Source organism: Cebus imitator, unplaced genomic scaffold, assembly GCF_001604975.1.
Source record: "Cebus imitator isolate Cc_AM_T3 unplaced genomic scaffold, Cebus_imitator-1.0 Scaffold44, whole genome shotgun sequence".
NCBI lineage: Eukaryota > Metazoa > Chordata > Mammalia > Primates > Cebidae > Cebus > Cebus imitator.
Window position 1 is genome coordinate 9,604,952 of NW_016107359.1, and position 72,089 is coordinate 9,677,040.

At 34.1% G+C, this 72,089-nt stretch overlaps 1 long non-coding RNA gene and 1 other non-coding gene across 3 annotated transcripts; one reads left to right on the plus strand and one right to left on the minus strand.

Annotated features, from left to right (window-relative positions):
- The first annotated feature begins 2,843 nt into the window (after positions 1-2,843).
- LOC119470926 lies at positions 2,844-2,992 on the plus strand. The gene has a single exon (XR_005199902.1). It is a non-coding gene; the product is annotated as a small nucleolar RNA SNORA57 (small nucleolar RNA).
- A 27,910-nt stretch (positions 2,993-30,902) lies between these two features.
- Positions 30,903-57,902, minus strand: LOC108303076. 2 transcript variants are annotated; one of them, XR_005199895.1, is made up of 6 exons: positions 57,685-57,902; positions 54,316-54,476; positions 52,259-52,408; positions 45,834-45,935; positions 41,436-41,540; positions 30,903-31,099 (listed from the first exon to the last, which is right to left on the minus strand). It is a non-coding gene; the product is annotated as an uncharacterized LOC108303076 (long non-coding RNA). The 2 variants fall into 2 exon arrangements; XR_001824674.2 differs by lacking the exon at positions 52,259-52,408 and having other exon boundaries at positions 30,903-30,983.
- Positions 57,903-72,089: the final 14,187 nt, after the last annotated feature.

Consider the following 72,089-nt stretch of genomic DNA (forward strand, 5'->3'; position numbering starts at 1 on the left):
CAACACAGAAACAGCAATTAAAAAACTCTAAGCCCATTTATAAGAAAAGAAATCCTCAGCCAATTAGGAATAAAGAGAACTTCTAATACTAGATTATAAACATCTACAAAAACAAAACAAAACAAACTACTGCTACGGTCATACTTAATGGTTAGAAACTAGGTGCCTTTCCCTTGAGAATGGGAGCAAAAAGGATGTTCTCTCTAACCACTCCATTCAATGGCCTTCTGGAAATTCTAGCTAATGTGATGAGACAAATAAAGAAAATAAAAGTTATACATATTGGGAAATAAAAAAATATAAAGCTGCCAGTGTTCATAGATGATATGTTTACCTATGTAGAAAATCCCAATAAATCACAAACAAAAGCAATGACAAATGTGGCACTAATGAGAATTTATAGCAGGATTCCAGAATACAAGGTTGATATAAAAAATAAAGTTGTTTTCTTATATATAAGAATTGAAGATTAGATATTGATATGGTTTGGCTGTATCCCCACCCAAATCTCAAATCTCATCTTTAACTGTAGCTCCCATAATTCCCACACGTTGTGGAGAGACCCAGTGGGAGATAATTGAATCATGGGGCAGTTTCTCCCACACAGTTATGGTAGTAAGTCTTATACAAGATCTGATGTTTTTATTAGGGGTTTCCCCTTTCACTTGGCTCTCATTTTCTCTTTGCCTGCTGCCATGTCAAACACTCCTTTTGCCTTCCACCATGATTGTGAGGTCAACACAGCCACGTGGAACTGTGAGTTCATTACACCTCTTTTTCTTTATAAATTACCCAGTCTTGGATATGTCTTTATCAGCAGCATGAGAATGGACTAATACAGATATCAAAGTTAAAACACATGATAATTTAAATTATCACCAACAAAGAGTGAAATATGTAGGTAATTCTAATAAGATATATATATATATAGGATCTATATGAGAAAAATGAAAAACTGAATAAATAAATGAACAATAAATAAATGGAGAAACATGTCATGCTCATGTATAGGCAGGCTCAATATTGCTGAAATGTCAGTTTCTCCTAATTTGATCTGTATGTTCATTGCAATCTGATTTAAAATCTTTGCAGGTTACTTCGTAAACATTGATAAACTGATTCTAAAGTTTTCATAGAAAGACAAAAGACCCAAAATAACCAATACAACAACAAAGAAGAAGTGCAAAGACCAAAACTATTCAACTTGAAGACTTAATATATTGCTGCAGTATAAACATATAATAACAAAGACTGCAGAATCTTAGCAAAATAGTAGAAAAGTAGACTAATAGAAGAGAATAGAGCCAAAAATGGATGCACTACAAATATGGTCAACTGATCTTTGGCAAAGGAGCAAAGGCAAGTCAATGAAGAAAGGATAGTTCTTTGAATAAAGTGCTGGAATAAACTAAGCATCCATGTGCAAAAAGAAAACAGAAAAAAATTATTTAGACTCAGATCACACAACTTTCACAAAACTTAACTGAAAGCAAATCACAGGCCTAAATGTAAAAATACAAACTTATTATAGATTTACAAAAGATTACATAGTAGAAAATCTCAGATTTCTGTTTATAACTTTTTAGATACAATACTATAGGCATCATCCATAAAAGATAAAAATGATCAGTTGAACTTTTATTAAAATTATTAAAATTAAACATTTCTGTTCTGTTAAAGACACTGTTAAGAGAGTGTAGATATGACCCACAAACATAGAGGAAATGTTTGTGACACACATGCTGAAAAATACTTATTTTTAAATATACAAAATTTCCTTGAAATTTAATCATAAAACACAAATGACCCAATAAAAAATGGGAAAAAAATCTGAACAGACTCTTTACCAAAGAAGACATGCACATGACAAATGAATATATATTTATAAAAGTTCAACAACATGTGTAACTAGGAAATTACAAGTTAATGCACAAATCAGATGTTACGAAACATCTCTAAGAAGCCTAAAATTAAAGACAGAACAAAACTGACAATGCCAATTGTAGGGGAATATGCAGACCAACAGGAGCTCTAGTTCCTTTCTAGTGGGTATGTAAAATGGTGCAGACAATTTGAAATATTTGGTAAGAAATGTCTTTAAAAGTAAGCATAGTCTTACCACGCAATACAGCAATGCTTGGCATTTACTCAACTGATTTTAAAACATATGTCCACACGAAAATGTTCACTTTAATATTTACAGCAGATTTATCTCTAACAGCCCAAAATTAGAAACAACAAATATAACTTTCAGTGAGTGAATGGGTAAACGCATTGTGCTACAGTCAATGAAATATTATTCGGCAATTAAAAAAACAAAAGAACTATCAATCCCCCCAAAATATGAAGGAAACATAAATTCATATCGCTAGTGAAAGAAGCCAGTTTGAAAAGGCTACCTAGTGTATTAAGAGTGTGACATCATGGAAAAGACAAAATTATGGCAATGAAGAAAATATAAGTGGATTTCAGGGATCTGGAAAAAGTGGGGGTAGGAAGACTGAATTAAGCACAGGGGATGTCTGGGTGGTGAAACTATTCTGTATAATACTAAAATTATGGATATATAACATTATGCACTTGTTAAAACCATAGAACTATTTCATAAGAGTGTGAACTTCAATGTAAACTATGAATTTTTATTAGCAATAATGCATCAGTATTTTGTCATAATCTGAAGATATTAATAGTAGAAACATGCGTGTGTGTGTGTGCACACGTGCATGTTTGAGGGAGAAGTGTGAAAAAACTGTTTTCTCTGCTCTAATTTTTTTTATGAGAATTATTTAACAAACTAAAAAAGAAGTATACAATGATTACAGGCTGTTAAAAATTGTACCAACCCTCCTTTTCTTGGCAGGGACTGGGCTTGTGGTTCCACTCCCTGTAATGTACAGAGGAAGAGGGAAAGGGTTCTGCCCTCCTCGGCATCCTGTCTTCGGTGCCAGTAGTTTCCCATCCTCTGGTTCTATCCTCAAGCAACAAGACACAGGGAAAGAAGGACAGAAAAAAAAAGAAAAGAAAAAAAATTGTACCAAAGTAGAAATGGATTTTATATCATGGAGAATAAAATGATGATGATTTACTCTATATAACAGCCTCTAATCACTGTATATAGGATATCTGGGGTCGATTTTTAGGATATTAGATTTTTCCAATAGTTAAGGAGCGATTCATATGCATAGGACAGAATGTGTAACTTGTCAGATCAACAGGGTATCAGATTTTTCCATGGAAGATGCAGTGGTTAGTAGGTGAGTAGAATGTAAATGTACTGGGCCAAGATTTTAAAAGTGGATAAATAATCCAAATTAATGTAAAGGAAATAAATGTTAAAACTTCAAGAAATGAATATTCACTGAAGATTTTAATAACAGTTGAACTTACGGTGTTGTTATTTGAAGTGCGAGAAGATGTAAGCTATGGAAAAGGTAAGGCCAAATGTCATATGCTTTGCTAAAGATTTGTGACTTTATCCTGTACTGGGAGACAAGTCTGTGTGCATCTTTTGTATTCCATTACATCTTACAAGGGAAATTGCTCGTCGTTTTTGTTCCACATTGTGTTCCAAGTATGTATACCGAAGAATAGTGGCTACCAAAAAGACAGAAGAAACAGTCAGAGAGGGGTGAAATACAGGAGATATGGTAGGAAAAGCAACAAAGAAAAAAAATATTAAAAGTTTTTCAAAGTAGATTATTAACAGTGACAAATGCTTTATAGGTCAAGTAGCTTGAAAACTAAGTGAGCCAATCCATTTCAGTAATTAGGAAATTACTAGCGGTCAGAGTCATTTCAGTGTTAACTGGATTGAAGTAGGTTAGAGTGAAAAAGGAGGCAAGCTGAGGGAATGTATTCTCTTCCTGGGTCCACAAGGGGGCGTAGTTTCCAGAGCAGGAACTTCGCAGCGACATGCCCTACTTGCCTTCTCCCACATCTCCATCCAGGAGACTTAAGGGTCTTTGTTTAACTTTGGCGCGCTCAGGAAAGGATCAAAGATCAATCACTCCAGAGGCAGTTTAAAGGAACTCCTTTCATAGGCCCGGGGCTTGGAGAAGGTGGGAATTCCTCCCAGGTTAAAAGTTCCCTTCTTGAACACCCTTTTGCATGCCATACTTGGGTCCCCTTCCACTACTTTTGTGGAAGCTTTTTCTTTCTCATCTTTTTCTCTCTCCTTTTTCTGTTTCTCTGCCTAAATAAATCACTTTCTGCAAAAAGTTTTTGGAGTCAGATATTTACTTATAAGCACACGGCACCTGGCGTGGTCCCCTCTCCCATTCTTGGGTGAGTGAGAGACCAAGAGCCTGGAGTCCACTGGAGGGGGCAAGGTAAACCTCCCCTGCACGCCGAAACCCAGAAACAAAACAATTAGAGCAATGCTTAAATAAAATTGGATAGGCTAGTCATTAAAGAAGTACCCATGTTGGAGGCAAATTTGTTTTAAGATGGAAAAAAAACTGGATCATGACTTTATGCTACAGCAAGAAAACCTTGAGAAATTTGGAAATATATGACAGGAGATAATCAATGGGTCAATACTTTGCAGAGATAGAGTTTTCTGAAGTTGGAAGGAAGAAAAAGTGGACATAAGTACAGAGTACAAGATATGTGGGTGTTTTCACATGAAATTGACGAATTCTAGATGTAGAAACCGAGCTCAGCTAACAGGAGAACTAGGATAGTATTGGATGGGAAACTTGAGGACTATGTTGTGAAAAGATGTCTTGTGGTTTTGTGGTAAAGCTAAGTCACAATGATCCACGGCAATGATTAAAAACATTTTGTCCTCTGTATTCCAAAGACTCCCTGAATAGGCAATCATATTAGGGTAGTGGAGGAATAATATAAAATATTCATTAAGGCTATTAAAGAATTATTCTTACCCAGAAAGAAAAGAGAAATCAACATTAAGACTACTTCCTTAATCTGTTTTCTAACCCTAATATTTTATAAATACATAAAAACCCTGTAGAAGAGTAAGAAAGGGTAACCATTTCTGAGAAAGTAGGCCCTGAAGGCACACATTTTTGATAAGTCCAGTTAATTGCCTAGAAGCTCCTCCAGGCCAGGAGCAATCAATCAGTGAACATTTGTGTTGAGATGGCAGTGCCAATTCCCTTTGGCTATAAAAGGTTTATTGGAATTGATTTAAATCTCTTTTCAGCTAAAAGCATGTATGATTTATCTAGATTACTCTTTATATTATAGTTCTGTGTACTTTTCAGGTCTGTGTTCACTACTGAATTGTATCTACCTTAAGGCAAAGAGTAAGTGTTACTCATTCTTTCCTTTAGGCCAGAGCCATTCTCTCTCTATATATAAAATGCATGCTCAGTGCCTAAAATTATATACACATTAGTTTTAAAAAGTGTTTGCTAAAGAAAAAAAAAAAGCATTACACAAGGAAAAAGCACTCAATATTAAATAGTCATTATTTCTGCTTCATAACAGAAAAGACAAAATTCCATTGAAGTGTGAGATTTAGTATAGGCCCTCTGGTAATCTACTTTCCACTTTCTAAAATAATTGAGATGAATCTAAGAGAAAGATCTTAAAGTGGCCCTGAAGGAGTTACATCTGTGCCCTCTTTACAATGAGATACTGCAGTTTTTAGCCAATATGGCATATACTAAATGGATTGTATATAGAATTAAACATTCCTATAGTTGTCCTACAAGTACATCATCATCTGAAACAAACAATAAAATAGCTGAAATACAGTTCTTATGAGATATCAATGATCCTGACTTTTACAAGTAAGTAATGACATTATCTCTTCAATGCTTTTTGTAGTTTCTCACAATTCTGGAGGCTGGACATTCAAAAGCGATGCACAGTGCTGGTAGTTTTGTTTTTCCTGAGGCTTCTCTCCCTGGCTTGCAAATGGCTGCCTTCTCCCTGTGTCTTCAAATGTGTGTGTGTGTGTGTGTGTGTGTGTGTGTGTGTGTGTGTGTGTATGTATTCCTTGTGTCTCTCTCTATCTTCTTATGAGGGCACTGTGATTTAGGACCCCAACCTAAGGTCCACAGAGTAATTTAATCATTTCTTTGATGACCTTATCTCTAAATAGTCACATAGATTAGTGCTCACCCTTATGACCTCATTTAGTCTTAATTACCTCTTTAAAGGTCTTATCTCCAAATATAGTTACAATTCTAGGTACCAGGAGTTGACACTTCACTTTATGGATTTCAGAGGACTATGTCCCTCCAAATTCCATATATTGAAGTGTCAGCTTCAATATTAAATATTAAAATAATAATGTTAGTAAATATAACTATTAATATTAAAAATAACGTTATTTTTATAAGATTAAATTATATATTATTAAAATATAATAATAAAATAATAAAATAATAATTTTATTATTAGTCAAATAGCTGAGCAAAATTAGCATTCTTTTTTTATAGTCAGGTGATAAACTTCTACAGTTTTCTTTAAATAGCAAGTTATTTATTTTGATTGTATATTCTTTTGTAAGAAATTACCTTGAAACTTAATGATTTGAAATCAAACTTGTTTTCTTCACAATTTTGCATTTCAGGAACGTGAGAACAGTTTGGCTGAGCAGATACTCTTTGGTCCACGTTGACGCCGTTGTTATTGGCCTGGCCTGAAGAGTTAACTTCTAGGACAGCTGTTGCGGCCGGGCGCGGTGGCTCACGCCTGTAATCCAGCACCTCGGGAGGCCGAGGCGAGCGGATCAGAGGTCAAGAAATCGAGACCATCCTGGCCAACATGGTGAAACCCCGTCTCTATTAAAAAAATACAAAAATTAGCTGGGCGTGGTGGCGCGTGCCTGTAGTCCCAGCTACTACGGAGGCTGAGGCAGGACAATTGCTTGAACCCGGGAGGCGGAGGTTGCAGTGAGCCGAGATCGCGCCACTGCACTCCAGCCTGGCGACAGAGCGAGACTGTCTCGAAAAAAAAAAAAAAAATAGAGCTGTTGAATACATAACCAGTCCCTTTGACCACTCTCTCTCTCTCTCTTTTTTTTTTTTTTTTTTTTTTTTTTTTCAAGATAGCGTTTCACTATAATGGCCAGGCCGGTCTTGAACTCCTGACCTCAGGTGATCCACCCAGCTCGGCTTCCCAAAGTGCTGGGATTACAGGCGTGAGCCACCGCGCCCAGCCGACCACTCTTTCTAAACCTCTCCAAGGATGTTTCGACCTCCAGGGTCTTTTCACGTGACCTGATTTTTTTTTTCGGTTCAGCAGCAGCGTTGGAAGCAGCCAGTGCAGGCACCTAGAGATGCCGGGCCCACTGCAGCAGCCCTGGTTCCTAGCTGTGCTCAGTGGGCGACTCCACGATTGCTCGCCCACACTCCCCTCGCCGCTCTGCGCCTGGCTCGTCCTCAGCAGGTATGGGATCCAGGCCAGCAGCAGGAGCCGAGCACAGCCTGCCGGGCCAGCCGAGTGGGTGGAACAAACCCAGTGGGTGAGAGCAATACTCAGACAGAAGGTGCCGCCAGTCACGTAGGTTTCGGCTGTGAAGCAACACCCCAAGGATCCTGTTACATTATCAAACATTATTTACTTATCGGCAAAATTTAATTGTAAATCCATGTCCACAGAATATCCTATATGATGTCACACAAAATAACTTAAACAGCCACAGCCCCTGCCTTCTGGAATTTTACAATATAGAGCAGAAAACAGACTGCTACAAAGGCCTTAAATAAAAACCAAAGCACTGAATGATTATATTCAGTGCCAGAAAATGAAATCATGCATGACTTGCATGTCTTAATTACATTTTTATCAAACTTTAACTGACAAGTAGTAATAACGGTTAATCATAAGTATAAATTTAACATATATTTTATTTATCACTGTAGTACAAAGGTTAGCAATCTACAAAATGCTCATACTCCACAAAGCATGAGAGAAACCACAGGCTAGATATTAATTGAAATTATAGATTGGCTTTGTATGAGTAGCTTGTTTTTTGTTGTTTTTTGTTTTTTGGGGTGTGTGTGTGTGTGTGTGTGTGTGTGTGAGTGTGTGTGTGACAGAGTCTTGCTCTGTCACCAGGCTGGGGTGCAGTGCCGCAATCTCGGCTCACTGCAACCTCCGCCTCCTGGGTTCAAGCGATTCTTCCACCTTAGCCTCCGGAGTAGCTGGGACCACAGGCGCCCGCCACCATATCCGGATAATTTTTTTTTTTTTGGTAGAGGCGGGGTTTCACCGTGTTGGCCAAGATGGTCTCGATCTCTTGACCTCGTGATCCGCCCGCCTCTGCCTCCCAAAGTGCTGGGATTACAGGCGTGAGCCACCGCGCCCTGCCCTGTATGAGTAATATTTTTATGTATCATTTTCTTAGAGATTAAAATATAGAAATGTTGATGCAGGCATTGAAAACTTGGTAACACTTCATTTTGCATACTGCAACTTGATAAAGTGTGGAATAAATATATTTTGGAGGGAATAAATATATATATCAGCCCTGTATCAGAGATGTGTTTTGCAGATATTCTCCCAGTCTTTTCATTTTCTTAAATATTGTTTTTATTTCAATGTAATCATGGAAGAACTTTTTTTTTTTTAAGGTAAGATAATGATTTCCATAATTAATAATCTTTTATAATTTAGAGACAGCTAGCTTAACTGTCAAGCAAAGTTAACTTTAGAAAGGCCAAACAATTCTTATTTTAGCATATATTCAAAATAACAGAATGAAAATATTCCTATTTATTAGTGTCATATACAAAGCAGAAAATTTCTAAATCTCATTTCCATAATAAATGCACATACACAAATAGTTCTGTCACATAAGACTGTTTAGAATTCTTCTACCCTATGCCAGAGATCAGTTTTAAAATATTTTTTCTCATATGATGTGCTCATATAATAATAGAATATCTGAAACTTTTTAAAGAGCCTACCATACATATGTGAGTTTTGTCTTCTAAAGGGAAAAACAATTGAATAACTGTCTGGATTGCTTGTTTTGACATCATGTAGACAAATTTCTCTATTTTGATCTGACGATTTTAAATTGATTAAAATTGTTTTTCTGTAGAGAAGTATACCCCTTTTGTCATTAATTCTCTGCCTGAGTATTGCAATTTTGTTTTAGTTTGTTATAGTGACATTTGGTATATAGAAATGGGTTACTCAGTACTAAAATTGCTTTTAAATAAAGTAGATATACAATAACAGTATGGAAAAGATTTTTTTATCTGTAATAGAAAAAGTTCCATTGATTTAATTACATATTTCAAGTACAAATGTATATTTTTCATAAAGATATATTGTAAAGCTCTTGTATATAATACAATATTAGTCAACAAGAAATGATAGCTAAATATGATACAGATAATCATTCATGTATATAACCTAGTCTACAAACTGCCAGTCACAAGCCAACTAGTGTGGTAGGATTTTTCCTTTTTTTCTTCCTTTTTAAATGTTATATTTGAACTGCTGTAGTCATATAGAAAAGAAAACAAATGGCATGATGAAACTTCATGTACACAAGTGTTATCAACTCACTGCCAAACTTCTCCAGGTGCCATCCAACCATTTCCCACCATCCCCATTTTAGCACCAGATATTTTAACACAAAGTCTCAATAACATATCTTATATTAAAGGCAATATCAGATCCGCTTTAAAACGTACGCGCATTGCTTTTAAATCCTTAATATTATTAAATAGCCAGTGTTTGTATTTACTTGATGTAATTTTTCAGTGCCTGATTTTTTAGTTTCACAAAGTCATAAAGATATGAATTTTTACTTTCTGAGATCTTCCTACTTTTATCAGAATCTGGCTTTGTCATTGGGTTTATTGTCCCTGTTTTGTTCCGTTTGCATTTCACTTTCAGCAGTTTCTCTTTAGTGCAAAGTTTTATCCTCCAATGGTGCTTAGGTTAGTTATTTAGATTCTGACACAGCTCAATTCCTGAAGACTTCCTATAGTCCCCGGACACTCAATGCATATTTTAGCCTATGATACTATTGTTTAATTCCTGATGATGTTCTTAGATTTTTCTGCAGTATGTGTTCGTAATATGTGGGCTTCCTGGATCCAAAGATTATGACATGTTTCTTTCCTCATTGTCTTTAGTGCAAACTCCTATATCAAGAGATTCTTAAGACTGTGGTGGCTGCTTCTTACTCATTCATATTTTGAGGTTTATGCAAATATATTATTTTGCAATGTATTAGTTTCATATGGTCACCTTAGTAAGTCTCCATCACAAATTAATCTCTTCTAGTCTGGAGCTCAGAAATCCAAAATCATTTCAGCTGGGCTAAAATGTAAAGATGTCACCTGGGATGTGTCCTCCTGGAGGCTTGGAGGAAGAACTTGTTTCCTTTCCCTCTGTTGTTTTCCTTGCCCTTCTGGAGGCTGCCTGCATTTCTTAAACTCATGATCTGTTTCTCACAAAACTGCAATATTTGGTCTCTTTGGCACATTTCCCATTTCTCAAATCTCCCCTGCTGAATTGTTATAAAGTCACATATGATTACACTTAGGACCTGTGATTGTTAATATGGAATATCAACTTGATTTGATTGAAGGATGCAAGGTATTGGTCTTGGGTATGTCTGTGAGGGTGTTGCCAAAGATTAACATTTGAGTCAGTGGGCTGCGGAAGGCAGACCCACCCTTGATCTGGAGGGTGCAATCTAGTCAGATGCCAGCGAATATAAAGCAGGCAGAAAAACGTGAAAAGGCGACAGTGGCCTAGCTTCCAGCCTACATCTGTCTCCTGTGCTGGATCTTTCCTGCTCTCAAGTATCAGACTACAATTTCTTCAGTGTTGAGACTTCGATGGGCTCTCCTTGCTTCTCAAGCTTGCAGACAGCCTATTGTGGGACCTTGCGATTGTGTATAATTGTGTAAGTTAATGCTTAATAGGATATATATATATCCTATTTAGGATATATAAGTTCTGACCCTATATAAGTTCTGTCCCTCCAGGGAACCCTGACTAATACAGATTTTGGTACCAGGAATACTTCCAGAGGTACAGAATATTAAGGATGGAGTTCTTTCATTGGTTTTGGCATTTCTGGAATTGGCTGCTTAATATGACTAGACCCCCAAATGCTAAGCACTGTACTTCTAATAGTATAGGGAACACTGATAGTCCTTGGCATGAACTGTTCAGAGAGTTATGCAAAATAAATGCATTTGACACTCTGGATTCACTGCTTGTGAATGGCAAGGAGTTTAGTGACTCCCTACATAATAACTCTGAACACATTTGGAGAACCAAGGAAGCTGGTTTGTTGCTCCTAATTTCAGTGGACAAAGTGTTGAAAGAAAATGATGAACTCAGGAATTCTGTCTCCAGAAATATATACACCATTTTATCAGTAGAACAGGTAACCCATAAAATAATTTCTTGGATTTTGAAATCAGTATTAGGCTCAGGATCCCATATCTTGAAAAAAATTTAATTAATATGTCTGAAGCATATTTATAAATATGAAGATGGATCCAAAGTATTATGCAACAGCAAATAATAATAGTAATTATAAAAATAATTATTTACTTTCCATATTCTCAATATCAGTAACATTTTAGCTTCAGATTAGTATTATCTCAGCAATTTTTCCTAGCAAGCCTTATTTTCACATTGTTAATAGTAATAAGTATTTTATTAACCTAGAAAATATCATTGGTTCAAAAGCCAAAAATTAGCATCTATATTCTTATTTATTAAAAGTTAGTATCTATATTCTTATTTATTTTTCAGTTTAAGTATTTTCTCCATTACAAATTAGCCACAAAATTATAGCAAGTTAAGCATTTTTTACACTGCACAATAGACCCGAAAAGATTTTTTTTAGATAGTTTAAGGGAACTTGTTTGAAACGGGGTCACAGAGATTCAAGCCTATGTTTCGTTTGAGAAATGTAATTATTTAACCTCTTACATGTAGATCAGTAATGCATTTTGAGTTAATTTTTGCATACGGTTTGAGGTAAGGGTCCAGCATCATTCTTTTGCTTATTGATACCTGTTTTTCCCAGCACCATTTTTTTCTGAAGACAGTTCTTCCTACATTAAATTGTCATGTCTCTCTTGCAGAATATCAAGCTATAAATATAAGGATTAATTTCTGGACCCTCAATTTTATTTCACTGATTTTTGTTTCTTATTCTTATGCCAGTACAACACTAACTTAAATACACTAGCTTTGTATTAAGTTTTGAAATCATGACGCGTGCTTCCTCTTATGTTATTCTTTTTCACCAGTGGTTTGGCATTTTTTATGTGAAACTAAGCCCAGTTTATGAATTTCTGCAAAATCTTTGATATAAAGTGACAGATATACTACTCTGCCTTTCACTTGAACACTTACATGCAATTATAGTTTAAATCACTGGCCAACTTTCAGTATTTTTTATTTCAAGAAATAAAGAGGCCCCAGGAGAGGAAGACAGACTGGGACGATGTGGTGGGTGATGGGGGAGTTCGTGGAGGCCAATGAACAGGAGTCAACACACACATTTGTCCATAAAATTCTCCCTCTTATATGGGTATAGTTTTCGGTACCCCAAAATGATTACAGTTGAAGCATTAAAGATCATTGATTACAGTTCGTAATGACAGAGAAAACAATGATTCTAAATGTTTGAAGTGTTATGAGAATCACCAAAATCTGAAACAGAGACATGAATTGAGCACATGCTGTTGAAAAAAAAAAAAATGGCCTTAATATACTTGTTCAATACAAGGTTGCTACAGACCTTCAATATGTAAAAAATGCAATATCTACACAGTGCAATAAAGTGAAGTAAGCCTGTACAAGATTATATTATCTGTAATTAGATATAGTTTTACTTCATTTCCACAATGTATGTTTTGATTTATTTTATTTTCTTACCTAAGTGCCACTGCTAGAACCTCCAGTGTAAGATGAGATAAAGATGGTGAGAGCAAATATCACAATCCTAGTGGAAATCATTCAATTTTCACAATTAAATATGTTAGCCTTTGTTTTTTAATAGACGATCTTTATCAAATTGAGAAAAATCCTTCGTCTTTCTAGTTTGGTGAGAGTTTTAATTATGTGTAGATTCTGGATTTTGTCAAATGCTTTCACCACATCTATTGAGATAACCATGTAATTTTGTCCTTTATTGTATTTATACTGTATATTATATTTATCGATTTTTCTGTTTATAAAACAATTTTACATTCCTGGTATAACTTCACATGGTTATAGTATATAATCCTTTCTGTATGCTGCTGGATTTGTTTTGCTAGAATTTGTTGAGAATTTTGGTCTGTAGTCATAGGTTATATTTGTTTGTAGTTTTCTTGCAAAGGTTTTATTTTGTTTTAATCACAGAGTAACAATGGCTTCATGGAATTAGTTTGGTATTCCCTTCTCTTATATTTTCTAGAGGAATTTTTGAAGAATTGGTGTTAATTCCTCCTTAAACATTTGAGAGAATTCATAAATGAAGATATCAAGACACGGACTTCTCTTTATGGGAAGTTTTTAAATTGATATGTATTTTAACTATTTATAGATTTGTTCAGATTTTTAATTTCTTTTTAAGTCAATTTTGGTTTTGTAATTTTGTAGTCTGCTTCTTGATGCAACTTCCTTTTTGAAGTGAGTTCTGATATTAGACAGTGGTAATGCTTGTATAATTGTGTGGATGTAATTATTAAATAAACATTGAATTATATACTTTAAAGGAGGAAATGTGGTATGTAAGTTGTATCTTAATGAAACTCCTATAAATATGTTAAATAATAACACATTTTACATGAATTTAAAGTTAAAAACATTCCTTTATAAACTATATTAACAGAGTATCTAGCATTACTAGGTTTACAATTATTGATCTAATTTTTGGAGATGTGAAATTACAAACAATAAAAGTTTTAAGATGGATTTAAATGTCTCAAGACTCTTTTTGCAAATTTGTAGTTTATGAATGTACCTTTGAAATGTACATTATGCATCTGCTTTTACTTCTTAACAACTGCAGAGGTCTTGGCAGTGAATCATGTTTAAGAAGATCTAAGATGTCTTCCCAAACCGTGAATGATTTACTTGTAAAAGAATGACTTTTAACTATGCACCTTTCAAAGGTCCTCAGTGTAAAATGAAACATAGTGTTCTTTGTTGATCTTACGTGATACCCCTGTGGAGATTAGTAAAAATTTATTATCTTTCTTGACTTAAAGAGGTATTTCTTATGTTAATGGTAAAGTGGAAGTAACATACTTCATATGAGTTATAAAAAATGTTAACCTTTTTTATCCTTAAGGAATTATAGTCAGTCATAAACTCTGTAAAAAGGATGAGATCATTACTTAGATTGGGACCATTTCAAGATGAGAGAAGATATGAAAACATGAATGTCAAGATTTTTTGAAAAGTTAACATTTAATTGCATACTTTTAAAAAGTATATAGTAAGAAGTCAATATAAGTTTAATCAAGTAAAAGCTAAAGAAATTTTTCACATTTTTCTTGGAAAAAGGAAATGGAGGAATTATAAAATAATTTTTGTGGTTATAATACCATGATATATAAAGGCACAAACATATACAAGATTTGGCCACTAATGAAGTTAAATAAAGTTATAAATTATGAGTGTCTATGTCAGTTTTACACTTAAAAGCATTTCAGTCCATATAGGATCTAATTTCATTTTATTTTATCAAATGGTAATATAGTGCCATAAATTAATAATATGCTAGTCTTTTATTTTTTAATTTAAAAAGCCATTCAGCTTTATTAAGATAAAATTGGTGAATCAAATTATATATATTTAAAATGCAAAAAATGATATTTCCCTATATGTATACATTGTGAAATGATTATCATAATCAAGCTAATTAACATATCCCACAATTTGCATATCTACCATTTTTTTGTGTGTGGTGAGACAATTAAAAATCTACCCTCTCAGCAATTTCAAGTATATAATACAAAAATATGAAGGACAGTCATGGCTGGATGTGTTGGTTCATGCCTATAATCTCAGAATTTTGGGAGGCCAGGGTGGGAGGATTCCTTGAGCCAAGAAGTTTCAGACCAGCCTGGCAACATTGCCCTGTCTCTACAAAAAGAAAAACAAAATTTTCACTGTAGTCATTTTGCTGTTCATTAGATCTCCATAGCTCATTTATCTTGCACAACTGAAACTGGTAACCTTCAACCAACATTTCCCCATTTCCTTCATCTCCAGCTCCTGGAAGCCCCCTTCTACTCTGCTTGTTTCAGTTTGACTTTTTGGGCTGTACACACAGGTGAGATTATGCAGTATCGTCGTTTTTGCCTGGCTTATTTCATTTGGTTTAAAGTTCTACAGGTTTATCCATGTCTCGGCAACAACAATCTACCACTCTTTTATTAATAACAATTGTAATAATTGTTAACAGGATCACTGTTATCATTATCAACAGAAGTATCTCTAATGTTTATTATACCTTCTATTCTAGCTCAATTATACATGTTTTGCTGTAGTAACATCTGATATTATAGGCCATAGTTTTATAAAGAAAGAAGACTAAAAACAAAGTTTGACTTTTTTTCTTTTATAAGAAAGAAAACTGGCCCTAGTTTTAGAGATGAGAAAAAGCAATGAAAAGAAAGTATAAGTAATTGATATAATTCCTCTCAGATAGCACATGTTGAAATTAGCATTGAGCATTCAAATACACAGGCTCTCATGTCGTAATTTGTCTTTTCACCATTTAACTTCTTTTAAAGCAAGTTTATGTCTTATAAACACATTGGACTGGAAAGAAAAATCAGAAATTCTGGATTTAATCTCAGCTCTTATTTCCTCTAGCTTTATGGCATGGGATAATCAGTTCTTATTCTATAAATGCATGTATAGCACTATTACTTTATAAATATGTTCAGTTCATAAATTCAGGCTATGTCTCTCATTTTCTACAAAAACAATCCCAACATTTTTACTTCTACAGTCCTGTTGACTTGTAACATAACATATTTCATAAGCATCTATAGCTTCATAGACAAAACTAAATCTGAGACAAAATTAACAAACACTATGCATTCATAAAATTGCAGCAAGAGAACACATCTGCATCACTTTTGTTTCAGTGGAGTTTAATGGTGTTAGTAAGGAGAGTCAATTTTGTAGAGTAAAGAGAGGAAATACCTAGACAGTCTCTCATTGGTAAGCACTCTCGTAGTGCTTGGAAGCAAAAGCATATTCAAACTGGTCTTCGGATATATTTGGCAATCCTTGGTTAACTGTAAAGGTCAAGCAAGCAGTTTTGAGGAATTTCAAAAGAGAAAGAATTGCTCAGTATTAATGCAGAATGTGTACTGTGACTGTTCATTTCTTAGAATAAGTAGGGATCAATAGAATGCTTTTCTGTGGTCAAACTGAAATAACGGTCCTTAATTAGGGGAGAGGAGACCACCATGCCAGGCAGTTGCTTATTAGAAAGATTTCGACTGTCACCAGGTGTGGTGGCTCATGCCTGTAATCCAAGCACTTTGGGAGGAGAAAGCAGGCTGATCACTTGAAGTCAGGAGTTCAAGACAGCCTGGCCAACATGGTAAAACCCTGTCTCTACCAAAAAATATAAAAATTTGCTGGGCATGGTGATGTACACCTGTAATCTCAGCTACTTTGAAGGCTGGGCGAGGAGAATTGCTTGAAACCTGGAGGTGGAGGTTGCATTGAGCCCAGATTGCACCACTGCATTCTATCCAGAAACACTGTCCCTCACCCAGCAAAAAAAAAAGATTTTGATTGCAAATTTATAGAAATAGAATCATGAAAAGGGCACTCATTTTAATAGCACATATTTAAAGTGAAAATTAAAATTAAATTGGGAGATAGTTTTTAAATAAAAACTTTTTTTAAAAACTGAATTATTTAAATCAAAATTTCTAAAAGTTATGGTAAATTATATTTTAGAAACAGAAGGTTTATTTTTTTCCATCTATGAATCTATACAAAACATATATTTAATATTTACCTACAAAACATATTCTTGCTGATATCATCATATATTTCTAATATCATTTGCTGTAAGGTTTAGACAAAAATAAGTGAACTGTTTATTCACTGGTTAATTTGGCTTGTTTTTCCTTGCTGTAACAATTTGTATTATTCAAGTTTTTTCTCTGGTCTTTAAACATGTTAAGTAAATTTACTGTATAAGATATTACACAGTGGCACCCGCCTGTAATCCAGCACTTGGGAGGCTGAGGTAGGTGGATCACAAGGTCGAGAGATCGAGACAATCCTGGCCAATATGGCGAAACATGGTCTCTACTAAAAATACAAACATTAGCTGGGCGTGGTGGTGCATGCCTGTAGCCCCAGCTGCTCAGGAGGCAGAGGCAGGAGAATGGCTTGAACCCAGGAGGCGGAAGTTGCAGTGAGCTGAGATGGTTCTACTGCACTCCAGCCTGGTGACAGAGCGAGACTCTTCAAAAAAAAAAAAAAAAGATATTTTTGCTAGGTTTTAATAATGGAACACAAATTAATGATATTTCTTAGTTGTGTTGTTACTGCCTTACAACTATTGTCATAGTCTAATGTTTGCGTATGTGCATGCATGAATACTTGGACCTACAACTATGTCCATGAACTGAACCAGTTATGTTCTGGAGTACCAACACTGAATAACAATTTCACTTTTATCCCCTGACTTTCTTACGTTCTCATTTCTGTCATATCGGCTATAGAGATGAAAAGCTCTTTCGTGGATAGCTATTTTAAAAATATAATATTTGTGCCCTCATTTGTACTTTTCAAAAATAAAATTTGCAAATGCAAGTATGTAGAAAAATAGTTATTTTCTGCTTTTTAATTTTTTTGGTATTTTAAGTGTAGTGAAGATTTATCTTGCCTAATTTAGTTTCTTGCTGTGTAATTTTCACCTTCAAGAAAATACACATTCAAGAGATTACTGTTGGATTAAATCCTAGAAATTTTGATGAAGCAGTTAATTGCAGAAATGGAATGGTATCAACTCTCCATGCTGTCTAATAGCTATATTGGAACTTTCCTACTTTACAATAAGAAATCAATAAAAAGGCAAGTACAATAAAAAGGGAAGTAATTCTTCGTACCAATTAAGCTTACTTTCTAATTTTCAGCATTCTAGATGATTATGGATGCAATTTTAGAAAATGAATTAGTAAGGAATTTCATATCTTTGCAAAATCATGATCAAAATTAGAACAAAATCTACTACATGTGATTATTTAAATCCAAATATACTCCAGGGACTTGAATATCATATTGTGCTGATTATGCATTTATTCTATCATTGTGCAAATTTGTATAATGCTCTAATATTGGAAATTTTAATGAAAATAAAAATTAAAGAATATTTTCAATAACACATATTTATGTTCACTCAAAGGAGTTTATATTGAAATACTTTTTAACTATTCTGATTATTATATATTTATATCATAACATTTCTATATTCGAATTAAAATTTTATTTAAATACTACTGAAGAATTGAAATGTATGGGCTGCTATATGGTTTTCAACATAATTTTGCTGCCAACTACTTTTATCTTAAAATAAAATGAGACATACAATTTAGAGAATTGCATGAGACATACAAAGATTGTATTAATATAAGACATACAATTCGAGAATGTGAGATACAATTACTGTTTTTCTTGAGACTAATACACACAATATATATATATTTCTCTTATAACTTGACAGGCAAATTTGATAAATTAATACATTTAACATAGAGTATAATGGTAATAAATATGAGACGCATATTTATGTAAAAAAATATACATTCAGATATAATATTTAAGGTTAAAAAATTGAACTATGAAAAATCGAAATTATAAACTAGAACAAAAATTCTAGATGAGATTGTAAGGTGACACAAAGCAGCAAATGAAAAGTGATTTTCTTTTAGCATAATGCAGTTTACAGGCAGTTACGTAAGTTAAATTAAAATTATTAAAACGTATGTGGCTTCCATATCTTAGATAATAGTTCTTATAATTACCTATATGATAAGGCACAGAGAAACTGAGTCACTTGCCAAAATTCACATGGTTAGTTAGTGGAAGAGCAGATAATTAATGTTTGTAGGCTGCCTTTAAGGCCAACTCCTAAACAAAGCTAGATGAGCCTTTTCCAAAATTTGGATTTAACGTGTTATACTTTGCCTGCATTTATTATTCTGAGTTTGTAGAATGATATTTTAGGAGGTGTTCTGATATTATTGGAAAACTTTTTATTTGAAAATTCATAAGACCATGTGTAGAATAAAGACTCTGATGCATTGAGTTTAGGCAATTGTTTATGTCAGCAAGTCCTAAATTTATTTCAACACGGAACGTTATATCCATAGAGTGAATGAAATAATGGTCCTTGGGGAAATAACACTAAAAATTACTTTTAAACTATTTGCACTTGTTTTACCTTGCAAAAATGAAGAAGTAAAATATACAGAAAAAGTGAGTTTGTACAAGAAAATGTAAATATTATAGCAATGTTAGTGTTGAGAAGAGAGCTCTCATAGAATCTAATGGATGGATGGATGATAGATTCACAGTATTGAAAATTATGAATAAATAAGACTGAAAGAAGCAGAATGGTACAGTGCTTAATGTTACAGACAAAGTGTCCAAACTGTTTCTACAAATACAAGCAGGTGATATCTAACTTTTAATTCCCAATTTGCTCAACAGGAATCTTTTTTTGTTTTTTTTGAGACAGCCTCATTCAATCACCCAGGCTGGAGTGCAGTGGCCCAGTCACAGCTCACTGCAGCCTCTGCCTCCCAGGCTCAAGTGATCCTTTCACCTCAGCCTCCCAAGTAGGTGGGACTACATGCATGCACCACTATGCCTGGCTAATTTTTCATTTTATGTATGTATGTATTTATTTATTTATTTTTGTGAGGGTGTCATTTCCCCATGTTGCACAGGCTGGTCTGGAACTGCTGGGCTCAAGTGATCCACTCACTTAGGCCTCCCAAAGTTGTGGAATTACAAGCATTAGCCACTGCATCCAGACAGAAGGAGTCTGTTTATATTCAATTCATAAAGTAAATTACTATATTTTTGTTTTCATGATATTTCCCTTAATTTAGGCAGTATACTCATACTTAATCACATTAATCTTAGACTTAAGTGATATTTATATCTTCCCCATCACAACAAAAGTGTTTTGAGAGTTTACCATGTTTTTGTGGACTTCTTGTCTACCCTCATCATGTTGCTATATGCAAAACGTAAACTCTAGCTTTTGGAGGGTGTACTTTCCCTTTTTCATAAATAATTGTGACAATCACATTTGAAATAAAATTTGCTTGGATATAAACTTGTGGGTTCAATGGCAACTTGTTTTAAGAAATAAATTATTTCTCAATTTTTTTTTTCTTGCATTGGGAAATCTGATGTCAATCAGGAGATGATCTGCTTTTAGTGTCTGGAAACATCCAGAGATTTCTCAGTGTTTTTATTGTTAGTCTTAAAGTTCATTGTGTTTACAGTTACAGATATTTCCCTTATCTTCCCTGTCAGGTGATCCTGAGTCTTTCCATATAAAGATGTCCTTCACCTTTCTTTAAGTTTGGAAATCCAATGTATACACTTCCCTCTTGCTGGAAATTCTAGCATTCAGATTTTGGCATTTAAACTTCTAGCCATTGTAGAACTTAGGTTTCATTTTATACTTTGTTCTTTTTTTATGTTCTGTTGCTTTTTGAAAGAATACCTCAATATGTTTCTTTAACTAACTGATGAATATTTTTTTCAAATGGATCCAGTCAACACTTTATCCTATTCACTGTACTGTTTTTCACATGCACTGTTTCCATTTTATTATTCCTAGTGTTTTTTTCTAATACTGATAGTGATATGGTTTGGCTGTGTCCACACCCTAATCTAATCTCAAAATGTAATCCCCACGTTTCTTATGTTGATTGTGATATGGTTTGGCTCTGTGTCCACACCCTGATCTAATTTCAAAATGAAATCCCGGCATGAGGGAGTGTCCTGTTGGGAGGCAATTGGATCATGGAGGAGGACTTTCCTCAGGCTATTCTCATGATAGTGAGTGAGTTCTCATGAGATCTTATGGTCTAAAGGTGTTTGACAGTTACCCCCTCACTTTCTCTCTCCTGCTGCCATGTGAGACATGCCTTGCTTATCCTTCACCTTCCATCATGATTGTAAGATTGCTGAGGCCTGCCAGCCATGTAGAACTGTAAGTTTAACCTTTTATTGTTTATAAATTACCCAGTCTCAGGCAGATTTATTATACAGTGCAAAAAAACCAGACTAATACAGATGATTGGTAGCTTGGAGGCTAGGGCATTGCTATAAAGATACCTAAAACTGTGGAAGCAGCACTGGAACTGGGTAACAGCAGAAGATGGAACACTTTGGAAGATGCAGAAGACAGACAGATGTGAGAAATTTTGGAACTTTTTAGAGACTTGTTGAATGATTTTAACCAACATCCTAGTAGTGATACAGACAATGAAGTTAAGGTTGAAGTGGACTCAGACAGAGATGGGGAACTTCCTGGGAACTGGAATAAAGCTCATTCTTGCTATGCTTTAGCAGAGACTGATGGCATTTTGCCCTTATCCTAGATATCTGTGAAACTTTGAACTCAAGAGAGATAATTTAGGGTATCTGGTATAAGAAATTTCCAAGCAGGAAAGTGTTCAAGAGCTGACTATGCTTTATCTAAAAGGATACTCACATATAGATGAACAAAGAGTTCATGTGAAACTGAAACTTATGTTTAAAAGAGAAGCAGAGAATAAAAGTTCAGAAAGCTTGCAGTCTGAGCATGCGGTAGAAAAAAAAAAAACATTTTCTGGGGAGAAATTCAAGCACATCTCAGAATTGTTCATAAGAAAGAGAAGCTGAATGTTAATAGCCAAGACATGGAGAAAATATCTCCAGTGCATGTCAAAGATTTTTGCATCAGCCCCTCCCATCATAGTCCAGGAGACCTAAATAATTTCATGGGCCAAACCAGGGGTCCTGTTGCTGCTCCATGCAGACTTGGGACTTGGTTCCTGCATCCCAGCTGCTCCAGCTGAAGACATGGCTAGAAGGAGCCAAGGTACAGCTCAGTTCATTGCTTCAGAGTATACAAGCCCCAACCCTTGGCAGCTTTCACATGATGTTGGGCCTGTGAGTGTACCATAGGCAAGAACTAATGTTTGGGAACCTCCCCCTAGATTTCAAAGAATGTATGGAAACACTGGATGTCCAGGCAGAAGTCTGCTGCAGGGGCAGAGCCCACATGAAGACCCTCTGCTAGGGCAGTGTAGAAGGGAAATGTGGGGTTAAAGCCCCCACATACAGTCCCTACTAGGACACTGCCCAGTGGATCTGTGAGAAGAAGGTCATCATTCTCCAGGCTCCAGAACGGTAGATCCACCAACAGCTTGCACCATGCAAAGCCTCAGGCATTCAACACCAGCCCTTGAAGGCAGCCATGGGGTCTGTACCCTGCAAAGCCACAGAAGTGGAGCTGCCCAAGGCCTTTGAAGCTCACCCCTTGCATCAAAATCCCCTGAATATGAGACATGGAGTCTAAGGAGATTATTTTGGAACTTTAAGATTTAATGATTGCCCTGCCAGGTTTCAGACTTGTATAGGGCATGTAGCCCCATTGTGTTGGCCAATTTCTCCCATGTGGAATGGGAACATTTACCCAATGCACATACTCACATTGTATCTTGAAACTAAATAACTTGCTTTTGATTATACAAGCTCATATGTGGAAGGGGTGTGCCTTGTCTCAGATGAGACTTTGAACTTAGCCTTGGGGTTAATGCTGGAATGAGTTAAGACTTTGAGGGACTATTGGGAAGGCATGATTGTGCTTTCAAATGTGAGAAGGACATGAGATTTGGGAGGGGCCCATGGCAGAATGGCATGATTTGGCTCTATGTCCCCACATAAGCTTCATCTTGAATTTTAATCCTCATGTTTCGAGGGAGGGACCCAGTAGGAGGTGATTGGATTGTGAGGGCAGATCCCCCATACAGTTCTCATGATAGATAGTGAGTTCTCATGAGACTTGATGGTTTAAAAGTATCTGGCAGTTCCCCCCTTGCTGTCTTGCTCTCCTGCCATGATGTAAGGTGTGCCTCGCTTCCCCTTTACTTTACACTATGATTGTAAGTTTCCTGAGGCTATCCCAGTCCTGTGGAACTGTGACTAAATTAAATATTTTTTTAAATAAATTATAAAGTCTCAGGGAGTTTTCACAGCCATGTGAAAACAAACTAATACAGTTAGGTATTTTTATTTCTTTATTTTTCAATAGATCTGATCTTGTCCCAAAATGTTTGTCTTTTTAAGTAACTATGCTACTCCATGGGTGTGTATTTATTTAGATTAACTCATGGTCCACTGAGGTTATTGATTATTCCATTAATACTAGCTCTTGATATGTATTGGTAATGTCTAGTCACAATGTGTGCATACCAAGTGTGTGCACTTTGGTGAATAAGTTAAAAGAAGTGATGCACTTCAGTGTGAAAAGTTCCAGCAAAGTTCCTCTTGTTGCAACTCGACAGACAATTACTCTGGTCAGGGAGTCACCTTTATCCCTGAAAGGAGAAATATCAGTAGGATATGTCAATTTTGTTAGCTTTTAATCCACAAAATCCAAAAATTGAGAGAAGGAATTGATAGAAGATTGAAGATCCAAAGGAGGCAATGGTTACTGGAGGCAACACTGGGGGAAAGTAAATGTTAGACACTGTACACCTCAAACATCTTCAATCTTTATTTGTCAATTAAATTTTAATTTTTTTAAAGCTTGCCTCTTATCTTCATGGGCAATGTTATTTTGCCTGTAGTTACTCACCTCCTCCACACCCATAACAATTCAAGAGATTCTTCTGTCTTCCTGGAAAGTTTTCTGAGTTTGTTGGTGTTATCGGTGGAAATAGTAGCTTTGATAGTGGTTTCTGAAATCACGTTTCCATTTCTTTCTACATCTTTTTCATATCCTTTCAGAGCTGATTGTGGAGGAAGTAATCAGCCTTTGCTTTTGAATATATTGCAAGAAAGCTAAATCTTAATTTATTTTTATATTTGTAGCCTTGTGTAAATAGAGAAGATGTGTAGGTACTCAATATATTCTAAATTAACTAAAGAAATTTGTGAATATTAAGTTATTGTTTATTTCATGGTTAAGTATGAAAATAACTTTGTGTTTCCTTAATAATATAAAACATTGGATGTAAAACAAACAAAACTTCTTATTAATGAAAATGCTTTGATGACCTTTAAAACACATATTGCTATAAAAAAATTATGAAATGGTCAACCAGTTATCTATAGAAACTTTTAAGAGTCAACTTTTAAGAACATTTTTTAACTCTAATGGACATTTCTTCAGTGATATAAAAAAATTTAAGAAGACTTTTTTTCTTCAGGTATAGTAAAAATGTAATACATATATATAATTTACAGGATTACCTGGAAATAAGAGAATGTGTTCTATAAGTAAATACACACAACACACACACACACACACACACACACACGTATATGTATGCATGAATATGTCTATATATTTGTGTATATATGCATGTATGTATACATTATGTGCATGTATATATGTATATATATATATATATAGTGTATATATATAATACATATACATACACACGCACACACATATATATATAATACGTATATATACACACACACATATATCATGGGACATGATTTTGCTTTTTACCCAACTTGAAAATACAAACTCTACAATTATATTAAGTTGAACTATTTATTGCTTCATTAAAAAAAAGTATATATTATTTAATTTTTATGATTAAAAAATTTTAAAAAACTCTGATTATAAATTTAAAATAGGTAATGAATACAGAATATAGTTAAAAGATGGAAGTACTTTTTAAATCTATGATACAAAATAGCAAGACTTGAGTTTCACTATTGTATTAAGAGCAAAGTAATATTTCAAATGTAGAAATATATTCAATGGCAATTTAGCTTATTTAAACATTTTTGTCTTTTCCCATTATATTAGAAATTCAGGTCATATTACATTACATAAAACAAGCACTTCATACATTCACTATAATTATTATAATATATTTATAAAACACTTTATTTTCTATGATAACTTTCACCTTAACAACATAAGATGATATTATAGGGTATGTAACTATATAAAATATTTTTTCATTTTGGACTTTAAGAACAACTGCTGTGAAATCCCCAGTGTAGTGGCAAACAGTACTTATGAACATTGTAGAACTCTGCTTATCAACGGGAATAGGTGAGTCAGAGAAGTAAAAGCTTGTGCTTCATTTTCACACAACACAAACGTGAATTTTCAGAATTGCTTAACTAAATGAACATGTGAGTAAATAATTTCTAATGTCTATAACTTATGTTTGTTAACATTTGGCTGTATCAATAGAATATAATAGAGCTAAATGACCTTGGAAAAATATGGAAATGTGTGTAAGTCCTAAAAGCAAACCACTGTATGCCTCATATCTGATTTGTTAGAAATTCCTCACTGTACCTTTCGGGTTTTGTATTGTTAGTGTTAAGCTCTTTTGGTGAAGGTTTTCTTTCATAGATAACAAATAAAACTCTAGGCCTTTGGCTTTAGAAAGCCAAAGGGGGAAAAAAAGAGAGAAAGAGAAATCTAAAAAGGGAGAAAATGTTTCCTTCTCTCTTACGGCTATGGAAATGCAGGCACCATTCTAAGGAACCAGTTTTGATGAAGTGGTGAATTGAGAATAGTAACAAAAGCATAAATCTTATTTGCCTTCTAAATGTGAAGAAATGAAAATGTATAATCCCGTTCAAGTTAGTTTTTAATGAACACGGATTTTAAGGCAAATGCTCTACAAAGATTGTTGCTGTGTTCTCTAAAATATAATCTTTAATCCCTAAAAGTGTTTCCATCTGTTATTTTTCCTAAGTAAATAGTTGCCATGTTAACATTTAAAATATCTACTATAATTTTATAAACATTTAATAACACCTATAAAGTTTTTTGTTGAGCCAGAGAAGAAAGTAGAGTTACCATTCTCTCCCTTCATGCATAAAAGTATGACTTTGGGCCGGGCGCGGTGGCTCACGCCTGTAATCCCAGCATTTTGGGAGGCCGAGGCGGGAGGATCACGAGGTCAAGATATTGGGACCATCCTGGCCAACATGATGAAAACCCGTCTCTACTAAAAATACAAAAAATAGCCGGGCATGGTGGCACGTGCCTGTGGTCCCAGCTACTCTGGAGGCTGAGGCGGAAGAATCGCTTGAACCCAGGAGGCGGAGGTTACAGTGAGCCGAGATTGCGCCACTGCACTCCAGCCTGACGATGGAGCAAGACTCTGTCTCAAAAAAAAAAAAAGTATGACTTTGATGAATTCCTTGTTAAAAAATAATTTAAGTCTTTCATATTTAAAAAAATAAAGGCTTTTTATAAATGTTGGTCCCGCCCCCCCGACCCGAGCTGGACAAAGTCAATGAACTGCACATTAGTTCTTGACTATTTGTAACCAGAAATATCTCTCCTTTTACTATAGTATTCAGAGTTTATTGAGGCATTCGTGTTACCACTGCGATTAAAATACACACTCTATAAAGGAAGAAACATAGAAACTTGCCTATTTAGCCCACCACTTTGTCCCCAACCTCCTAATACGCTCCTGACACACAGAAATCATTCACTAAATATTTATTAAATAAAATAGTGAATTATGAAATGGATAGATGTTTGTTTCATTGAGGATTTGGAATTTGAGCAAATCATATTATTGAAAGATACCATAGTGAGGGGCAGGGCAAGAAGATGATGCTGTGCTGTGTATATCGAAAACATAAAAGTTTTTTAAATGCATGATTATAGTATTTATTAGGATTATATTAGCACCTAATATATAAAGTTAAGTTAGAGAAAGTATTTTGGAGAACTGATTTTCAAACTAAGACAGTTTTGGAAGTCTGGTATATATGAGTAAAAGGTTTCAGTTTCTCTTTTAAAAAACAGCAATATTAAATAATATAAATGATATTGTATAAGAAATATCTTCCAGATATGAAAAGACTAGAAAAATGGAACTTTATTAAAATGCTAATTAAAATTAAAATGTATCCTGTAAGTTAATTTCTAAAAGCTAAACATGATTTTTCAAATATATTTCTATAGCATAGACTACAGAAATAGTTTGATACAATATAAACAAAAGTCTCACAGAGTAAGAATAAGAAAAAATTGTATCATTAAGAAATTTCTTTCCCATAACTAAAATTTCAAGACAGCCATCTTTGTCTTAAAATTCAGAATATAAAGCCAGGAAACAGTAGAATTTGCCTTCAGAAATGACTTATCTGTAGTATTTCTAAATGTGGAGCCATTATTTATTGAATGAGTAAACATTACTGCAGACTTTAAATATTTATTACTTGTTTACAGGGGTTTCCAGTGAGCTTTGTTATTGAAAAATCAAACTTCCTAATTTACCAGAAAAATATGTACAATCTGCAAGATCCCGAATGACATTCTTCAAGATCTCATTCTAAACTCATTAATAAGTCATACACATTAAAAAGAGTTAACATCTTTATAAATGCAGAATATCTTGCTTTTATTAATTTAATCTATTTTGTGTTAGGCAAACAGGCCCAGGTTGGTCAGCACTAATTTTTCTCTCTATTCCTTTGGGTATAGATCTCTTCAAATCCTTTTAAAAATGTCTCAGGGTTTCTGGTGGAAGACAAAGCTATTATCTTAAATAATGTTTAAAAGGTAGTTTAGGTAGCCAGGCACGGTGGCTCATGCCTATAATCCCAGCAGTTTGGGAGGCCAAGGCAGGTGGATCACCTGAGGTCAGTTCGTGACCAGCCTGGCCAACAAGGTGAAACCCTATCTCTATTAAAAATATAAAAACAAGCCAGGCATGGGGATAGGTGCCTGTAGTCCCAGCTACTTGGGAGGCTGGGACAGGAGAATTGCTTCAACCAGAGAGAGGAGGTGGCAGTGAGCTGACATCATGTCACTGCACTCCAGCCTGGGTGACAGAGCGAGATTGTCTCAAAAAAAAAAAAAAGGTAGTTTAGGCTTTGTAGACATTCTCATGTGGATGAGTGTCAGATGCTAACACCAACAATATATGGAAAATATATGCCCATGAGGGAAAGAAATAGGTACAGATATCGATAAGCTAAGAAATGGGCTGTTTTGGGTGTGTTCACTTTCTCAACTTTGCTGATAAAAAAACAGAAAAAATAAATATTGCCTATGCAGAGAAGCTGAGTTCTAAAACTGATTAGTATCTGTGGTGCAGAGATTCAGCCAGTGCTACCAGGAGCCAATAAGAACTGATGATGGCAACCACAACTTAATGACTAACTTATTGTCAGGAAACCCTAAGAGGTCAGTGACCAGCCTGAGCCCACAGAGGCATTTGCCCCCTTAGTGTCTCAGCAGACAGAATTTCCCTGTCCAAGAAAACTTCCTGACCCAGCCTGAAAACCACAAGTCACTCACTGAATTTAAAAGATTATATAAGAAGAAGACAAAAAAAATGTTTAAGTAATTACGTTACACAATGTTTCTCATAAATTCGTTTTTGTTTCTATTTTTTAACATAGAGCTTCTTCCCAGACTGAAGCAAATAAAAATTTTGTGAAGATAATGACTAAACTCCCTGGAAATGGCCTTTATAAAAGTACAGTAAAATTCAGTTAAAAGCAAAGGGTCCAGCTAGGAAGATACATACAAATTAGTTTAGAATATCTATAAGTTGAGTAAAGCAGTAAAAAATCAGGAATTCAATATCTGTAAATCTAGGGGCAGGGCAAAGCAGAGAGGTGAGTAACCAGACAAAAAAGCTTAGTGCAGTGTTTCTCAAACTTGACACTGTCGTCATTTGGGATCAGATAATTCTGTGATTATGAAGAGTTGTCCTGTGTAATCAATAGTATCTCAAGATGTTGTCAAATGTTTCCTTGGTTTCAAAATTGTCTCTATTTGAGAACCAATGGTTTAGAGATAGTAGTTGAGCAGTGGATCAAAATTTAATCCTATCTTATGCAAACTAGTAAGAAATGAATCAAAATCAAGTTGAGCTATAGCTACAGATAACTAGTGAGTCCATATTCTGTCTCAGTAATTAATAATAGCACAAAGTAATTACAAAATGACACACATTGTTAAGCCCCTCATTAGTTATCTTTTATTTTAACTTCACAAGATATGACACAGAAAAAAAAAATGAGGTTTATAGATAGTAACATCATAGGAAGTAAATATATTATTATTCATGTAGGCCTGTATTCAAAATCTATGAATAAGAATTAGAGTATTCTGCCTTACATTTTTTGTGTTTCCTGCTTGGAAAGGAAGCAGTGTTTGAACACCCTTGGATCTAAGAGTTAAGAGTTGGTAAGTATCAGTGGACTCTAGGAATTGCACAAATAATAAACAGGGTTCTTTTCATGTGCTAGTTTGTTTCTTCAATCTATAAATGCTACCCGTCACCTACATTAGCATAGTAATACACAGACACAAAGTTGAAGAGAAAATGCTAGGAATTCATTTCATGTGCTCACATTAACTCTGGATTCATTGTGTAGTCATATCATAGTTTTTATTTTTCTGTATTGCCACAGTTTTATTTTATTGTATGTACTTTTATATGTGTTTCTGTAAGCATTGGAATCCTTTGAAAGGACATGATTTATTTGTAAATATTAATAACTCATAAGTTCAACAGCATGAATGATAGAGTCACATAAACCCATGTAAAATTCAGAATTTAATGTAAATTATAGTATTTTAAATTTCTGTTTAAATAATTTGAAAGAAAGTTAAATAGGTTTTCTCATTTACAACATAAATGTAACCTTTGCTATGTTTTTGGTAGATTTAATATTAGAATATATTTAATATGCAGAGCTTAGTTCTGGCTATGTAGATATTCAAAAGTTTTTTGATTCACATCCATTTATTGTATGACTGTCAGAATAAAAGAAAAATTCATAAAGTATATCTTCAGTGCTTAGATGCAAATCAAATAGAATATGTATGGTGAGGCCATTTTTGTTTGAATTTGTTTCTGTTGATAGGTACTGTGCTTTGTGGCTGTCTGATAGACATCACAAAAGCTCGAAACATTTTTTTCTTTATTTCTTTTCCTTTTCCCAAAGTGAGATGACTATCACTGTGACTCATTCTTTTAAGTTGCTTCTGTGTGATGACTAATGTGTTCACTCAAACACCTGGTCAATCCACTACATGATATCCAGCTGTTCGCTTAATAGAAATAGTGCCTGCAAGCACACACCAGTTTGGTGTGCAAAAAAGAAACGCATATTTGAAAAGTTATTTTAGTCTCAAATTACTAACCAGTTACCTCCCTCAGAGCACTTTAAATATATGGGGGGAAATTGGCCTGGAGGAGAATAGTCTCTTAATATATTTATTACAAAATTGAAACTGTTTTGTTGTTGAAATAAACATAGAAGTCTGAGGTGTGTATCGTGTTTTAAGTAGCTTTCAAACACTAATATTACTAAAACATGTAATAATCACATACCTGGGGCTGAAATATATTCCCAATAAATGGTTAAAAAAATGTAAGTATTACAGGCTCTCTAATTAAAATACTCTCAAGGATATGAAGTTTTACTTGGATTTGAAAAATTGATGTATATATAGGCTGAGAGAATTGAAAAGATATTTATATACTAATATGTGTAGAATGAAGTGTAGAAAAAAAGACAGGAAAGTGGAGGACAAATATCTAGGAAAACAGATGAAAAAAGAATAATCTGGTGGTATTATGCAAGATGAATATTTGTCTATCTTGTAATGGGGGAGCAAGTTTAGCAGCAAGAACAATATAAAATCTATTTCAATTATTCAAACATGAAATAAAAAGAGGCTGAACTCACCAAATTGCAGTAGAATAGAAATGACAGATGTATGAGATATTGTACATGATGAATCAGGTCTCTTTTCAATCTCCAAAATAGCCCCATAGTTAAATATGCTGATAATACAAATTTATGGGCGTGGTAAACAAGAAGCAATGTAAATGAGAATTTGAAAGGATCTGGAATGTTTTGATAAACAAGCTAGTTGGCAAGCACATTTAAATGACAGCTCCTGCGAAGAAAAATATGTTTGATAATAATTAAACACCATCAGGAACTAATGGTTTGATTCATGAAGGAGTAGTGCTTATCTTTTAGTCAATAGAACCCATAGCTACATTTATCATCCACACAAAATAATATTTATCACACTTTAAAGCTTATAAAACATTTTTACATACATTAAAAGGCCACCATCAGGAAGACATATCTTATATCTAATGTGCATTTTATAAGTGCAGGCACTCGTTGATTTCATTGTGTAACCATCCCATGGAGTAGGAGTACATTCCAGGCTGTATAGCAGGGATAGTACATTGGGCAGAGACATATTTGCAGTTGTAAGCTTAAGAAAGTGTATCAGTCACTGTCCTGGAAGGAAAAAATGCCCTGAGGAACAGTTAAAATGTTTAAATGTTTGCGGTACCCAAAGGTGAATGAAAGCAGGAAGCTTTTGTCTCTATGGTAAGAAGAAGGTGAAGTTGCATGAGCTCAACAAGAACTACCATTTGGTAGAGAAATGTGATCAACACTTGGAAGCTTGGAAGGGGATCAGCAGGGAAATAAACATTTCCACCTTGAGACCTACTCCCTGCTGCCTATAATTCTGATCTCTTACTGCTTCTCAGTAGCCAAACCCATCCATGAGCCAGTGGCAAGGGAATCTGTTGAGCTAGTCTGCATGGAGAAGCCTCCCTAGAGCTAGAGAAGAGTAGAGTTATATGGCCAGTGGCTCAGGAAGAAAAAAGAAATCCAGCAATAAATCTGTGGTGTGTTTTTAAGAAAAGAGGTCAAAATAATGACAGTAAATTATAGGATTACATGCATCGTTCTTACCCGGAGACTCATCCTTGGCAAATGGTCAAAAGCAATTTTTTCCACAGAATATTACTCAGATTTGTCAGGTGAAAATGTCCTGGTCTAACTTAATTGGACTAGGAAAATTACCTGAAATATACATGGGATTGGGCATAAGTAAAACTGATCATTTTTGAGAGGACTATATGTTCAATATGCCCCAGATAGATCCATAATAAAAACACTATGTGCACAAACATAAGTCGATTTCCTCAAGCTCTGGATTAGCCATATATAAGAGGGATTTCTGGATTCAAGTCTTTTTCTTCATTGTATTGAACAAATTCAGATGCTGCTTCAAGTTCTTTCACGTGCTTTTTAGCAGAGTCCTGTTTCCAGAAGTAATTTACGAATAATTCACTCTTTCACCACTTAGAAAGTTAATTAACACATAGAGTGTCCATAAACTTCCTAATTATTCCTATAACTATTTCATTTATATGTAGTTTAAATTGAATATTCAAATGCTAAGCCCATGATAAAATTATCCAAAAATTATTAAGTGTTGTGGCAGACACTATCAGCTCTCACTAACACATATGGTTTGTCTCTCCTTTGGTGCTCACCACATTAATTTCAAATCTATCATGTGATTGGCATTGGCAATTTACTCATTATAATACTTATATGTTTGGACTTTATCAGACTCTGTCTAGCAGCAGGGGCACAATTCTCTAAGTTCTTCTCCTTCATCATGGTGAATACTGAGGCCCAATACCCCAAGGCTATAGCGAAAGATGTTGGGGACTGCTGCAGCTTTGGTGCCTATTTGATTACAGTGAGCAGAGTTCCTTGATGACCAGCAGTAGAAATGAACAAAGAAAAAGGATGAAGTTTTATTGTTTTGATATCTTGAGATTTTTGAAGATTGTTTCTTACCACAGCATAAACTAGCCAAGATTATAATTTGTAGTATTACATATGAGGACCTTAATGATTGCCCACTTCCTGTTTATCATATTCCACACAAAAATGTGACCATTTATACAAACAGAACACTTGAAGTACATCAAACAATCTTTGTCATGTCTTGAAGAATTTTCACATCCGTACATGATGCATCCATGGAAATTCATTTCTTACTATTCTTGGCCTTACTCTTAGCAACTCTTAGCATTCCCACCAGGTTACCTTATCCACACAAAAGCAATGTTGTGCTCGAGTCAAGTCCATGAGAGCAAATTGTTAAATTTTCAATAATTTTGCAAAACAGTTATTTATTTTTTATTATTTTTATTTTATTTTAAGTTCTAGAATACATGTGCTGAACGTGCAGGTTTGCTGCATAGGTATACATGTGCCATGGTGGTTTGCTGCACCTATCAACCTGTCATCTAGGTTTTAAGCACCGCATGCATTAGGTATTTGTCCTAATGCTATACCTCCTTTTTCCTCACAATGCCCCAACAGGTCCTGGTGTGTGATGTTCCTCTCCCTGTGTCCATGTGTTCTCATTGTTCAACACCCACTTATGAGTAAGGACATGCTGTATTTGGTTTTCTGTTCCTGTGTTAATTTGCTGAAGATAGCAGTTTCCAGTTTCATCCATGTCTCTGCAAAGGACATGAACTCATCCTTTTTTATGGCTTCATAGTATTCCATGATGTATATGTGCCACATTTTCTTTATCCAGTTTATCATTGATGGGCATTTGGGTTGGTTCCAAGTCTTTGCTATTGTAAATAGTGCTGCAATAAACATATGTGTTCATGGGTCTTTATAGTACAATGATTTATAATCTTTTGGATATATACCAAGCAATGAGATTGCTGAGTCAAATGGTATTTCTAGTTCTATATCCTCAAGGAATTGCCACACTGTATTCCATAATGGTTGAACTAATTTATACACCTACCAGCGGTGTAAAAGTATTCCTGTTTCTCTGCAACCTCACAAGCAGCTGTTGTTCCCAGATTTTTAATGAATACCCATCTAACTGGCATGAGATGGTATCTCATTGTGGTATTTATTTGCATTTCTCTAATGACCAGTGATTATGAGCTTTTTCTCATATGTTTGTTGGTCACATAAACATCTTCTTTTGAGAAGTGTCTGTTCATATCCTTTGCCTCCTTTTTGATGGGATTTTGCAGCCAACTTTTAAAGGAGCCTAAGTATTAAATTAGATAAATTATAACTAAACAAATTACTTTAAAACAAAATGTATACTTAAAATGAATGACTTCCTTGTTATTTTCCTCATTTTACTATTATTTAGGTTATTGTATACATATGTTGAAAATAATATGCTATTTTGTACTACTGTGTATCTCTTCTTAACTATAAAAGCAATGATATCCATTTGGTAGTTTGAAATTGGCGATAGTGAGATTATTTCTGTCACAGAAATCAGCAAAAATCAAAGCAGGGTTGGATTAATTCACTTTCTTGACTGTTTAGATTTAGAAAAGCAGAAAGTAAATGTTTACCAAGAAGATTAAACTTAATGGGAAGTGTGTTTGTAGTCATTACATTGCCAATACATACAAAAATATTGAGGAAATAGTCTTCCAATATCCCAAAAATCGATATTTGGTTCAACAAAGCAGTTGCTCACATCATAAATAAGCAAGAGCAGTTCTGACATACATTTTTATTTTTGAGATGGAGTTTCACTCTTGTTGCACAGGCTGGAGTGCAATGGTGCGATCTAGGCTCAGAGCAACCTCCGCCTCCTGGGTTCAGGCAATTCTCCTGCCTCAATATCCCAGGTAACTTGGGTTATAGACATTCATCACTACACCTGGCTAATTTTGATTTTTAGTAGAGACGGGGTTGCATCGTGTTGGTCAGGCTGGTCTAGAACTCCTGACCTCAGGTGATCTGCCTGCCTCAGCCTCCCAAAGTGCTGGAATTACAGGCGTGAGCCACCGTACCGAGCCTAACATACATTTTTATTGTTTTACTTTATTTTACTCATAAGCATAAAGTATGAACCAATATTTATTGTCCCCAAAAGTCAGTTATTAAACATTTATCAACACATGGCTGCGCAAAAGTTACTTCACTCAGAAAGTTTATTTTTATAATCTTCTTTCAGGAAGTTTTATATATTAATCCAACTGTTATGAACATAATGTTTTTTTCCCCAAATTTGTATGTTGAAATGCAAACAGGGTGTAATAAAAGTAAAATGCAGTTATCAGGGTGGGTCCTTAATATGATAGAGCTGATGTCCTTGTAAGATGAAGAAGAGGAAACAGTGATCATATTCTGTTCACCATGTGAGGACACAGAGAGAAGGCAGCTTCTACAAACCATGAAGAAAGTCCTTACTAGAAACTGCATCAACTGTTATTTTGATCTTGGACTTTCCAGCCCCAGAACTGTGAGAAATTCATTTCTGTTCTTTAAGCCACCGATTTTTGGAGTTTTTCTATGATAGCCCATGCAGCCTAAGACACTAACTCCCTCTGAGCAGTGTTCTTCCTAACTGCTTTATTGCTCCCTTAGCATAATATTATCAGATAAATTATTATACTCTAGTATAAGTGGTTCTGTTAGTCACAGCAAATACTAATAGTTATTTATTGTATATTGTGTAGGAAATGCTTTCTAATTGCTATTTTAGCAGCTTTTAACAAGTGAAAAATGTTCTTTGTTCTTTTGGAGATTGTATTCTAGGGTAGGGATACAAAATAAGTAAGAAAGATCAATAATTTGTGGGAGGAATAAAAAAGGAAGGAAAATTAGACAATACTAAAAAAGTGATTGTGAAGAAAGGAAATGTTTTATATTAAGTGGTGATGATTTGTCTTTTAAAATCAGCACATTGATCTGCTCCACAAATTCCTAATTATCTGCTTTGTGTGATGAAGCACTCCTTCCATAACTACTGGCAATGCTAAGGGCTGCCTTTCTGCATTGAAGTCTCCCACCAAACACTGACCTTAGCTGAAGTGAATTGTCTTTCTTCATTTTTGGCAGCATATGTCTAACGGCTGGACAATAAGTGCTTAAAGGGCTCTAGGCTCCTTGCCTCAATTCAAGGCAATTCTGCATGACCATTTCAGGTTCAGAGCTCCCCATGAAACTGTCTGAGGCTTTCATATCCAGGAATCGGCAACCAGCGACTTTTGTATGACTGCATTATCAGCAACCAACTTCTTCCTCTGTCCAATTCTGCTTCCTTAACTCCTATCAACTGTTATGCCTGAAAAACTATTACTGATATTTTTACATTTCTGTTTCAGATTCTGTTTCATGGAGAATTCAGCTATCAATAGCTGGCAACAGAAGTGGTCCAAATAAGCAGAAGTTAAGCAGAATTCCTGAATTACTCACAGACTAATTGACAAAGAGGTTTCTTTCGCTGGGTGGTAGAGAACCATGGATAGTCTTTGACAGGGGCAGTGTTATAAATGTACAATTGTTGAAACCTCCATTGGTGATTAACTAAGATGATACACCAGTGAAAAAAATGCACTGGCATGTGTAAAATGGCATGTCTTGAAGTATAGGAAAAGTGTAATCATGTCAATACAATTAGATAATTAATGCTGGGAATAATCAAAAACTGAAAATAATTGATCGGCAATTAAACACAAAGTGTGAGTATCAGAGGAAGTCTTGGTGGCATACAAACACGCTCTTATTAATCAAGAATGCAGGAAAAAGCCAGGCCTCTAGTCCAAGGCTTAGTTATATTATAAGTATATTCCTAAAGTTAAATTTTTACTCCAATATGTCTGATACCGAGTTCAAGGCATTAATTGGGGCAGTACAGGGAATTAAAAAATCAGATGATAACTTACATGAGAGAGTTTCCTATTACAAAAATAAATTATATATCTCTTCCTTCTGTAGGTGTTACCCAATCCTATAATTTTAAAGCTAGAAAAATAGAGTTTAACTTGTATGAAAACAATGCCTTAGAAGACTATGCTCTCATCGCTCACTGCCTTTTCCTACCTCCTGTCTTATCACAAGAAGAAAGATAGGGTAAAGGTACAACATAACTCTATTATATAGCTCTGTGCCACCACCCAAATCTCATCTCAAATTGTAATCCCCACATGTCAATGGAGGGACCTGGTAGGAGATGATTGGATTATGCAGACTGTTTCCCCCATATTGTTCTTATGAAGATGAGAGAATTCTCTTGAGATCTGATAATTTTAAAAGTGCTCTCTCTCCTGCCAGCTTGTGAAGAAGGTACTTGCTTCTCCTTCCTTCCACCATGATTGTAAGTTTCCTGAGGCCTCTCCAGCCATGCAGAACTATGAGTCACTTAAACCTGTTTTCTTTATAAATTACCCAGTCTCGGGTAGTATCTTGATAGCAGTATGAAACAGACTAATAAACCCTACTTGGAACGAGCCAAGTATTCTAAGAGTAGGTATTATCTTTCCAAATAGGAGCAATAACAAGTCAACATATAACTTTTGGACACAAATAAATATGATTGTGATTATATCCTATATGTATCTGATCAAGGGAACAAAATATAAAGTTGGATATGAAAAAAAAGTTATTTTATGAGCACTGTTCCAAAATGTAGTCGTTAATACTTTGGTTAGTGTTTTGGGATAAAACACTAAATCATTGCTAATATTTGTCTTAATAATTTGGAGACAGCAAGACAAATAAGAATTCCAGAACTGTTATGAAAGATAAGTTAAGTACAATTATAAAGACAGAGAAAGTGAGCATGTAAACATGACATGCTGTGCAAATCCAACAAATCCACAAGAGGAGTATGTTTCATGGGAAAGCTCCAAAGGACGTTCTATTTATCAAAGTCATTCGAAATGTGATTGTGAGTGAGGCAAGAGTATCTCTGAGCAACACATATGCCACCTGCTTTGCAGATTAGGCCTGAGGGTAGAAAATGTTGACGCATAATTTTTTTCCATGATAGAAATGAGAATGATAGAATTCTGATATCTCAATGATCAGATGGCAGCACTTAACCATCAGAAGAAAGGTAGGTGCAATTGTCACAATGAGGAAGGAAGGGTGTATGGGAAAATAAGTGATTCATAGAAAACTACAGAGATAGTTAACAGACCACAAGATCATAGGGGCAAAACATATGGTCTCAGTCAATAATGTAATTGTTCAATCTACCATAATGTTTTATTAAATACAAAATAAAATTGGAAGATTGGGGATTAAAAGCAGTCATTCCAGTGAAAAGTTTTGTTCCCTTGCCCTGTTCTTCAACCATTGTAGACTGAGAGCCTATTAAATGAAAGAGAGGCCAGATCTTCCAGAGAAAGGCTCTTGCACCATCATGACAAGTGTGTGTATATTGTGATGATTACAGTAGTCCTTTCTGAAACAAAAATTATAGATTTTTATTCAGGTAACCAACAATGAGATAAGGGTTATGTCCAAACTTTTTGAGAATTGTTCAATTTAGAATCCAATTGACATTGACATAAAGAGATCCACCTTTAAAAATGCAGCTAATAGGACTTCAAGTATAAATAATGTCCCAGCATAGTCTGGGCTCGCAATGGGTCCACTGGCTCCAAAGACTTATTTTCATTTCCCTTTTCCACAAATGTATAATTGGACAAACATTATTTTCTGTTAGCTGAAAAAGTTGTCCATATTTGTTCCTTGGTTAGTAGGGTGAGATCTGCAGTAGTAAAGAAGGGTAAGTAGAATTATCAATAAGTCCTGCTTCTTACTCAACCTAGTATATCAAAAATAATATAGTATTGTGTGGCAGGGGGAAGTATGAGATTGGATATTCTTGAATAACTGACACAGGTGATATTCTCCCTTTACACCCTCTTTTTGATTTACCAGTCTGACCCTTACAAAGCACTCTGGAGAATAAAAGTAAATGAATGCAAATTCAAGAAAATCATAGATCCAGATTCCAGAAATTTATTGGCTTAAGTAGGTTGGCACTCACTCAGATTCATGACATACAGACATTGATCAGAGAATGGCAATTTTCCCCCACCCCTGTGAGAAAATAAGGGCTTCAACGATTACATTTATGTAAAATAGTAACAATATACATTCATGAATTAGCTTAAGGATTATGTTAACTCTCACCCCATTTGTCTAACATAGCCCAAAGAGTCCTAGATAAACTGTACATGACAAGAATATCACATTGTTTTACTATATTGTTGACATCATGTTAATCAGACCAAATCAGAAAGTAGTAAGTCTGTTGGTCCAGAGTGTATGTGATACAATCTGCCAGGTTTTAGAGGTCATGGAGCATGGCTTCACATCTCTCCAAAACAAATAACAAATGATTGTACCTAGTTTCATCTGCCATAGAAAAGGAGACACCTGAAGCAGAGAAATCAATGTTGTTTTTTTCTTTTTAACAATGTTTTACAGTAAAAAAATTTTTTTTTTTGAGGAGAATATATAGTAACATATCATGGTGGGAATTTAAAGCTCAGTTATTATGAAACTCCATATTGGGGAGGTTTCTATAATGATGCTGATTAAAATTGAGAGAATTAAAGAATGTGTAATAGGTTTTTTTTTTTGAGTCATAGTTTCCCTCTTTGTTACCCAGGCTGTAGTGCAGTGGCACAATCTCAGCTCACTACAACCTTCGCCTCCTGGGTTCAAGCAATTCTCCTGCCTCAGCCTACCAAGTAGCTGGGATTTCAGGTGCCCACCAGCACACCAGGCTAATTTTTGTATTTTTAATAGATATGTGATTTCACCATGTTGGCCAGGCTGGTCTTGAATTCCTGACCTCAAGTGATCTGCAGGCCTCATTGTCTTCTATTTTATTGGATGTAGAAGATCATAGAAAGTAAAAGATCTTTATGTAGGTATCATAAAATTCTTAAAGTAGCCTATTCTGTGGGTAGAGTTGAAACCTAAATAAACATGGAAGACTTTTAAAGAAATATTTAGAACATGTTAAATTGCTTGAGGAACCCCAGTAAGAATAAGAAGGAAATATATATATCTGAATCTGAGCTAGAATATACATATATAAAATCTGAACTCCTAACACATATTTAGTATCAAAATCCAGAGCCTGAAAGAGCTCACTCTAGTTTGACAAAGAGGAATCAAAAATAACTCTTCAATTACTGGAACAGTGTATTTTTAAAGGAGTAGAATGGGCAAAGGATGCTAAGAAGGGACAAACATTCAGTAAGGGAACAGTCAAGAGTGCTGGGTTATAAAAATGAATACAGATATGTGCTTAAAGAAAAATAGACTGGTTACATCCTTCATAGTTTACAGGTGGAGTAAAATAAGAATAAAAACGTGATCATTTGATTTGATATTGAGAATGTCATTTTTGTATTCATTGGAATGGTGGGCAAAAAACAAAAACAAAAACAAAAACAAAAACAAAAACAATGGTCTTTTGCCAAATATGCAGGATGCAGCTTTTGGTAGAAACAAATCAGAGACAGAGAATGGTAATTTGAGTGATGCTTGGATGGAAACAACAGTGTACATTATTTTTTTTCTGTTTTTTTTATGGAGTCTTGCTCTGTCGCCCAGGCTGGAATGCAGTGGTGTGATCTCGGCTCTCTGCAACATCTGCCTCCTGGGTTCAAGAAATTCTCCTGCCTCAGCCTCCTGAGTAGCTAAGTTTATAGGCAGGTGCCACCACGTTCATCTATTTTTTGTATTTTTAGCAGAGACTGGGTTTCAACATGTTGCCCAGGCTAGTCTCAAACTCCTGACCTCAGGTGATCTGCCCACCTTGGCCTCCCAAAGTGCTGAGATTACAGGCATGAGCCACCATGCCCAGCTGCCAAGGACATTATAAAAGGGATATTTTGCTATAAGAGGGGTAGAATATGATATGGGACTAGTTAGGCTGGAGATTATACAAATGTCAGGGCAAAATTAAAAAAAAGAGCTTTGTACATTTTGTTTTTCAAACTTGGAGAACCAAGACATGTTTCCATGATGTTTGAGATTTTTCAGTAAAGTAGGGTAAATGAATAAAGAAAGATAGAGACAGAATAATTATAATATAGAGTCATATCCTTTCAGAACATAAATGAGATAGGAAACTGAGAAGAATGGAAATGGTACACTCCTGTTACAACATTAGCCAGAAATGTCTGTCTCTAGTTACACTTTCTGTAAGCTGTAATGAATCATTTTAATGTAATGTTATATATATTTGGTTGTTTTATTATTCTCTATCCTTCAAATTCACATAGAAGCAATTTAAACATTGGGCATTTATTTGAGACTTCCTTCATGTTTTATTTGAAAAAAAATGGAATCCACCTTCATACTGCATCAACTCATCTCGTGTCCACTAGCAAAACAAAACTGTCTTTTATTCTCAAAAATATATATTGTCTTTTCCCTACTGTCATTTTTCTCTCTATTTTTTGTAATCTTGGATGGCATACAGTTGTTCTTCCACGTATTGGAATTTTTGTGTTTGCTTGTGCCGTATTCCATTTCATATTACCTCTCTGTTCCCATATATAATAAAGTCACTGTAGAAGATTGTCCCATGCAAGTGATTTGTATTGAGCAAAGCCTTCCCATACATGCACAATTTTCTAGATTCTCACTGTCTGATGCCTTTCAATTGTCATTCAATTTTGTGCAAAACATATTGATGTCAAAGAATAATGTTTTCTGAAGAGATAGTCTGTCAAAGTTCTGGGAGTTTCAATCTTCAAAAAGAATAAATAGACAACAGTTTGACTATGTGGCTTAGTCTGAAATGTAATCTTAGAGATTTATACTAAAACTATACTACAATATATAAATATTTGGATTTCTTTATATGTTCTTCCTTAATGTAACTTCATCAGCTCTCACACATCATAAACTCTCCAAAAGATAATTGATTTCATGTTTGTGTACAGTGACAACTGCTTCTTTGTCTCAGCACATTTCTCATCATTCCTAAATAACTTATTGAAAAGTTGATTTTTAAAAAAATTTTAAAAACACAATGCTTCTTCCTTAGTAAGTGTTTTCATAAAAATAAAAAATGTTAGAAATGTATTATATATTTTTATTAAATTTTCTTTATGACTATTCAGGTATTTTTACTTAAATATGATTAAAACTACTTAAATAATATAAATATGTTGAAAATGATAAGTCAGTAGAACTTTCATTTATTTGGAACTATCACAACATATGTGTGGTTAAAATAAAACATTATCTGGAGACTTTATAATTTTATTTCTACATTTGTAGTTGTGTAACATAAATATTAACAATAATTTCAAAGTAAAATGTTGGAATTTCAAAAAAGATCTACAATTTCTAAAATGTTTAAAATTGTAACGCTACATTAATATTAGCTACATTTTGTGACCAATGTCAACTATACCAAATATTATCTAAAATTAAAGATAATTGATTTCATTCTGAAAGATTTACACTTCTTTTGTTTCAGTAGAGATATTTTAATGAAGTAATATAAAATTGGCCATCAAAGACTTGACTTTTGAACACATAGAAAATATTCTGCCTTACTGAATTCTCCTTAATTTTATATCAGGAGATATTTATAGCATACTACATTGTTATTAGATAAATTTATATTACATTTCACATGTTCATTGATATTCTGTTTATTCCTTGATTTTATTTTTTTTCCCATTGGTGATTTTTTATCTTTAGTTACAAAGGTTCAATAAGACCCCTTTACTGTAGTGATGCTGTCATCAGACCAAACCAGAAACATCTGAAAACATTGAAAAAGCACAATGATTTTGAATTTTTGGAAAGCACTGCATTAAGCTTCAGTTTCACAAAAAGAAAATATTCCCTTTTATAAACCTACATTACAAATTAGTACCCAAGCAAGTATCAATAGAAATGTTTGAAAATGAATGGTTATATATTTATAATTTAATTGGTATTGTATGTGGGTGTGTGTTACACTTCACTTCAGACACTAGGAAAACCAGATAAGATACCATCTATGTATGGATGATAAATAAAATATGATTAATGATCACATTGAAAATAGTTCTCATAAAGCCCGTTTAGGGATTTTGTTACAGTACTTGAAACAACTGATTTGCTAGCAGCATAATAAAATCTTAGAAATTTTAAAAAGTGATGTTTTCTGGAATGTCATCACAGCTAAATACATCAGATAGTGTAATATACAAGAGAAAAAGATTTTATATCCTCCTATGCTTGGTGTATTAAATAATGATGGGGTTATTTTACTGCACTATAATATTAAAAGGCATTGACCCTTTAAATGGTATATATTTAAATAATCATTTTTCTCAAATTATTATGCTTAGTGGGTTTTATTTTAATTTAATAATTTATTGACTATTTGAATAAGATTACATAACTGTGGGAACAAAGATTTTTTAACATTTTATTATGTAATTTTCAATAAAGTAGAATTCCAACTGTTATGAGAAATGAAAAAAATCAAATATAATCTTAAGTTATGTGGAAAATTTTTTTGTTAGGTTAAAACAAGAAGTTGGTGCTTTAACACTTCAAACTTAAGCAAAATATAATATTCTGGTCCATAGATACATACAAAGCCTACTTTTGCAGTCCGGTTTCTTTTGAAATTGCATACCTACTTCAATGTAATATTCCTAGAATGCTTCAGGGTAATTTTTACAAATCATGATCTTTTGGAATAATTCATTATTTTAACTAATATCTATCACTGTATCCTAGTCTGAAATCATCCCTGAATACTACCAGTTTTAATTCAGTGTGAAATTCTTCCTCCTTAACTTTAAATTATCTTTCTCTCTTCTTTTCTCTCCCCTCCTTTCTTTGTTCTTCCCTGACTGCCCTCCTTCCTACCCTCCTTCCTTTATTTCTTGTATTTTTGAAAGAGATATTTTGGGATTCTTTGGCAGCCAAGAGGATTGTCAGCCAATCCAAGCATGCATGGAATATAAAGAGAAAACACTGAGATTGAGGTAAATCTTGAACAGCATTGAAAGTCAAGTTGGCATTAAACAGATAAAATGTGACTAGGAGATGGACATATGCAAATAAACACATGGAACGGTGAGGAAACGGCAAAAATCAAATAATGTAATGACACTGAGGGTATATACTTTGCATTTGGAGGAGTGACATAAAGAAGATCATGCAGGAAATGATGGTAGGTTGTTACAAATCCCAGGTGCCATCCTGAGAGCTATTACTTTTAGTATGAAAAAACATGAGGAAAGCACAGGATTATAAAAAAAAAAAAGTCAGAATCAAAATTGCTTTCTAAAACAAGATCTTCACTGCCTCTATTGTTCAGTAAATTGTAAGATAAAGTACTTGTGGGAAGATCTCTGTAAGTTTTTATTTAAACTAGGAATCAGCCCGGCCTGGGAAGGCAAGGCAGGAGGATCACTTGAAGTCAGGAGTTCAAGACCAGCCTGGCCAACATGGCAAAACCCATCTCTACTAAAAACACACAAAAAAATAGCAGGGTGTGGTGGTGCATACCTGCTAAGGCACAAGAATGGCTTGAATCTGGGAAATGGAGGTTGCCGTGAGCCAAGACCACGCTACTGCACTCCACCCTGGGTGACAGAGTGAGACTCCCCATCAAAAAAGCAAACAAACAAAAAAACCCAGAAATCAATCAGCTTTGATGATTAAAATAACACAGACCAATAACAATAATTGAAAAATCATTTAAAAATACTCACCCATAGGTGGGTATTGAACAATGAGAATACGTGGACTCGGAGAGGAGCATCACACACTGGGGGCAGTTACCGGGGTAGAGGAGAGACAGAGGGGAGGGATAACATCATGTGAAAAATCATTTAAAAATAGCACTATGTATGTATTATTACTACATAAACATATGTACATACACATAAACAGCACATAGTCTTGTGTATGTAAATAAAATTTTTACCCTATAATAGGTAAGTTATTTCCATTTTTAATTTTTTTAATTAATAAGGATATTTGTCTCAATTAGTTCAGCTTAAGAAAACTATTCAGTTTGACCATCTATTTGTCCAGCACAAGCTTTCCTGCTAAGCAACAATTTTCCAGCTGCATCTAATTTGTTCTAAACAGGGTTCAGGGTTCACCTTCATGATACTTACAAAAAGTATTTAAAATTATTGTTCAGACTGCTTATTGATATCCTATTAGTCTACAAGCAAGACATTCTACGATCCTCTAATTATTCCCTTCCCTCAATTTGCTCTGACTCAGAAATCTTATTGCATATATGTCACTAATACTTTTAAATCTGATTTCTTTTGTTCACGCACCCTGGTGAATTAGAAAAGATTTGTATCACTAACTTACTATTTTCCATATTTTCTTTAAGTACCTATGAAATTAGGCTAATTTGTTTTTCTGTTTTCAATTCTATCACATTTTCACTCCATCCTCCAATTTGTTGATCTTTTATTTTCAGTCCATTACTCAAAACATAGACTAGAATGCATTTTTCCTACCTATATCCTTAGAGTTATTACCTATTGCCCTCTAAAATAAGATTTCTCGGAATAGGCTAGGAAGTATTATCTTGAGTGCTCTAAAGTCTTCAGATTCATATTGTCACTCCCTTCTCTACTCCTTCCCGTACATATGCTTATGCAATATTCAGCTAATTGCACTTTACCTAATAATTGTTTGTGGCTTTATTCCTTAGCTTATGCTCCCGCTTTGATCAAAATCCCCCTACCCTCTCTTCTTATTCCATCTGGCTACGGTATATCTACCCTCTGAGACTAACTTGTAAATATATTTTCTTGCCAGCATACTTTCCAAATCACTTCAGGTTGCATTAAATATATTTTCTATATGCTCAAATGGAATCTTAATGTTACAGGTAGAGCTGTTCAGTATCTTATTTAATAAATCACAATGCAATTTTAAGTACCATTAGATAATTTTTCTCATAATTTATTGATATTTGTGGACTCACTACTTATTTTCCTTAGCAGTCTACTTTGAATCAGTTACAAGGGCACAAATAACACCCTTTAAAGTACCTTTAAAATACATCTTTTAAAATTCATAAGACAAGCATAAAGCAGTCCTTATGCTTTTCCTCATCCATGTTTTCAAGAGTTGACATTTTCAGAAAGTGTTTCCTGAAAAAGAAAGGTGAGATAGCTTTAATAAGAAAAGCAATTGCAAGCTTATGAAAGATGAGAACTTTGTGTCATTAGATGATAACCTCTTCATTTTTGGCTTTCTATGGTGCACATAGGCAAGCTCTCATGTACATTAATGTATCTTTGAAAGTGTATCTATTTTTTCTAGAAGAAATGCATTCCTTGATAAAATCTAGTCTACTATAATTTCAGCTACTCAGGAGGCTGAGGCAGGTGCATTGCCTGAACCTGGGAGGTGGATGTTGCAGTGAGCCCAGATAGCGCCATTGCACTGCAGCCTGGGCAACAAGAGCAAAACTGTCTCAAAAAAAAAAAAAAAAAATGAATTCAGTCTACTAAAGACAGTCTAATCTGCCTAAAATTTCCTTACATCTAACCCTCAAGCCACCTTAAAATCCTGAGACTGCTATATAAAGTTTTACATATGTATGATCTTACATATGTAAATTAAATTTATATATGTAAGGTTATACATATGTAAAACTATTAAATTTATAGCATAAAAATTTAATTATTAAATGGCAAAGTGCATCGCATCATAAAAAGAAGCATAAGAAATTAAAGTCTTTTGGTTTGTATATCATGCCTTGTTTAGCATAATTTTATGTTAAAAATTTACTAAATTAAAACCATGGCTCATTAAAATTTAGCCAATAACCAAATGATTCTTTAATATGAAAAATTTAACAAGCATTACTTTATCTTAAGGTGGATGAAATATAGGAGCTTTACCGGACAATTTCAGTTGTCAGATAGTTACTGGATCTACATAAATACACTGCAGTATTGGACAGGACTTCTAAGAGTCTGAAATCTGCTCAGCAACCTGTTGCTTAAGGAAGCTTGCATTTCAGTCTTCTAAAGGCCATAGCAGTATTTCATGAGTTTTTCCTACTGAATCACACTAAACCTATGCGAACAAATACAGAGTTTATTAACTTATAACTATTATCCTTCAGTATATCTAGACTATTGCTCTATTAGATTTCTGAAGGACCAACTATCTCAGACAGCACCTTCATGTCTCATACATTTCCTGGTTGACAAATCCACATTTCCAAATTGTATTCAGTCTACAATGGAAAAGACCTGCAATCCATTAGGTACACATGACCACCTGGATTTGACTCTTTTAGAAGATTCAAATGTTATGATGAGTTACTACATAATATCACGAGATATTATTTTTTTTACTAAGTTACTTATTTGTGGCAGTAATGTAATGAATCATGTTAATTTATGACTTTTTTTTGTAATGACATATGAAATTCACATTGAGCTTCTTGCTCACTTAAATGCTTCCATAAAGGTGACTAAATCATAATTTTTAATATCTGAATACCTACAGCTTCTGATGATTAGTTATTATTTTTACATTTATTTAGTGCATTTTAAAATCACTATGGTAGACATGAAAGATTCCAATCATTCATAGTGTCACAAAAGATAAAATAAAAATATTTAATATCCCAAAAGGCTATATGTTGTATATAAACATTAATAAATTACTAGGAAATAATTCTGTTTTATACTAAAATATTTTGAAAACCTGTTGATACCTGTGTTTTCAAAGATCACATTTTCAGTCTGGACTTCTAGAAGTATGATATCCCTTCAACAACCTGATATTCAAGGAGAATTGTGAAAATCAAAGAGTGATTCTCAGGTTGAATATACATAGTTATTTAATCATATATATGTATACCAATTAGTCTTCTATACTGTCAGGAGAATATTACTTTTTTATATAAGGATAAATTATTGAGCCAAAAAAAAATATGTGATCACCCAGTGTTGAGGGTGTGGTCAATAATTTTGTTTTATTGTTTAAAGAACATCTTTCCAAATTATATAGAGTGAAAAATGACATATATATGGCAGCATATGAAAAATACTAAATTAAAAATGAGAAAGTAATATAGGAGAGGTTAGATTTAATAGACCTGGATGAGGATGTTGACTCTTCAGGATGACCTACACATTCTTTCTCACTGTTGCCAGTAGTAGGTGTGTTTGATCATTGATCGTTTAAACAATCTTTTTTTTTTTTTTTTTTGAGACAGAATCTTGCTCTGTCACCCAGGCTGGTGTGCAGTGGCATGATCTCAGCTCCCTGCAACATCTGTCTTCCAAGTTCAAGCGATTCTCCTGCCTCAGCTTCCCTAGTAGCTGGGATTACAGGCATATGCCAACACGTTCGGCTAATTTTTGTATATTTAGTAGAGACAGGGTTTCACTATATTGACCAAGCTGGTCTGGAACTCCTGATCTTGTGATCCACCCATCTCAACCTCCCAAAGTGCTGGGATTACAGATGTGAGCCACTGCGCCTAGCTTCAAACAACCTTTTGTGGTATAACTGACCTTCCAAGCATTTGCCATTTTGTACAACAATCTAAACTTGGTTCTTTTTGCTACAGACGTTACTAAAATTTCATTACTAATTATGTAGAAGAGAATACATGCATCTGTGAAAAAGCCTTTTAAATAAGCTTTCTAGTGTAGTTATTAAAGCCTTAACCACTGAACATGGAGCAATACAGTTGGTGTTCAGTTTCCAGTTTCCTACTCACAATCTATGTGACTTTAGCAAATTATTTTTCTATCCAATGTCACAGATTCCTCATCTGCCATATAAGCTAATACACACCTAACTTACGGATTTTTATAAAGATTCAGTGATTTATTATTTTTTAAGTTTTCCAAACAGTTGTCACGCACATAGAAATGTCAGGGTTTTCATTATTCCTGCTGAAGGTATTTTGTCAAACACACGTTTCTTAACTTGGAATCATGGAATCTGTATGTGTAATTCAGGGATTTTGAAATTTGGCATGGAAACAATACATCTTTGAAATTTCAGATTACTTTCATTTGATATATCTTTTGCAGATACCTCAAAATGCCATTTATAGTTATCTTTACTGCAAAATCACAATAATTATCTTGATATACAAAATATTAGTGATTACCATTTTCCTGTTAACAGATGGCTATGTGATAAAACTGGCCATCTATTGAGCTATATGGGGCCTGGCTATAGTCATTCGGCCACAAAACACTTAAATTTGTAGTTCTCCACTTCTGACCCAGACAAGAAGTTACTTTGCATCATTGTCCATTCTCAGTCATTTGCTGATCAGTGTGTAAAAGGCAGTTAAAACCAGCCTAGAGTTAAATGTTTAGCCATTATAGTCATTTCACTAATCCTTCTTGAAACATAAAATTTAACTTGCCTAGTCTTAAATGCTTTCTTATTTATCGTGTTATGAGAAGCATATATGTTACAATTGTAACTGTAATAAATTTCAATATATTTTATGTTTATTGTAATTCTATGTATTTCTATGTAATTTATGCATTTAAATACATATTTTGACAGGTAGTTTATAGAATTCAACAGATTGTCCTAGTGGGTCACACAATGTGCACACACAGCCTCACATTTAACTTTCAGACTCTACTCACTAAGTTGTTTGTAAAAGCTCAAAGGACACATTTTTCATAAAACTTTCATGGTTTTCCCCAAACATAACAGTAACTACTATATATGAAGTGATTTACTTTATACGAGGCAAGCACTTTATATATACCATTTTAATAAATCCTTACAGAAAATCTGCAGGCTACTTGTTTTAATCCTGAGTTTACAAACACAGTCCATAGAATTTACATAAGTATTTAAGACTAACTGGACTGCTACAGATTGAATTAAAATTACAAATTATAATTTTAAAGGGATTTTAGATATATTCTATTTCTGTCACATTTATCTGTAGCTCTTTTTTTTATTGTTTCTAGTACATTCTAAGTCTCTATGTAATAGGTATCAGCCTTTTTTTGTGGCAACTGGTACAAGGATTTATACCTAGTGGGTACTCACTACATATTTATTTGACAAATCAAAACATGGGTTTTAATTCAGAGAGAGGAAGCAGAGACAAAGGAAAGTAACAAATGTGACAACATCTAAAAAAACTTAAACTCACATATTAAGTATTCAGAGTTTTTAGTCTTTTCCTTTGTTAATTCCTGTAGGCAATACTGACTCTCATTGCAAGTTGATTTTTCTGTCTTCGGTTTTGCTTTTTCAATTTGTATGACCTTAAAGAGTCACTTCAAATATAGTGCTAGGCCTCTATATACTCATTTCTTAATAATATTTCATTTCCTAAAGAAGATCAAGTGTGTTTTATTCACTATGCAAAAATCCATGATAAAACCAACATGCTCTTTGATAAAATGAGTTACTGTATTTGTAGGTTACATTTATTCTCTAAATTGACCTACTTTTCTTTGTAGAACCTCCTTCTAATTCATTTAATCACAATAATGTTAATATTATATTAGCCATTTTTCCTCAAGAAATGATTTCTAAATTGCTCCATGGCACACAAATGCTTATTTTTTCCCCATGTTTTCTTTAAAGAAAACATATCTAAGAGATTAAGTGAGGTTACAAAGTTCACAGAGTCTTACAAACCTTGATGTTAAGAATCAGATGCTTAGTCTTTCTGGCCTTAACAGCATACAATTGTGATATTCATTGATTTCTTTGTTTTGAACCAGTTACTCTACTGAGCTCTTTAACATAAATCACTAAAATTAAGCTTGCAAAAAAAAAAAAAATCTATGCTTCATTATTACTTAAGTTTTTTGTATTAGGGAACTAAAGAATCAATAATTTTAGAAAATTGCTCTAGTTTATTGAGTTTGTAACAGTCTTGATTGGAAACTCTAAGTGATGTCTTTGGTAGGCATAGGTTCTTAACGATTAGTCTTGTGTGTTTTCTCAGAGGTGGGCCAATGTTTACTGTGATCCTGCCCCATGCTGGGCCTCTGTTACATCTTTCATGACAAATCTGTTCACTTATTTCTCATAAAAAATCATGGCATATTTCCTTATCATTTCCTTCTCTATCTCCTGCAGAACTTCTTATAATAATAATTGTTAAGCATTTGTTAATTGCCAGGGTCTCTTTTAGATTCTGGGAACAAAACAATGTGTAAAACTAAACTCTCTTTTCATTGAATTTATACTTCTTTAGAGATTTCCTCTTTAACCAATAGATCATTTAAAAGAGCTTTGCTTTCCTAGAGTACAGTTACTAACTTCTAATTAGGTTTCCTTGCAACTGGATAATACATTCTGTAAACTGTGAATCTATTTAAACTTATCAACATTAGGTTATGTACAGTAAAGGGTCTACCATGGTGAATATACATGAACACTGGAAAACAATATTGACTTTGCAGTTTTCTAGAAATATCAATTAGTCCAAAGTGTTATTTAGATCTGTGTCTTTATTTTCGTTTTCTTATTATTGCCCTAGTTGTTGTATCACTTACTAAGAAGCTGGTGTTAATAATCTTTTTCTATAATTGTGAAATTATTTATTCATTCTTTTAATGCTGTCAGATTTGCTTCAAGTATTTTGAGGCTTTCTTATCAGGTGTATACATTATAATTGATATTATTTTTCTAATAAATTTTTATTTCTATCACTATGCATAATATCTTTTTTGGTTGAAGAAGTACTTTTTTGTTAATATATATTCTCAAAGCTGCATGTCCTCATTTCTTGTTTGAAATGTATTTTTTAGCAATGTAATTATTCCCTATTTTTTATATTCAAAGAGGATTCCTTGTAGGCAGTAAGAAGTTAGATCTGGTTTTAAAAAAATTCACTATGTGAGTCTAATATCTCTTTCTTTAGTCCTTAGAATTTGTTTCTGACTAGCATAATTTCCACCTTGCCTGAGAAACTTCCTTTATAATTTAATGTAGAATATAACTATTGTTCTCTTGATTTTTTTATTCACCTGAATATGTCTACTTCACATTCAGCTGCAGGTTATGTTCCATGGGTATAGAATACTAAAGTGACAGGTATTTTATTATGTCTTCTTTTCTTTTTTTTCTTTTTNTTTTTTTTTTTTTCCTTTCTTTCTCTCTGAAATTTGAAAACATTGCTCGACTGTCTTCTAGTCATGGTTTCTGACAATCTATTCGGGTTAGTATTTCTGTTATGTATAGTGTTTCATTTTTCTCTAGTGCTGTGAAGACTTTTTCTTTATATTTGCTTTTTAACAATTTGATTTAACAGATATAGGCATAGATTTTTTAGACCTATGTTGCAGAATTTTGTCTCTTAGTTCATCTAAAACCTGGGTTCTTGTCACGTGAACAGGAATATTTAGGAATGAAGACACATTGAAAGGTGAGTAGAGCAGGATTTTGCTGGGGGGAAAAATATCTTTCAGCAAAGCAACAGGGGTTCCTGCTAACAGGTCCTCACCTCACAGATTGATTCACCAGGTTACCACAGGAGGTGAAGAGAACAGACTCCTCCCATGCATAAGTGGCTCCACCCACTTTCCCCAGTGCCCATACAGGGCTCCAGTGCACTGTGGGCATGCCCAGACAAGCCCTGGGCAGGTTCCCTCATCTGCACAAAAGCATCTGATGTAAATACTGTGTGGAAGGTTAGAAATTCTCTAGGTACACCCTTTTATCTAGCTAGGCATGTGGCTGTTTCATTACCCCATCTAAAGAAGTACATCTAACTGCCATTAGAATAAGGATAAAGATAAGGATGAAGACCAATTTTAATTGCTTCCTGCTGACAGGGAAGCTATTTTGGGAAAACCACAGTCAGATTTCACTCAGAGACCTATCTAAGGGTTCCCAGCAAAAAAGTCCATCATCCGAGGCTCCAGTTGCAGACCCTTTGGAGTTTGATAGCCTGAAGGTGAGAAGAGACAAACCAGTTTATTAGAAAACATGTATCAGAACCAAACAAGGAGGGGTTAAGGACAACTCGAAAATACGGAGGGCTTTTACGAGTTTGCACAGGAAGAGGGAGGCCAAAAACCCAACTGGTTAAAAAAAAAACCTTTTACCTTTTTGCTGGCATGTCAGGCTTCTGGGTTCCCTTCCCCTGAACCCAGTCCTAAGCCAACTATTCAAAGGTTTGAGAAATTACCTCTTCTCAGTTTGAAGTACGCATCTGAAAAAAGCATCCTGTGGTACAGAGACACCACTACTTACCTACCAGTGAATAGAGGACAGAGGAAGAAAAAGCAGAAAAGAAGGCATTTATTTCAGAAGAGTTCCAGGGGTTTAGGATGTGTTATAAAGGGGTACAGGCTAAAGAGAAATGGCTACTCATCTAGAAAAATAGGTGAGCAGGTGTGTCTGGTTTCTTTCTACAGCAAATAGAGAGAATGTGAGGTGTTCCTCTTTCTTTCCTTGTATTGCTGAATCCTGGCAACTCTGCCACGTGCCACCCATGGGTGTCAAAGTGGCTTACATTCATGGTTACAGGGGGCCTAGGGGGTGGGAATAGCTGCTCTTTCTCACATACTCCATATCTCCCCTCCTGGAAGTAGCCTTTGAATTCTCTAGGCTTCATTTTAGCCATGGGTACTAGCATATCCTTTATCCATGAAATGGGAAACTTGGCTTGATCGAGTCATGCTCACCTGTGCTGTGTCTTTTGACTTTCATTATTGTCTGGCTTCTGGATCCCTAAGATCAAGTTTTTTTAGACCTTTGACACAAAGCTTGGAATTCAGTTTGGGACCAAAAATGTGTCTCAGCATGGGGATTGCATGGACTCATTATCATTAGCCAAATGCTGAAGGGAAGCTGTGGAACTGAGTTCTCCTCCAACAAGGGAAAGAAAAGGATATCTTGCGACACACCCAGATAACTGGTGTTTATAGTTATGCTTGCTAAGAGTAGGGTACGTGGGGCTTTGCTTTGGTTAGCTCCCTTGGTTTTACTTTCCCAAAAAGGAAACCTCTGGATGATGGGCATCCTATTTATTCTCATCAGCTGGCAGGATTTGCAGGATAATTGTTCAGAACTAAAATATTGATCCAAATTTTTACATTATCCATCCCCTTTTGTACTTTCTGATCTGCAGTCAGAGAGTGCTGGTTGGTTCACAGGAACAAGCAGGGTTAGTCTAAAATGTAGGCAAAAACTTAAAAACAAATAATGAGTTTAGGAACTAATGATGATAAGTTTTAAAACATAATTTCTCTCTGTCTAGTTCTCATTTCTGTTAAAAACAAATCATGATAGGGTTGTGTTACTTGCAAAATAGACTTTAGTCTTACACTTGGCTTAATTCTTTGCATAAAGTGCAGCAAGAATAATTACAGGCTCTTCAGATTAGCTTTGATGGAAATCTGTTCCATAAGAAATCTCAGATAAGACCATTTAAAGTTGACCCAAGCCCTAGATTTGTAGCTTCAAACACCTGTGAGTTGGGTAAACTCCTCTCTTCTTGAGGTCCCAAGAGCACATGGTATCTGGGCCTGTTAGAAAGTGATATTCTTTACTCACCACAGATTAAGAACCCTGTATGTGGACTGTGTAGACAAAGGTGTGATGCCAGTTTTCCCAAGGGGCTCTCATCAGCTCTGCAAGTTGATCTTGACTACTTAAAGGGAAGCAAATCTTTCCAATCAAAGCCTGGTAAAACAATCAGTTTCTCCAATTGCATTCTGTTGCAAAAGAAAAAGAATTCTTACTGCACTGATGCAAATGACTATACCGCCATGATTTAAGAATGCTCCCTACTAGTTTCTAAATTCTGAAGAGGCCAGGCAGGGCGAGATAATATGTTCCAAATTTTGTCCACAGGAGGGCATCTTACTCAATTATTAAAGGTCATAAATAACTCAAAATAAGTTTGCTGGACTCTGAAAAACAAAGCAATGATCAGCAATATTCCAAGCAAAAATTAAAAAGATTACCTCAGTTTTCTCTTAATTCATTCAGTTAACTCTTGTTTTGCTTGATATCTGTGAACATTTTAATTTTCATGAGTCCTGTATGTTTTTTCTTTATTCCAATGTCACAATCTCCAATGTTATCAGAAAACTGCATTTGAGAACACCTGTCAAAGTTCCATAGCTTATTGTAAACCGACCATTGAAGAGGATGAAAACAAGACAACAATGGTCTGCGAGTGACAAAATGTCCAGGGTAGTTACAGTCAGAAACATAATTGACAAATAAATTTGGTTATCTCTGTGGTTTACAATAACTTAACATAATAACTATAATTATGATTGATAGCATATACTCAAACATTAGAATTTTAGAAATCCCATAAAATTTTGGAATATATATTAATATTATTCACCAAAATATGACCTAAAAAAAGATTTAACATCATTTTGTCAATCCCATGTACCTAGAACATACGAGACAATCCTGTTCACCTTTTTTTTTGATACTCTAGGGGCACTCTGTAGCATCTAAAAGCCTGGTGTCAAGAAAGACAATTTTAAAACTGAAGTTTGCTTTTGAGAAGTCTGTTAAGTATGTTAGAGATTTTAAATACTTGATGTTATGAAATGGAATTCCAGATTATCATAAATTATTTACTTTGCCAAAATGACTCAGAAATTTAAAAAGCAAAAATCTAACCATTTACAAATTTTGCTAAAGAGTAGCTCAGTGCTTTAAGAGTGCCTTGTTGTACTTCTTTTTTTTTTTCAAAATGAAGTCTTGTTCTGTTGCCCAGGCTGGAGGGCAGTGGCACAATCTCGGCTTACTGCAACCTCTCTCTCACCAGTTCAAGCAAATCTCTGCTTTAGCCTCCCAAATAGCTGGGATTTTAGGCACCTGCCACCACGCCCAGCTAATTTTTGTATTTTCAATAGAGAAGGGGTTTCACCATCTTGGCCAGGCTGGTTTTGAACTCCTGACCTTGTGATCCACCTGCCTCAGCCTCCAAAAGGGCTGAGATTACAGGTGTGTGCCTGGTCCCTTGTTGTGCTTTTATTTCAATACTGAATTTAGAGAAAAATTATATAATATCCATTGAATTTTTTTCGATATGTTCACACACAGAATTTCCTTTGCAAGATTAATTTTACAATTCTTCCAAAACTTGTCTGAACTTACAGAATTACCTTATTTAATTGAAAACAATCTTTTAACCTTAGGCAAATTTACATTTCTATGCCTTCTTATTATCTTTTACTAAGAACACATTTTACTGTTCTTACATACTTCAAATGTAAATATATTTTTAGTAGTGTCAATTACATTATAATGGTAACTCGTAGCAATTTTTACCTTTAATGTAAAACTTGGTAAGTTATTTCAATTATGAGCTAGGTGCAGCCAAGGTTTGACTCCTTCCAGCACAATTAAGGGTATATTTGGTAACATCTCTTCCTAGGCCTTACCAATTGTGAAGCCAGCAAATTGAATCATTCACAAAGAGCAGTTTATAACCTTAAGACATTTAGCAAACCTGCATAATTTACTCCAGCTATTTACATTTTGATGCATATGCATTTCACCAATAACCTATAAGGCAGTTTTTATTTATCAAAGATTAAAGCTACCACAGCTTTTATCTTTCCTCTAAAAAATATTCAAGTGCTTATTTTTAGTTAGGCCAATTAATTAGAGCTGTTTTTATAAACATCTCAAACACAAAACATATATAACTTCACAGACAGGCAGAAGAAAACTCAGCATCCGCAAGATTTTCCATTTCCCAATCTCATAATTGGATTATTGTCCTCCAGGCGGATACCTTTCAGAGACAGGGCTAGGAAAACATGAAGCATCTAGGGCTTAATAAACAGGCATAACTGGGAGGCAAAAACAGATTTTGACAGGGATCTATCTGCTTCTAATTCCTGAGGTTCCATGAGGAAAACAGATTTCTTCCCAAAATAGGGTCAGTAGCGTCTTCTGTTTTTCCCAAGAAGTCCCATGGCCCCCAGAATTATCTTAGGGCCTCTCCTGCATGCATCAAGAACGGCAAGACAAAATGGAGAAAAATCCCTTTTTCCAGCCAAACAAAATCCAAGGAAAAACAATAACAACAACAACATAAATGCCTTTTAAATGTGCTTATAACTTGGATATCCACTTTTAATTCAGCTGAGCGCTCTTTAAGAGTATTATTTTAAATCCCTTGTTATCTGATTTTAGTTGTGTCAAGCAGCCAATATTTCTGGCTTTCAAACTTTATTGAAGGCTCAGGGAAAAAAAATCCAGGCTGTTTGTGAAGGGGAAAAGAGTCAACAAATTGCAAAGGTCACGCAGATATCAAACCAGAAAGCGTTTATTCCCTAGGCCCGGATTGAACACAGCTGCCATTGTAAAATAATGGAGGCTAAACAAAACATTGCCCTGAGGTTACAGGTCACAATTTCAAGGAGGTAAAACAAGATGAGGACCTGCAGCAAAGTTTGCTACTGACCCATACAGAAAATCATGCAAAGCACACTAGATTGGCTACAGATTAAGATCAATCTCAGGAATCCTTTTTAATAATTAAAACTTTACAGAGAATATAAACAGTGATCCTTATAATTCCTGGCCTAGTAAAATGTCTTCTAAAAGGAAAAAATAAAAACTCTCACTTAAAAGTTAACTGCTGGCAGGGTAGGGAAAGGCAGAAAAGTTTGAAGTGCAGGATTGAAAAGATTCCTGTGGGAAGAACATCTTATTCTCATGCAAATGAATCCTCCGACAGGGCAAGAAACTTAAGAAGGGAGCAGAGAGCCTCTGGTTCACGGATCCTTCCCTGAAAAAAAGGAAAAGGCTGACATTCCCGACCCCTGGAAGTGACTGGAGGGAAGGGGAAGGAGGCATAATTTCCTCTACCCTAAGAAAATGTCAGAGGACACAAAGGCTTAGAAGCAAAACAAAAAAAGGGTTTTTTTGGCTCGCACTTACCCTTTCTCAAGCCCCATGTTTGGGTGCCAAAATGTTGCAGAATTATGCTCCTTAGTTCCGCTAAAACCTGGGTTCTTTTCACACGACCAGGAACATTAAGGCACGTGGGCACATTGAAGGATGAGTAGAGCAGGGTTCTGCTGGGCAAAAAGGAAAACAAAAAACAAACAAACCACTAGCAAAGTGAGAGGGGTTTCTGCTTAAAAGCCCCCACCTCACACGTTGATTCCCAGGTCATCACAGGAGCTGAGGAAGGCAGGCTCCTCCCGTGTGCAAGGCATGAATTTCTCGTGGCTCCACACACTTGCCCCAGTGCGCATGTCAGGCTCCAGTGCGCTGTGGGCATGCCCATATAAGCCCTGGGCAGGTTCCCTCATCTGCACAAAAGCATCTGGTCTAAACACTTGTGGGGAAGGCTGGAAATTCTCCAGCGACCCCTTTTTTATCTGCCTAGGCATTTTGCTGTTATACTTATACTAGTTGGAATTTGCTGAGTTTCTTTAATGTGTAAATGTACGTCATTTACTGTATTGCAGCTTTTGAAAGCCTTTGAATATTTGGAAGTATGCCCCAATTTTACCTTTGGGTACTGAAATTACACGTGTGTTAGACATTTTAATATTGTCCTTCAGGTTCTGAGCTTTCTTATTTTTCCATTTCAAAGTTTCTCTTTAGTCTCATTTATTTTTCTATGTTCTTTATGTTGCGTAATTTCTACTGATCTATTAATTTGTACCTTTTTCTTTATATTCAAAGTGGATTCCTTGCAGGCAGTAAGAAGTTAGATCTGGCTTTTTGAACATATTATATGTTTAATATATTTTCCCACTTTCTTTTTTTTTTTTTTTTTTTTTTTTTTTGACTTATTTAATAAATTTTTAATTTCAGATATTTTATTATCCATTAAAAAATTTCTATTTGGCCGGGCGCGGTGGCTCGAGCCTGTAATCCCAGCACTTTGGGAGGCCGAGGCGGGTGGATCACGAGGTCAAGATATCGAGACCATCCTGGTCAGCATGGTGAAACCCCGTCTCTACTAAAAATACAAAAAATTAGCTGGGCATGGTGGCGCTTGCCTGTAATCCCAGCTACTCAGGAGGCTGAGGCAGGAGAATTGCCTGAACCCAGGAGGCGGAGGTTGCGGTGAGTCGAGATCGCGCCATTGCACTCCAGCCTGGGTAACATGAGTGAAACTCCATCTCAAAAAAAAAAAAAATTCTATTTGTTTTCTTTGTCACATTCCTTTGTCTCTGCTGATATTTACTATCTGTAGAGGTGTTCATCCCTTACTGTCCTCCTGAACCTCATTTCTCTCTCGAGCTCCCAGGATGTCCATTAATTTTTTTTTTCCTAGCCAGATAGATAGCCGAGTGTCTAGCAAGACTTTTAGTCACCTATGCTTTTCTACTCTGCTAATGGGGAAAAAAAAAAAAAATTCCCAGAGAAAAAAATAATGAAGAATTCTTTTTCACGTTTTTATTCATCTCATTATTTTTCATTGAGGTGGTATCTCAATGTAGTTTTATGGCATCTGTTGTCTCCAGATTTTTTAATGATTGCCATTCTAACTGGTGTGAGATGGTATCTCAATGTAGTTTTATATGGTATCTCAATGTCACTTTATGACAGTTGCTTTTTCAAATTTTAACTTCTCTTAAAAAATGTAATTTCTTTATTTTCAGAGTTTTCAATTAGGGTATTTTTAACTTACTTTTCTTACTCTAAAAAATGTATCCAAAGTTTATAGTTGCAATGAGTAGGGTGGATGGACTCTAAGGAGCTTTCACTGCCAAAGAGTAACCAGAATTTCAGGGCTATATTGTTGCTTTTGTTTTTATTTTTTGAGATTAACTTTAAAATAAATTTGTTAAGTCTTCTGTCTGATATTCCACTTACTATAAATTAGAATTTTATCCAAACAATAAATTTATTTTTAATAGGTTCAGAATATTTATATTAGTATTTATATAAAGAAAACAATTAGATTTTAATTAGTCTTCTTGTCCTATTAGACACTTATATAAACATATAATTAAAATAAAGTTCTTTAATTATATTCCATTTGATCATACAATTGTCTTACAGAATTTTCTTCCTTCCCTTTTTTTGTTGCAATTATGAAACAGCTTGTTATCTATCATTTACTCTCTAAGTACTTTGCTGGTATAAGGAAAAGTTATAAACTTCATATAAATACTTCTATTTCGTGGTTTCTTAAATTTTATTTTTTTCTCAGGCATAGAATTATATCATTTAAATTATTTTGTATCAAGCTTGTTAATCTTTTACAACTTAGTTGCTTTTATTTTATTTCATATAATTTCATGATCAAGTTAATAAAAATGAGACATTTTATACAATTTTATTTTATCTTTAAATATTATACAGGGCTTTGTATCATCTGTTGAAATAATCAATTACCTTGTCTTAAGAATTTTTGGAAGTAATATTCGTATAATAGATTTCTCCTCACTGATGCACTGTCTCACATGAAAAGAGAATGCTCTATCTCTATTACAGATGCGCACTCTATGTAACACTTTATTATCTATCCACTCCTCGTTTCATTCTATTCACGATGTGTAGACGAGTTAATGTTAACGGCTAAGTTGAGGAAGAAGAATTCTTTACAAAGAATACAACTCTCTGTTTCCTTTTTCTTAGGAACTAAGAGATTCTTGAAGGCCATATGCACTGCTGTTTCCTCTGGCCCATAGTAAAACAGTTTGTTCCTAAGGAAGAATCTCTTCTTTAGACAGAACATCCTTGAACAATTCTGGAATCTAGTATCATAAGCCCCTTTCCCACAAGAAAGCACTAATCAGGTAGAATCTGGTTTAACTTTAACGGTTTCTTATCCAGTTTCTCATTTGATTTAGAACTTGGGCATACAAGAATGGTGTTATTTATCAGCCCCCTTGGTACACCAGCATTTTATTGCTCTTAATTTAATTGAGTATACTATCAATCATATGAATTCTACTTAATCATGTATGTACTATTCTAATATTTGTTAGTAATTGTCAACAAAATTTTATTGTTGTGTTTTCTTATAATCAAAATAGAAATTTTTTGTTACTTTAAATTTCGAAGAATTTTTATTGCCTTTGTTGGTTATTCTTTGAATATTTTCAAATGTAATTGAGTGATTACGTTTTCTTAACTTCGAATCAAATCAGATTTTTTATTAATAACACTGTAAATTTCACAGTTGGCCAATGGTATAATTTTCTATTTTACACATCACATGTGAGTGTGGAAGCCACCTTCTAATTAGTGGTTTCTTAAACTTTATTTTTTTCTCAGGCATAGAATTATGTCGTTTAAATTATTTTGTATCAGACTTTCCAATCTTTTATGACTTAGTAGCTTTTATTTTATTTCATATAAATAAAGCTACCTTTCACACTCACATGGGTTTTGTAAAACAGAAAACTATACCATGCGCCCACTGTGAAAATATACTAGAATAATACATTCAATCTTGTCTGACAAAGAAATTTTAATTAGTATTATAAATATTTGCTATCATGGTGGCTACAGCTTTTTATTTTTGACTCATTACTAACACAAGTATGTTTCACGTGTTAAAATCTGAGTCAATTTGAAAATCACATTAGTTAGAACTTTCATTGATAATAAATGCTATTTTGGTTTGGCATTTTTTCACTCTTTCAAATTAAGGCAATGAAAACTAAAAATCAAAGCATATGATGTGCTGAAATGTCTCCAAAGTATGCATAGTGATTTAAAATCATTGAAAGGCTTTACATTTTATGGGTACTCTACTGTGGAATTTAGAGCACTTCGATAATTTTAAATTACTCTTCGCTACACAAAGCAATTTAAATTTATTGGAAACGAAATCTGGAAGAGTTCAAATTCTGGGCAATGTTGTACATATTGCTTGAAAATTACCAAAAGCACTTAAGTGTTTTTTATATGCACTTCATTTAAAGGTGATCCAAGCTTTTTAGTGTGGAATGATATAGAAACATTTGGAAGTGCTAAAATCACTCCAGCTTCAATTCTAATTCAGAAAATTTAAGTTTTTTGATTAGTAGATTTATCTGATATTATTTAACTCTTCAAATATTCATAACATGATCTTTAAAATATAGAAATATATTTAACAACATTTTTGTAATGGTCTTATTTTCCAGTCTTTTTACAATTCATTTCAGGGAAATCAGTGAAGTTCCACTGATTATAATTTGGAAAGTTCTGACCTAAGTTCAGATGAATTCCGATTCTATTAAAATGGTAGCATCAATGGTTTCATTATATCTATTATATACAATATCATTATATGCTACTACAAGAAAGTACATTATTATGGAAACAATCCAATCTCAATACAATGTGCATCCATTATAATTAAATCCATTGTTTTACTAAGTTAAATAAAAATCTTCAAACATATACAAAATATTTTGCAAATCTGAATGTGTCTTACATTAAGAATTAGTAGCCTCATACATGAATAGAATTTTCAGTGAGAGATACGTCTTCAGATGATGTTTGAAAAAGGGAATATTAAAGGCATTCTGTCTCATGCCTTACAATATTTTTAGCACGGGTTTCTCTCCCTGATATAGCTTCAAGTTTATGTACAAAACAACATGCTGAGAAACAGCAGTAACTAATCCATGGTTTTGTCTGCACATTATAAGAAGTGTCATTTAAAAATAGATCTACCTGTGCACAATATTCTCTTGAACCTTAAAGAATGGAGAATTTTCTCATTTTACCTTAGTAAAGAAGTGAGCCCTTAAGCATTTTGTCAGCATTTCAGGAGTGATGAATAAGCTGGCTTGAAGTACTTCATGCATACATTTTAATGATTAGAAGGGACTATAATTCTCTCTAGCCTACCTACAATTCTGTAGGAACTTAACTCCTGAAACTGAATCTGCATTATCTAGTAGGCATCTTTATAAATGAATTTAGAAATGTTGCACACAGTATTTGCCTCCAGTGACACTCATTCTAATTCAATTGTAAATAAAGCAGTGTGGGTATAAACCAACCTAAAACTTTCTTCACTACTGAAAGGCAGAGAAAATCCTTAAATAGATCCCTTTTCATTGCTAGTGACTCTGAAATGACATTGAGCGTTGTCCATTCACAGCTTCTATTTTTATAAGAGCATCAACTTAAATTGTCTATGCCTTGAAGACATTCACTACAGTGTCCTTGCAACAAGTAACATGAGACTCAAATTCATGTATATCACAAGTGAAAACACTAAAATTATGATCTATTTGTAAAATAGTATTTAATAGCTTATTTGAATATGTTAAAAACAGTAAAAGTGTGATCTCTGTGAAATAATATTCAATAGCTTATTTGAAGATGTTAAACAATAATAGTTTGAATGCTTTGATGAAATTCGGAAGATGCAAGTGTCTCTCATGTTGTTTGGAGACATCAAAATCGATCTTGATTTTGATTTCTAGTGATGGTCTCACTTAAAACTTTGTGAATATGTTAATTGAATAGAGCGCTATTGGAAGACACATAGTTACAATGTGTTTTTAAAAGACACATATACCAAATGTAAGAAACCCAACTCAACATCATAGAATTGTTGTAGGAAAAAAACAAAGAAATACTTTTAGACTTGATTTTTGAGAAATAATTGTGAAGATAGAAGAAGGAGTGATGGAAGTGAAAAATAAGTGGCTTATGGAATTAAATATTTACTTTAGCTTGGAAGGAAAAAAAATCACCATTGTTAAATCTTAATGCAGAGAACACTCAATTTGATTGTCAGTGAGTGCTTAGTTTGAAAAACACTAGAATCTATAGACAATTTCGTCCCAACATAAGAAATTGTTTGAGGAACCTCAAACCTAATTACCAGATTGTGACTATGGCTAGAATTGACTCTTACATTACTATTTACACAGTTTAACCTCTTTTCATTTTATCAAAGTTAGCATTTTGTAAGAATTAAAATAACAAATGGAAATCTATCAAGGGGTGAGAGTTAATAAACCAAATCTCATGGACAACAATATAAAAAGAAGAATGTGGAAAAAAACTATGGAGGCATTAGATTTGGCACTAAGACAAATCAACTGTACTGAAAGAGCTTTTGCTATAATAAAATTATCCCCAGAAAAAAAAAGTACAATATTCACAGCTCGGTATGGTGATTCACACCTGTAATCCCAGCAATTTCTGAAGTTGAGGTGGGTGGACCACCTGAAGTCAGGAGTTCGAGACCAGCCCTACCAACATGGAGAAACCCTATCTCTACTAAAAAAAATTACAATATTAGCCAGACACGATGTCATCTTTTTGATCACTAAAAATAACAAAAATATTCACAAATATGAGAATGAGTATTTTATCATGTAGACCAGTGCACGGTAATGAACCATAGCTACAAGTAGTAACATGAATTAACCTTAATAACACAATGGTGAGTACAAAAAACAAGTTTCAAAGCACTGAATCTACCATAATGCTATTTTGGTACAGAACAACAATAAATTAAACTATATAAACTTTAGAAATGCATGCACTTATGAAAAATATATCTAAACATTTTTAAATAATGATAAAACTAAGCATATAATAGTGCTTACACCTTGTAAGTGAAAGCTAGGGAGGTAGAGAGTCAATATTTAAGAGGGGCACAAGGACAGAACTGTAACTTCAGCTCTTATTGATGGGGTCAGTATTAATTACCATTATGCTCTAGAACTCATAGATTTATTATATTATTCTTTTTGTATGGATCAAATATTATAAAGTGGAACTAAAGAAAATAGTCAAGGAAAAATTTAACTCCCCAGAAACACTTTATTTTGTTAGCTATGTTATTTTTCAAAGATTTATGATTTTTTTTAAATTCTAAATTAAACTCCTTTATTTTGGATTATGAACATTTTGCTCAAAAGCATGTGTTAAATGAATATATGTTTCTTGTAAGGGTAGTTTTTAGTAATTCCAACAGTAAGTTTAATTGAAACCAAAAGGTAATGATAAAATAGCCAAATTATTATCTATCAATAACTTACATGATTTTATTTTAAATGACAACTTTCATCTCATGAATGGTTCATGAGTAAAGTATGTACTCAATACACTGATTATACATTAAGAAATAAAAATAGAGAGTGAAGTTCATTCTATGCAGTCAAGCTATTAAATAATAAAATCAAAATTTAAACATGGATCTTTTTTACATCATACTGCCTGCTTTTATCCACTATGGTATGTATTTAATACTTTCTTTAAATTCTTTAAATTCCCCCTTTCCTGGATGATACAGAGACACAGGTGATTTATTAATTTTTAATCACTATTTTAAATTAAAAAGAAATGTGTATTATGAATGTCAACGACTTTAATGAGGACTATATATAATTAGAAATATTATTTAATTTTTAAGAGACTTTGTATTTATATATACTACTCTTTGGCTCTTGACTTTTACATATCTATGAATATTCTTATCTCCAATTCAATGTGAGATTGTGCAGTACTTACACATTTGCAAAATCAAAATATTTAGGGTTGATGTCTTTACTAATCTTTTTTTTCCAGAAGTTTTAAAATTTCTATATTCATTCTTGTTTTGAAAGTATGTGTAATAACCAAATAGTATTTCTTGTTTTATTTCTATGAATGTCCAGCCTTTTTCACTTACCTGTATATATTCATTAAAATTAGTTGTTTATTTAGGAAAATTCTTTCTATTATTAGTTTAGTACAAGAGTAATTGTGGTTTTTGCATTGTTAGGATTTGCCATTTGATATTCGAATACATTCTTAAATAAATGAAGGTATGTGATAAATAATTTTAATGGAAATTTCTCACTTCATGTTTTTTGCTAATGACTTATTACTTGCTATTTATTTTATGTTTATTTTAGAATATGGAAGTGATGTCAGATGAAAAGCAAATTTAATAGATTTTCTTATTGGAGTTTAAACTAGATCACAAAGTAGTGGAGACAACTGGCAACATCAACGCGTTTGGCCCAGAAATTGCTTACAAACATACAATGCAGTAGTGATTCAAAAGTGTTGCAAACGAGATGAGAGTCTTGAAGATGAAGAGCATAGTGACTGGTGATCAGAAGATAACAATGACCAATTGAGAACAATTATCGGAGCTGATCCTCTTACAACTACCCGAGAAATTGCCAAACCATTCTACGGGTCCTCTAGAATCGTCAACCATTCTACTGGTCATGTGGCATTTGAAGCAAACTGGAAACGTGGAAAAGCTCAATAAGTGGGTACCTCATGAGCTGAGCGAAAATCAAAAATATCTTCAACTTAAAGTGTTAATTTCTTTATTCTACACAACAACAAGGAACCATTTCTCTATTGGATTGTAATGTGCAACAAAGTGAATATTTTTTACAGCTGCTGATGACAAAGCTCAGTGGCTGGACTGACAAGAAGCTCCAAGCACTCCCCAAAGCCAAACTTCCACCAAGAAAATATCATGGTCACCGTGTGGTGGTCTGCTGCTGGTCTGATCCACTACAGATTTTTGATGGAACCATTACATCTGAGAAGTGTGTTTAGCAAATCGATGAGATGCCCTGAAAACCGGAATGCCTGCAGCCAACATTGGTCAACAGAAAGGGCCCAATTCTTCACCACAATGCTTGACCACAGGTTGCCCAGCCAACGCATCAAAAGCTCAAAAAATTGTACTATGAAATTTTGCCCCATCCATCATATTCACCTGACCTCTGGCAAATCGACTATCACTTCTTCAAGCATCTCCACAGCTTTGAAGGGAAAATGCTTCCACATCCAGCAAGATGCAGAAAGTGCTTTCTAAGAGTTCATTCAATTATGAAGCAAGGACTTTTATGTTACAGGAATAAACAAACTTATCGCTTGATGGCAGAAATATTTGGTTTTAATGGTTCCTATTTTGATTAATAAAGATTTGTTTGAGCCTAGTTATAACAATTTAAAATGCATGGTCTAAAACCACAACTACTTTTGCACCCATTGAATACTTTCATTCTATCAAATGATGTAAAATTTTAATTTTATTTTTATAGTCGTTGCACTCTGAGACATAAAGGCATAATAATTAATAAATGGCTATTTTTAATAAACTGTGTCTGAATTTTAGCACATTTAACTTCTTTCAGAAAAAGTTTTTAAGCCTAGCAATAATATAATATTTAAAAATATATCTTTTTCTGGAACAGAACAAAACTTTGGCACATACACTTTAAATCACATTGAAGTACATCAACGACTTGATAATATGAAATGAGACAGTGAGGAAAAGTCATGAATAATTTCCTCTAAAGCAATTATCAGGTAACAATGTGAAACCCAAGATTAATTGACAGTATTTTTAGATTCGAATAATTATGTCTTTAAATATATGATGTTTTGTCAACTCTTCCTGTCGTATGATGTCAAAGCGAATGGGGACTATGATATTATTTTATATATATTCACATATCTTTTCATCCACAGTTCTTGGCTCATAACTCTCATAGTCCTTATTATTTCCTAAGTGACTAAAACAGTAAGCATATATTTTGTTAAAGCATTTGGCCTTTTTTCCTTAGTTCCTGAATACCTTCAGAATGATAAAAATAAAAGACAATCTTCTTATAATATTGGTGTGCTTTAGGCTTCAGAAGCAGGCCTCATAAAACAGCATCTCCCTCTGATCTTCTTCTGCCCTCCTTTCACCTGCTCCTTTTTTTCCTCAAAGCAGCCCATAGAAACTGAAAATACTCTCTAATCTTCAACAGCCTTTCTGTCTTGGAGCCGGTTATAAAGAAATTTTCTGACCTACCTCGTCTGATTGTAGGTCATGAGACCCCTATTACATAAGGGATCTGGCCCTTTCTGGAGGAAGGAATGCTGAGCAGAGAAGAATCTGAGCAGACAGTCCTTTTTGAGTTCCCCTACTCAGTCTATTAGTATTAGATCATACACTTTTTGTCCAGTCACATTTCTACACAGCTGTCACAGTTGTCCATACTTCAATCATGCCTATCATTGAAGTCTCCCTAGAGGATCAGAGGGTGGGGTATGGAGAGCTTCTGGACAGCTGTACTCCTGGAGGTGCCTGGAGGATGGTGCATGCTGAAGAGCTCAAGGAGGCTCTGTGCCCCTTCCCTCCATCCTGAATCCCAGATGAAAAATGCATCTCTTCAACTGTATCTTTTAAAACAGCCTTTGCAATGGTAGTAAACGTAAGCACGTTTCCCTGAGTTCTATGAACTGCTCTTACCAATTAATTAAATCAAAAAAAAAAGTTGTGGGAACCCCAATACAACCAGTTAGCCAGAAGCACAAGAAAAATAACCTGGGCTTGTGATTGTTAGTATAGGTGGGATTCAGTCTTGTGGACTGAGCCCTCAACCTATGTGATCTGATGCTATCTCCAGTTAGCTTCAAACTGAATGGAATTAGAGGACATCTCCTGGTTTCCTCTGCAGAACTGATCGCTTGCTTGATATGTGCTGAAAATGCTCTATGTTGGGTTGCAGAAGTCTTCCGTGTTAATTATAAGGGAGGGTCCTTATATCTCTGAATATCTTGTGAGAAATTAAATGTATAAAATAGTCTTATTGCCCTGATAGTGTCTATGAAGTGCTTCATGTATTACTATCAATACTATTTGTCATGTATTTACAAAAAGTTTTCTGTAATATTTTGAAACATCAAATCCTCTGAAAGTAGTAAAACTTTATATTAAGTCATTATGGAAGATTAATAAGAAAAATTACGATCTTAATTTAAATAAATATTGGAATTGATAGTGTAACTGGTTGTTAATTATGGTTGGTGGTTCTTTGGTTCTGATTAGCTATTGATTGAAAAGTTAAAAATTGTGTTAGAGAATGAATGGATAGGTAAGCCAAAATGACAGCATTTACCTTTATACAAAACAATGTTCATTTCTTGCTCCTATCATGAAAAATTTAAAGAAGATAATTTATTGTGAAGGTCTATGTTTGCCATTTATTTTAAATTTGTCTCTTTAAAATGGTCTTCTCTGATAAAATAGTATTATTTTATTTTACTAATCAAAAAGCTGAAGCTTAAAAACATCAAGTGGCATGCCTAAATCATAAAATAAGGAGAGCTTAAATTTAAAATTGGATTTGTATTAACTTCAAAATTATTTCTTCTACTACATCATGTAAGCTCTCTGAAAACCAGCTCCTGCTGCTCTGTTGACAAGCTTTGAAATATATAAATATTTCACATAATGTAATAGCAAGTCACAGTACAAAATACTTACAAAGTTGAATGAAAGAAAGTCAAGTATCACACTCCAAACAGCTAAACTATTCTCTCTGATGTCTTCTTGAAAGAAAAGTATTGCTCAAATAATGTTGAAACATTGTATATAAAGCTTGAGGACACATTACAAAAAAAAAAAAAAAATGACATGCTTCAGGCATAAGCATCGCTTTGCTATCATCAGTGAAAAGCTGATGATAAACAGATAAACTCACAGTTAGATGTACAAAAGTATGTTGTACAAAGTAACGATAAGTCTTATTAGATGTGTCATGCCAAATTTTGGGCATACAAAAAATGTTTTCCATGGAACCACCCTGCTGTGAGAAGTGTTGAAGCTACAATATGCAGATAGTTATGACAGAAGTTGCTTTTACAAAACCTTCCTTTCCACATTGATTTATTTTGCTATTTCAGTTACTTGCCATTAAGAAGTTTCTATAAATGTGTGAACCCATAGACTCTCAATTATGATGAATTGACAGGTCTATCATTGTGCCAATATCACATTATTTTAATTATTCTAGCTTTATCGTAAAGCTAAATCATAAATTTTATAGACTAAGTCCCCGCCCACCTTATTCTGTCAATATTTTTTGATAACGACAATTTCTTTAATATTCTGTATAAACATTTCAATCAGCTTGTAAGTTTTACAAGTAAAAGTACTTTAAAGGCATTTATTAATATTGTATTGAATGTGTGGGTATAATTAGGTGTCTTGAAATTATTAGGGTATGTTACAATTTATGTAAACACTTTATCTCTCAAATAATAATTTATCCTCAATAAATTTTATAGTTTTTTACAAATGGCTTAATATGTGTTAGATATATTTATATGTTCCTTATACTTTTTATTAGTTTATTAAGACTTTCAAATAAAATCTCAATTTTGAATTGGTTGGTTAGTAAATATAAAACTCGTTTTTTGTATGTATCTAGCAACATAATAACATTTTAAGTACTAATTTTTCTTGGAGCTTTGGGGAAAATTATATCATCAATATATAAATAATAATTTTTTTTCTTCCATTTGGTAAATAAATCTTCTTTCTCTAGATATTGTGCTACTTGGTCAGGGATTTTACACACACACACACACACACACACACACACACACACAATCATTTTTATATTTTACATATTTTTAAATTTTAAGAATGGCACATATTTATTTCATCAAATAATTCATATTATAGGTCAGAAAAAAACCCGAGGATTTTTTTTCTAAATTTTGTGTACAAGCACAATTTTTAGTTATATGCATATTTCAAAAATCTTTTTGTCCAAAAAATGCTTTTAGAAACTAAGTCACTCTAAAAGATCAGTATGCTCTATTTTATGCCAATACATCTTAAAATCTTACTGTTTTCTTGCAGGGGAAAATTTCAAGTTAACTTATGAAGAAATGGTAGATAAATTAAGTAAAATAGCGTATTGAAAAAATAATATCATCATAGTCAAATTTTTAAAAGTTTTAAAACCAGAGTTTAGCAAGTGAATTATCTTAAACCTCCAATAAATAGAAGTTATAGAGGAATTTATTTTAAAGAGAGAGTAGTGTCAACTGAACCAAAAGTTGGTACAAACACGCAACACACAGGCACACACACACAAGTAAAAATTACAGATCAATCTTCCAGGCAAAATATATGCAATTTTCTGCAAAAAAACTTCAGTTTTGTAGTTTTATAGAATAAAGTTTATTTCATAAGTGAAATAATAAAACTTTATGTAATGCACTAAGCCATACTAGTAAACATTGACCAAAAACGGACAAATTTAACATTATTATTATTAATTATTATTATTATTATTATTATTTGAGTAGGTGTCTTGCTTTGTTGCCAGGCTGGAGTGCAATGGTAGATCTCAGCTCACCTCAAACTCCACCTCCCGGGTTCAAAGGATTCTCCTGCCTCAGCCTCCCTAGCAGCTGGGACTACAGTTGCACACCACCACACCCAGCTAATTTTTCTATTGTTAGTGGAGACAGGGTTTCACCATGTTTGCCAGGATGGTCTTCGTCTCTTGACCTTGCCATCTGCCCACCTTGGCCTCCCAAGGTGCTGGGATTACAGGCGTGAGCCACCACACCTGTTCACATTATTTTTTAAAAAACTTATTGTCCCTTTGACATCATGAAAAAATTTCAACTCCTTAATGTTACATTTAATTAAAACGTTTATAACTTGGTTGTTTGTCTGTTGATCAATTTGTCAATCAGCCTCTGTACTTATTTATATAATGCTTCCATATAAGAAATAATAAAGTATATAATCTTTCTACATTTTATGTTTTTAACATTATCAATATCAAAGGATACATTTTCAAAAAGTCTGCCTGAAAAAATTTTTAAACTTATTAACAAAAACAGACATTTCAGTAAAAAAAAAAAATAAATGAAGCGGAACCCTAAAACAACAATCAATGTACATGCATACATACACACTCACACACACACACACACAAAACCACACAAGTCAACTGTATTTCTAGATAAATAGACTATTAATATTTCCTACTAGGAAGGATGAATGACTTAAGAGAGCATCAGGGATATGAAATGAATTACGTAAGTCCAGGATCTGTGAGATACAGCTTCCTCCATAATATCACATAAGCTATAAAAAATACTCTGGTGATTAAAATATAAATGTTTTATTACATAAATGCCCTCCGCATTAGTTGAGGTGATTCCATGAGCTGCACTTACAGACATCCTGTATTATGCTAAATAGAAAGTTCATATCCAACATGGGAAGAAGATATCCGACAAATGCTCGTACTCAATGATGCGTATAATCTCTAATTCACATATTATTTCATAACCTGGTCTTGTGCGATAGCTCATGTAAAATGGTGTGGTGTTATATGTGTTTGTCCCACTTGAGTTTTATATTATAATTCTGAAGAAATATTGCTTCATCCCTCTCCTCTTTCTACTTTCCTTCTGTTATTCCAGTTATGCACGTATGAGAACAATACACCATGTTTCATGTTTCCTATGTTGTTCACATGTACTTCATGTGTAGTTCACATAGAACTTACTTGTAGTTTTGTGTCTTTACTATCTCTACTTCTATTTAATTAATACCTATTGATATTTAATTTCCAGGTAATTAATCCAACTTTTAGGTA